Raw genomic sequence first — 72,089 nt, 5'->3', positions numbered from 1 at the left:
TGAAAAATGGGACAAAAAGCCAGTAAGATCAAATGGAGCTTGCTTGTTGAGAGACTTAAAAGCCAGACAGAAGAGATTGTCATTTGTCCTAAAAGCAATCTGGGAAATGCTGAAGGCTTTTGACTACGGGAGTGATGTAATCAAACCTCTGCCTTGGGAAAATTAGTTTGAAGCTATATGATGATGGATAGGAGGAGGGATCTACTTGAGGCACAAAAACTCATTAGTAGGCAACTATAATAGTCTTGGGAGAAGTGATAAAGGTTATTACTGGGATTGTTGGCTGTGTAAGTAGAGAGATTGATTTGAATGTGAGAAAGGTTGTACAAATAGGATCCATAGGCTATTACAGTCATCTGAGAATGGAGAAATAGTTCATAAAGTAGAAGGAAGAGGCAAGGATGATTTGCCGATTATAAATCTGAGTCAAAGGGAAAACATTAGTGTTCTTAATAAGGAATTGGGGGAATTGGTTAGGTCCAAAACAGATGATATGTTTCATTTTAGATATAACAAATTTGAAATGCTGATAGGGGATTCATTTGGAGATGTGTAATAGGCAGTAGTCAAGGAAGGACTGGAAATCAGGAAAGAGATTAGGCCTAAATATATATATATATATATATATATATATATATATATATATATATTTCTGTGAATCATCATTCAATCAATAAATATTTATTAAGTACCTTCTACATGTCAGTCACTAAGCTAGGTGCTATACAAACAAAAATATGATAGTCCCTTTCCTCTATGGGAGGGAAGATATGGGAGATAACATTAATGCAAATAAGTATACATGATTTTTTTTGAGAAAAGTTTAAAATTTTTTTTAATATTGTATGTTTATTTTTAGTTTGTAACATTGATTTCCACCAGATTTTGAGTTACAAATTTTCTCCCAATCTTTCCCTTACCCACCACCCCCAAACATTGATCTCACTGAATAACCCCTCCCCCAATCTGCTCTCTCCTATATCCTCCCCCATTCCCCCTCTGACTTTTGGTAGGGCAAGATGAATCTCCATACCCCAGTGCCTGTATATTTTATTTCCAAGTTGCACGTAAAATAGCAATAATAATAATAACATTTTTTAAACATTTGACTTTAAAACTTTGAATTCCAGATTTTTTCCCTTCTTCCCTTGTCACCCACCCTTATGGGGAAGATAAGCAATTCAATATAGGTTGTACACATGTAGTTATGCAAAATGTTTCCATAGTGGATATATCGTGAAAGATTGACTATATTTCCCTCCATCCTATCCCGCCCCTCACTTTTACTATTTTCTACTTTGACCATGTCCCTTTTCAAAAGTGTGTACATCTAATTACCCTCCCCCCCAACCTGCCCTCCCTTCTATCATCCCCCTTTTATACCCCTTCCCCCCCTACTTTCCTGTATGGTAAGATACCCAATTTAGTGTGTATGCTATTCACTCCTTAAGCCAAATTCAATGAGAGTAAGGTTGACCCATTCCATTTTGCCTTCCTGTTCTTCCCCTCCACTGTAGCAGTTTTTCCTTGCCTCTTTTATATGAAATAATTTACCCCATTCTGTCTCTCCCCATGTCCTCTTATTATATTCCTCTCTCACCTCTTAATTTCATTTTTTTTAAATAAGATCCCTTCCCATTAAATTGGTCCTGTGCCCTCTATCTATGTATATGTATACACATATATACACACACTCAAATATGTATTCATAAACTCATATATACTCCTATATAGACATATATATGTATGTGTGCATATATATGTATATGTATATATATATATTTATATTTCCTTCAACTATTCTCATACTGAGAAAAGTTTCATAAGTTACAATGATCGTTTTTCCATATAGGAATGTAAATAGTTCAAATTTGTTAAGTTCCTTTTGATTTCTTTTCCCTGTTTACCTTCTCATGTTTCTCTTGCTTCTTATATCTCAATGTCAAATTTTCTATTCAACTCTGGTTTTTTCATCAAGAATTGTTGAAAGTCCTTTATTCCACTGAATAATCATATTTTCCCTTGAAACATGATACTCAGTTTTGCTGTGTAGGTGATTCTTAGTTTCAATCCCAGTTCCTTTGACCTCCAGAATATGATATCCCAAGCCCTTCGATCCCTCATTGTAGAAGCTGCCAGATCCTGAGTTATCCTGATTGCATTTCCACAATATTGAAATTATTTCTTCCTGGCTGCTTGTAATATTTTCTCCTTGATCTGGGAACTCCAGAACCTGACTATATTATTTCTAGGAATTTTCTTTTTGGGATCTTTTTCAGGAAGTGATAGGTGGATTCTCTCAACCTCTATTTTGCCCTCTGGTTATAAAACATCAGGGCAAATTTCCTTGAGAATTTCTCAAAGGATGATTTCTAGGTTCTTTTTTTGATCGTGTCTTTCAGGTAGTCTAATAATTTTTAAATTATCTCTCCTGGATCTATTTTCCAGGTCAGTGGTTTTTCCAATGACAATTTTTTCACATTGACTTCTGATTTTTCATTTCTTTGGATCTGTTTAATAGTATCTTCATTTTTCATAGTCATTAGCCTTCATTTGCTCTAATATAATTCTGAAGGAATTATTCTCTTCAGTGAGCTTTTGAGATTCTTTTCCATCTGGCAAATTTGGCTTTTTTTTCTTCTCCTCGTTGGCTTTTTTGTCCACTTTTGCCATTTGAGTCAGTTTATTTTTAAGGTGTTGTTTTCTTCAGTCAGGCTGTTGACCTGCTTTTCCTGATTTTCTTGCATCATTCTCATTTCTCTTCCCAATTTTTTCTCCACTTCTCTTGATTTTCAAAATCCTTCTTGAGTTCCTCCATGGCCTGTAACCAATTCATATTTTTTCTTGGAAGCTTTTGGTCCAGGAGTTCTGACTTTTTTTTCATCCTCCCATTCTATGCTTTATCTTTTTGTCTGCCCAAAAAGAATCTAAGGGTTGACTGCTGTGCTTGCTTTGCTTCCTTTGCTTGTTCATGTTGCCACTCAATTACTAGACTTTTGAGCTTTTTGCCACAGTAGAACTCTGCTTCCAGAGAGAAGAGCTTTGTCCCAAATTACAGCGGTTTTCACAGCTGCCAGAGCTATTAGTTGGGTGCCCTCTCTGCAGCCACCACCAGCTCTGGCCTACTGACCACATACCCCAGAATATCCACCCAAGACAGTGATCCATATCAAAGCAGGTTAAAGAAAGAGCAATTACCTTCAAAATGTTTGCTTGTTCTCCCTGTGATCTGCAGGGCAGGAGCTCTGGAAACACCCATGCAATGGTGGCTGCTTGGGGACAGGGGACAGGGGCTGTACAGCATTCCTCCATCCCTCACACCCCAGTTCCACCAGAGTTCCACACTGACTTTGTCTTTGGCATTTATGGATTGATAATTCTGGAAACCGCCACTGCTACTGGTGAGCAACTCTCCTGAACTCTGCTCCAGCCACTGCTGTTTAGGACTGCCCTGGGGCCAAAACTGTAGCTCTCAAGGGGTTGAGCTTGGCTCCCAGCCTGCTGTAAAAAACCCTTCCTGTAGTCCTCTGGGCTGCCTTCAGCAGATTTGTTTCTCTCTGTCCCTTTGTGGGTTCTGTTGCTCTAAAGTTTATTCAGTCATATTTTATAGGTATTTGAGCACATGGATTTCTCCTGTTTCTACACCACCATCTTGGTTCTGTCCCCTATATATAAATTTAAAAGGAGGATTTATTTGGTTCCTTTCCTCTTTATTTCCACCACTTTACTCACACATGCTGAGGTGGTAAAGAGTTAAAACTCTGGTATAACCTTTTAAAAGTGTGAACACTATTTTCTGACTGAATTGATCACATACCTGAAAACCAAGTTGATCAACTCTGGAGTCAGTTGAAACTGGGATCAGACTTGTGGAGGATACCAAAGAAATTTTACCTAAGGGCAGCAAATGGGGGGGGGGCAATTGTTGAGGTTAAGGTAGAATTCTCCCAACACTACTACCACATCAGTCACTGGTGATATGCACTGGACTTATTCATCCACACAGTACCTTCCACATAGCATGCATTTAATGTTTCTTTACTGACTGACTGATTAGAATATAACTGGTATCAGAGACACATTCCTGAAAGGGACAGAGACAGAGTGATAGCATTAAAGGAGTTTCATGTAGTAGAACCTCAATCTGCAGCAGTAAAGAAAAAAAAATCTAAAGAGAGCTAGTCCTAGCAATGAAGAGCTCAGCCCTGGAGACAAGAAGGTCCTGGGAGTCCAACTGAGTGTCCAACAAAGCAGAACTATTATTCCTCATGCCCTTAATAATAGCTTATCTTTTGATGGAACATTATGCTGTGTGAGGACCTCATGAGCAAAGAAAGCATGTATAGATTTCACGTTCTCCTCCATGTGGGCCTCACTCCCATTGTACTCCGTAAATTCTTCTTTGAAAACTTTAGTACTATATGATAATTCATATGATGGAAGTGAAGAAAGGACAGTAAGAGCCTTCACTAGAGAATATGAAGCTACCTTTAATGGTTTTTGAATTAAATCATTTTGATATGATAGCTAAGAAAGGTAATTTAGTGTTTGCCTTCATTGAGAAATAAAGCTTTCAGGAATAAGAATAATACTTTTCCCTCTTTGGACCACATCTAGCTTATAGTTCTGCACAATATAGTTTAAGAAAGATATTGATAAGGCTGAGAGTTTCCAGAGAGGGGCAGCTGCTTTGGAGAAAGACCTCCAGTTCATGCTATATAAAGATTGGTTGACACAATGGGGTAGAGGGAGAGCTGTTTAGCCTGGCAAAAGTATGAAGAAGCAGCTGGGTGGCACAGTGGAGATGACAGGAATTGGAGTCAGGAAGATCTGAGATCAAATACTGCTTCAGATACACCATAGGTATATAACTTTGAGCAATTAAATAACCCTCACCATGCCTCAGTTTCCTCATCTGTGTTGCTATTGTTCAGTTATTTTGACCCTTAGTGATCACATTTGGAGTTTTCTTGGCATAGATACTGGAGTGGTTTGATGTTTCCTTTTCATTGGTTCCAGTGGATTCATTTTGTTAGGTAATCATAAGCTACATGACTTACCCAGGGTAACACAGCCAAAAAGTATCTGAAGTTGGATTTTAACTCAGGTCTTCCTGACTCCAGGCCCAGTGTTCTATTCACTAATGCCTCATTTCCTATCTGTAAAACGAGACTAATAAAAATACTTGCCTCATAGATTGGTCATTGGGTTTAGTAACAATTGTCATGAAAAGTAATAGCAAGTATAAAGTGCTTTACAAACCTTATGGCACTTAAAAAATAATATGTCTTTTGTGAGGAGATATCTCATATCTGTTTTCAAATATATGAAGAAATGTCATATTAAAGAGAGATTAAATTTGTTCTGTTTGACCAGAGAAGACAGAAATAGAAGCAGCAAATAGAAGTAGCAAAGAAGCATCTCTAGGATGGAAGGGTTGGGGGAGAAAAGAAAAAAAAGAAAAAGAAATGTACATGAAAATGTTATGTATTTGTTATATATTTACAATAGCTAGTTGTACATAGTAGACTTGCAGTTTCATGTACAAACATCTTTTTATTGTACCATGTTGTGGAATTGATTGTTTTATTCCAAAAAATTAAAATAATATTAAAAAAAAAGAAGTAGCAAAGAGGAAAAGTTAGGTGTGAGATTAGGGAAAATAAGAATAAAACTTCCCAATAATCAGAATTATCCTAATGTGCAATGGCCTTCCTCAGGAGATATTGGTTCCTCCTTCCTTGGAGGTCTTCAAGCAAAAGCTTAATGATCACTTATCAGGCATATTATACAGCATTCTCTTTTATTCAGATACAGATTGAATTAAATGGCCACTAAAGTCTCCTTTAACTCAGATCTATAATGTAGACTCATTTGTCTACAAAATTGACTCATAATGTAACTTTTGATGAAAACCTTTATTTTTGCTGTCTATCTGGGTGTGACCTTCACTAGAATAGATGACAAGGAGGCCTAAGCACAGTACACAGGCATCCTCTCATGTTCTACCATCTTATTAGTATGGGGAATGGGGGAGGTGAAGGAAGGGTGAGGAAGAAAACAGACAAGGCAGCTAACGTGCAGAGTTAGGAAATTAACTGAAGCTAATTTCTTCTCTGTAATTTACGCATTATCTAGAAGCTTCTTGGGATGTGTTAAAAAAAATCACATCTCTTTTTAGTAACTTCCAAATGGTGCATTTATTTCTGACACTAGAAATCAGGGGGTAGAAATGAAGATTGGCATTCAAATTCTGATTTGAAGCAAATGCATCATAAATTATCATCTTTAATATCTTAAATAGTATTTATTTCCAAGTTATGATAATATACTGGAGTCTTGCCATGAGGTTCTTCTTGAGGCCTATGGTGTAAGACTGTCTTCTGGATGATTACTATCTCACGAAAATGTTCATTACCTTTTCTCTTATGAAAATCCACTGAATGAGGGACAAGAGAGATCAAGTTTATGCCAAATTTTCTGTATCTAGCATCATGTTTCCAACATAGGTACTGAACAGTGTCATGGTATTTGAAGTGAACTTGATCAATCTGTCCACTTTCCAAAAAGCCTTCTGGATTTCAAAGATATTGAGAGAACAAACATAAAAGAAAAAAATCATTCATTTTTTGATTCATTCTTCCATATCTCCATAAGTATACCAAAGAGGAAAAAGTGGGGGAAGAACAGTTAATATTCATTTAATCCAGGATGATAAGAAAATGGGAAGTGAAAACAACTTTGGTCCCTATATGGCATCTATGAAATTGCAACATTAATCAATAATTTAAAGTTAGAGAATGAATATTTTATGGGTTATACCTGTGGTCAATCACTAATAATTCCCAGTGGAATGCAAGACAAATTAATATTTAATAGAGTTAGCCAAAGATGATCAGGATGGGCAGTAAGATGCCATTAGCATGTAGAAGAAGAGTTTATTTTAGGAAAAGAAAAAGATTCTTATGTATCAAACAGAATAAAGCATTAAATATGAAAGGGAGCTTGTTGACTCAAAGGTAATCAGCTTATAAATTATAGCAACTCCATCATCGTGGTTATAGATAAGTTTCTGTCAACAGTTTCATTACAAGGCAGGCATTGGTGATGAAGTCCCCCATACCAGTAGGAAGTCTCAGCTTATCACTACTAATATGTCATAATCAAAGCCATGATTCTTTTAATTCTTCTTTCTTGCTTCCTCCTCACATTGTCATGTATTTTTATCTATCCCTCCCCTTGCCCACCTCATTGTATTGCCAGTGTAAAGTGAAAGCATTTCCAAGACAGGTACCGGAAGAGTTTTGTATTTGTTGGTTTTGGTCATTTTTCATTTGTGTCTTGACTCTTTGTGTCCCCATTTGGGGTTTTCTTATTAGAGATACCAGAGTGGTTTACCATTTCCTTCTCCAGCTCACTTTACAAATGAAGAAACTGAGGCAAAAATGCTTAAGTGACTTGTCCAAGGTTTGAGGTCTGAGGCTGGATTTAAACTCACCAAGATAAGTTTAATCCTGACTCCAGACCTGGTGCTCTGTTCATTGTGTCACCTAGCTGCCTCTTTGTAAGTCCAATAGCTTCAGCATTATAGGTACCTGCATGTTTGTTAATTGGTTCGAACATATTAGCTCATTAAAATTTATTCCCTGATGTCAGTTATGGAAAATGAATTCTTATATGTGCACTTCACCTTTGTGTCATCACATGTTTAAACATTAGGTCCTCAGTTCTCTGATTTAGTCTCTTTCAACTTTAGTAACCAAGAATTATAATCAGAATTTCAATCTAGTAATGATTTTTTATGTCCGCTTTCCATCTGGCAGATCTTGTTTACAAAAATAATACCCTATCAAAGTTTTTGCGACTGGACCTGCGATTTAAGGCATGGATTGTTTCACTAAAATAAGTACACTTTTTCCTGCTACTGACCAGTACAGGGTTGCCTTTCTTTCCTGTTATATTGGTTAACAAATAATACACAGTAAGATATAAATTCCTCAGTTTTACCACAAACTTGAGAATTTGTTCATCTCATTCTATCAGCAATTTTTTAAAATCTTTACTATTACAGTGGGATTTGGGTTTCAACAGGACAGAATTGCACCCAGTAATTATCAGAACCAGAAGTCAACTACCTGCGGATCTTGGTGTGAGACCTAGAAGGGACAAAAAGTCTAAACAGGCAAGGCACTTAGCCTGTGAAAGTCAACTAATGCAAGGAGGAATAGGCAGTTATCATTAGACTTAGACTGTTAAGGGCCAGAGTCTGGGAGGAGAGTAAATTATCCAGATAATCATTAATGATCAGACTATATTGAATCTGAGCTCTGATCTTTGAGCAGACATTATTTTTCTTTGTTCTATTTTACACTCCCTTCTGGATGTGAGCAGCTTTGGGCTCATATGAGCTAATTATAAGACTGAAGGTGAACCCTGAGCCTGATTGGAAAGTACCACTGTCTCTGGCTCCAAAGAGAACTTTGGACATTTTCATCACTAAAATCACTACAAGGTGTATAAGGTTAATTTCCTCTATTAAATTCTACAAACAGAACACTGTGAGACAGAATGAGAACATAAAGTGCTTTGTAAACCTTAAAGCACTATGTAAATGTAGCAATGATTTGCTCTCCCCCCCCCTAGTCTTAAAGCCAGGTCTGTTACATTTTACCTCTCCCCCCAGAGCTCTCTAGGATACTTAGGGAATTTGAAATTTCTCTTCTTTGCCATTGGCTAAAGGTCCTACAAATTGTGTTCCATTAATTAGGAAAGTCCAAGAAATCCAAATCTATTCACAAGTCATATGAGGTTCCAAAAAGGAATATTTTCTTCAAAGATATGGCAAGAAAAAATGTGCAAACATTTCCCCTAATATCTTGGGGGCAAAATCCCTCCTATCCTACCTCAAGTCCCTGAGAAGAGGAGAGGAATTAGTTTGGAAGCTTAATTCAGTTCCTCCATAACATTAGTCCCAATGCATTCAAGTCCAACCCTTTGCTATGTCATCATAGGACCCTAACTTCTCAGGGCTTTCCTGCTGGTTGCTTACAATATTCAACCTGGACTCCTAGGCTTCAAGATCCCCAGGGCTTTGATTTTTTGATTCTAAGACTCCACTAAGTGAAACTAAAACTGCAAATTACAAGACCAAAACCTTAAGCTCATTTCCCATTCTGGCCTGGAGGGAAAGGGGTAGGCAGTTTTTTCAGGGTTGTCCCTGATTACTGTTCAGTGTTAGCTACAGTGAGTAAAGGAGCTCTTCACTCATAGATGCTTTCAAAAAGAAAAACAGACAGACAGACAGAAACAGGAAGAGAGAGAGACAGAGAGACAGAGACAGAGGGAGACAGAGAGACAGGGAGAGAGACAGGGAGAGAGAGAGAGAGAGAGAGAGAGAGAGAGAGAGAGAGAGAGAGATAAGGAGACTTGTCTGTTTGGTTAGTTTTAAAGTCAGGCAGTTTTAACTATCCAGCCAAATATGCTACTTCCAATTACATAGTAGGCCAATGCAGAACATCCTCCACATGTCAAGTCTCCTATGTTCCATAAACAAGGGCTTAATGTTTCCCACGCCTCAATTTTGGTGGTCTGGATATGCACCGAATGCTGATTATATAAATATCAGATGTTACTATTATATTTGTTAATAAATATAAATAAGGTTCCTTGCCCTTATAGAGGCTTACAATTTAGCATGGTGTGTGGGGAGGGATCAGTAGGAGGAGCTATAGAAGTCATAGAAATAATTATAATACAAAATGGAGCAGGATAATTGCATAAAAGAATTATAGATTATTATATAATGCCAGAGGAGAAACATATATTCAGTGAGAGATATGCCAAAGGTTCAGGGAGTAAGTGATGCTTGAACTTCATCTTGAATGACAGGTAGAATTTTTGTATAGAGTAACAATTAATGAAAGAGAACATTTGTGTTTGTCCTTCCTTCTCAAAGAGATGATGACATGACTTGCAGTTGACTTTGATTTGATTTGCATGAAAGAGGGCTGTGCAAAGTCATCAGCCACACTTTCTCCTCTAGAACCATCTGAGTCCAGTGGCCAGATATTCATCAGGATGACTGGGGATAGCCCTGGATGCCATGGGAGACCCTGGCCTTTTAGGCTAAGACCTTTTCAGGTACTCACTTTGAGTGTGGTATTGCCCATTCAGTGAACTCTTTAAGAAGTGAGTCAAGTTTTGGCCCCTTTAGTAAAAGAAAAAAATCAAACTAGGAAAGGAAGACCCTGAGGGTTGCTGGCCAAATGAGAAACAGTTACTATCAACATTCATCTAGAGCCAGGAGGACCCAAAACTTAGCCATTAAGTGGTGCTTGGGCAGGGACCCTATTATTATTGTTCAATCTATGAACTCCAGAGTGAAATGTATTTAAAGCTTTGTCTTTGCAAAAGAACTCTAGCCAATAAACCCCAAGCTAACTAGGCAGCTTCTGGCCATCAAAATTTACCTCCCTTTGGAAAGGGAGGAGAGTAAGAGGGAGAGTGAAAGGGAAAAGGAGAAGGGAGAAGGAAAGGGCATGCTGAGTTACCCAACTGGCTGTGTCCCCATTCAGGCAGCTCAGCCTATTGAAAGGCTGTGTTTGTCCTTCATTCTCTAAGAGGATTGTGAAATTAGGGAGATGATAGGAAGAGGGAATTATATGAGGAAAGGCAAAAGGTTAGAAAACGTATAAAGAAAAAGGCAAGAGAGTCCATTTATTTTTTTTTCTGAAAAACAATTTGAAGATGAAATAACATGTGACAAGGCTGAAAAGGCCAGGCTAGTATGAGATTACGGGATTACGGAGGGACATGACGAGGAAATTGACCATAATAAGCAGCATGGTATAGTAGATAGAAAGTGGACCTTAAAGTCAGGAAGACCTTGTCTCAAGTCTCAAGTTTGGCACATACTAGCTGTGTGACTCTGGGCAAGACTTCTAGACATATGTCTCAGTATAAATTGCAGAGAAGATCCTGACCTGCACAATTCTCATCTGGGAGATCCCTATAAGACTCACAGAATTGAAGGGTTTTAAGAAATGAAGCAACATGATCATATCTATGTATAATAAAGAATAGCATGATAGCAATTTAATTTTTATATATAGTTCTATTAGAACTAGGTTTCAGAATTTAGGAAAATGGTAAAATGGTTATTTAAAAGTTGCTCTAACTGCATTTCCATCTGGATTACATGATATATAAGCACAATTATTTAATTAAACATTTACTTTGCTTTCTGCCTATTTTAAGGATATCACTGTTTATAATAGCAAATGTGTTAGCATTCTGCCAAAATTTCCCATGTATTCTGTGGTCAGTGCAGCAATTTCTTAAAATTGATTCTAATATAGTACTGAACTTTAAAACCTGCGATGTTAGAAGGTTTATTTTAAGTTACATTTTTTAAAATTCCACAAAATTTTAAAATTTTAACTACCTGAGAATTTGTTAGTTTATTGATAATAGAATATATAAGAATGAAGTCAAAACTATCCCATTGGATTCTGGTGTCTTCACTATGTGAGAATATTAAAACTTAAGTATTGACAGAACCTGTATACCTCATTTAGTCAATCAAAACCCTTATGGCAGAGACTGAATCACAGCCTAAAAACTTTGTACAAGGGGCAACTATGTGGGGAGGTGAATAGAGCACTGGCCCTGGAGTCAGGAGGACCTGAGTTCAAATTCTACCTCAGACACTTAACACTTAACTAGATGTGTGGCCTTGAGCAAGTCACTTAACCCCAATTGCCCTGCCTTTCCCCCTCCAAAAAGAAAAAAAAAAGGAATCAAGACTTGTTAAAGACAGGAAACCTCAGAGGGAGTCATTAGCTTTACATACATCCTGAAGAAAAAAAGCCAGGTTGAGGGTAGTCCCAAGAAAAAGGGCAGTTTTCTCCAAATGCCTGTCTGTCCTTAAATACTACATTATGTGTAATTCCCCAAGTATTTCCAGTAAACTGATTTTTTCTTGAGCCGCAAAAAGGCAAAGAGCTAATAATAGAAAGATATTAATTAAAGTTAGGTAAAGGACCCAACTTCTAGATAGGTATTAAAAATGTTATTATAGGGAATAGGTTCAAAAACATTTATAGTCCCACTGTACATAATTAGATAGATGAGTACTGCTAAATACTTTTGTCATTGAAGAGCAATCTGAACAATAGGAACTTATTGGGAAAAATGAGGTTTTTCTAAGGTTCTAGTCATTTGGAAGTTGGAGATCTGATGACCAATAGAAGTTTCAATAGAACAAAATCTTTCTGGGAAAAGTAAAGGGATCTGTCCTAAGAATAAAGCCATGAACTTGCTAATTAACCATGGTTTCACTTAGTGAGTTTGCTTATAGTGTAAGTAAAGTAGAATTCAAATATTCAAGTGCCCAAGGGAAAGTATAAATAATTCTATTTTCTGAGAGTGATAGGAAACTAAGTTAATATTCATTAGGGGTTTAAATATCCTCTGATTAAGGATGTCATTAGTTTTATCATTATGTAAACTGAATAACCATTAATGTAAGAGTCTAATTTTATTTACGCTAATTTACTCTCCCTCAGATGCACTGCAGCAACTCCATTGGTCAATATTTTGCTATGTTTTTGCAAGAGTCATTTTCTTAATTCAGGGAACAAATGAGGATGAGGATTTGACTAGATTTGTCATTAGAACAATTCATTACAGAAGGCCCAGGTCCTAATCCTACTTCAGCTAATTACTGGGGAGATGACTGAGCAAATCAGTAAATCTCTCTGATACTCTATTTCCTCAACTTTAACATGAGGAAGTTGAAATAAATGGCCTCTGAAGAGCTATCTAACTCTAGAACCATGGCCCTGTGATCCATTTTCTTGGATCTTATCCCATATTTCTCATTTGTAAAATGATATGATGACTAAAGTCCTGGTGGCTCTAAATCCAAAAGGACTACTGTACAAGTGAAGAACTCAAAGGGACATTTTTGCTGGAAAATTTCTGTTGCTCTTGGAATGATAATTTTCAAAATATTTGACATGTGCATCTTGTTTTTGAAAAATATAACGTATTACATTTAATATATTAAATTATTACATTAATATATTGTTTAACTGAAGATAGAGATAAAGGAAGTTAAACTTAGTGACTCTCTGTCAAAGAGCATATGATTTTTTCAAATGTCTCTGATAGACCCAAAAGAAATATGAAAAGGTAAGCAGTAAAGAAAAAGAAAACCTGTTATTCAATAAGGGCACACCATTCATGTCCCTACATGGGAAAATGATAAGTATAACTCTTGAGAACTGTATCTTTATTAATACATTTAAAAGGGGTATACATAGAGGTTGTGGTATAAGTTGGCTTTGATATGATTATAAAATTTAAAGGGTGGAAAAAGGGATTGTACTGAGAGAAGAGGAAATGAGGAGGCAGAAAAGGATTAAACTGCATCATAGGAAGAGTCACAAAGACCTACTAACATAGAAGGAAAGAATGGAGGGAGATCAGCATTGTTTGAATCTGACTCTCATCAGAATTGACTCAAACAGGCAATAATATACCCACTCAATTAAGTATAGAAATCTATCTTACCTTATAGGAAGTAGGAGGTGAAAGGGGAGGGGACTGATAGAAGGGAGGGCAGATTGAGGGAGGTGGTGATCAGAAGCAAAACTCTAGTAAGGAGGGAACAGGAGAAAGGACAGAGAAAAACAGAAGTGTGTGTGTTGGGGGGGGGAATAGTATAGATAGAAAGACAGCAATCATAACTGTGAATGTGAATGAGATGAACTCTCTCATAAAATGGAAATGCATAGCAGAGTGGATTAAAAACCACAATCCTACAATATGCTGCTTACAAGAAACACATTTGAAGCAGAGAGATACATACATAGTAAAGGTATAAGGCTGAAGCAGAATATATTATACTTCAGCTGAAGTAAAAAGAAAAGCAGAGGTAGCAATATTGATCTGGGACAAAGCAAAAGCAAAAATAGAACTAATTAAAAGAAATAAGGAAGGAAACTACATTCTGCAAAAAGATACCATAGACAATGAAATAATATCATTACTAAACATATATGCACCAAGTGGTAGGGTATCCAAATTCTTAGAGAAGTTAAGTGAGCTATGGAAAGAAATAGACAGAAAAATTGTATTATTGGAGAACCTCAACCTTTCCTTCCCAGAACTAGATGAATGTAACCACAGAATAAACAAGAAAGAAGTTAAGGAGGTCAATAGAATTTTAGAATAGTTAGATACGGTAGACTTGAAAAATGAATGGGAATAGAAAGGAATATACTTTTTAATTGGTGATATATGTCACTTACACAAAAACTGATTTATATTAAGGCATAAAAATCTCACAGTCCAAAGTAGAAAGGCAAAAAGATTAAATGCATCCTTTTCAGACCATGATGTAAAACAAATTACATGTAATAAAGGGTCATGGAAAGACATACTGAAATTAATTGGGAACTAAATAATCTAATCTTAAAAATCCAGTGGGTCAAACAACAAATCATAGAAACAATCAATATCTTCCTCCAAGAGAATAACAAGAATGATACAACATATGAAAAATTATGGGATACACCCAAACAAGTTCTTAGGGAAATTGTATATCTCTAAATGCTTACATGAATAAAATAGGGAAAGAGGAGATCAATAAATTGCGCATGCAACTAAAAAAGCTAGAAAAAGAACAAATTTAAAATTCCCAATTAAATACCAAATTAGAAATACTGAAAACCAAAGAAGAGATTATTAAAATTGAAATTAAGAAAATTATTAAACTAATAAATAAAACTAAGAGCTAGTTTTATGGGGAAAAAACAATAAAAACCTTTGGCTAATTGGGTTAAAAGAAAGAAGAAAACCAAATTACCAATATCAAAAATTAAAAGGGCAAATTCATCACCAGTGAAGAGGAAATTAAAACAATAATTACAAGCTATTTTGCCAAACTATATGCCAATAAATCTTATAGTATAAGCAAAATTGATAAACAATATTTTTTATTTTTTAAATTTATTTATTTACTTTTAGTTTTCAACATTTATTTCCACCAGATTTTGAGTTACATGTTTTCCTCCCCATCTTTCCCCTACCCCCAACCCCAAAAGAGCAAGCCTACTGAATACCCCTTTCCCCAATCTGTTCTATCTTATATCCTCCCTTATCCCTGGCCCCAAATTTCTAGTAGAGCAAGATGGATTTCTATATCCCAGTGCCTGTATATCTTATTTCCCCGTTGCATGTGAAAAGCATATTTTTTATTAAATATTTGTTTTTAAAACTTTGAGTTCCATATTTTTTCCCTTATTCCCTCCTCACCCATCCACACTGGGAAGATAAGCAATTCAATATAGGTTGTACATGTGTAGTTACGCAAAACATTTCCATGTAGTTATATTGTGTAAGACAAACTATAATTCCTTCCATGCTATCCCACCCCCCTTTATTCTATTTTCTCCCTTGACCCTGTCCCATTTCAAAAGTATTTGTTTTTAACTACTGTATCCCCCAATCTGCCCTCCCTTCTATCATAACACCTCTTTTCCCCTTCCCCCCTATTTTACTATAGGGTACGATATGCAATTTAGTATGTATGTTATTCTCTCCTTAAGCCAAATTCAATGAGACTAAGGTTGCCCTATTCCCTTTTACCTTCCTGCTTTTTCCCTCCATTGTAACAGTTTTCTCTTGCCTCTTTTACATGAGATAATTTACACTAATCAATCTCTTCTTTTCTCCTCCCAATATATTCCTCTCTCACCTCTTAGTTTTACTGTTTAGATATCATCCCTTCATATTCAACTCATCCTGTGCCCTCTGTCTATGTATACATGAACATACATAAGCACACACTCACATATATATCTTTACACACATATACCCCCTATACATACATATATGTACGTATACATTATATATACATATGTATGTATGTATACATTATATATACATATATATGTATATGTATATATTCCCTTCAATTATCCTTATACTGAGAAAAGCCTTATGAGTTACAATTATCATTTTTCCATGTGGGAATATAAATAGTTTTCCAAGCCTTCTGATCCCTTACTCACATTGTTTATTCTTGATTGCTTGCAGTAGTTTCTCCTTAACCTGGGAACTCTGGGATTTGGTTATAATATTCCTAGGAGTTTTCTTTTGGGGATCTTAGGTAATCAGTGAATTTTTTCAATTTCTATTTTGCCCTCTGGTTCTAGAATATCAGGGCAATTTTCCTGGAGAATTTCTTGAAGCATGATTTCTAGGTTCTTTTTTTTTTTTTAACAAAGCAATTGGGGTTAAATAACTTGCTCAAGGTTACATGGCCAGTTATTTTTGTGTGGGTTCTGAGTATCCAGAACCAATCCCAGGTCTCCCAACACTGGGGCCAGCGCTCTTACTCACTGCTCCCCCTGGCCTCCCCTAAGCAATTGGGGATAAGTAATTTGGTCAAGGTTACACAGCCAGTTATGTGTGGGTGTTAAGTTATCTGAGGCCAGAACCAAACCCAGGTCTCCCGACTGTGGGGCCAGCGCTCTTACTCACTGCACCATCTGGCCACCCCATCTAGGTTCTTTTTTTGATCATGGTTTTCAGGTAATCCAATAAATTTTAAATTATCTCTCCTGAATCTATTTTCCAGGTCAGTTGGTTTTTCCAGTGAGATATTTAACATTGCCTTCTATGTTTTCATTTGTTTGGATCTGTTTTATTCTATGTTGATTTCACCTAAAGTCATTAGCTTCCATTTGCTCCAATCTAACTTTGAAGGAATTATTCTCTTCAGTGAGTTTTTGAAATTCCTTTTCCAAATGGCACATTTGGTTTTTTAAGGCATTCTCCTCCTCACTGGCTTTTTGGGCCTCTTTTGCTATTTTGGTTAGTCTATTTTTTAAGGTTTGATTTTCTTCAGTATTTTTGGGGGGTCTCCTTTAGTAGGCTGTTGAATTTGCTTTTCCTGATTTTCTTCCATTGTTCTCATTTCTCTTCCCAATTTTTCCTCCACTTCTCTTACTTGATTTTCAAAATCCTTCTTGAACTCCTCCATGGCCTGTAACCAATTAATATTTTTCTTGGAGGCTTTTGATGCAGGAGTCCTGACTTCATTGTCTTTCTCCCATTCCATGCTTTGATCCTTTTTGTCCCCAAAAAAGGATTCTATGGTCTGTTTGTGCTTCCTCTGCTTGCTCCTATTGCCAGCCAATTATTTGACTTTTGAGCTCTTTGCCACAGTAGAACTCTGCTTATAGATTGCAGAGCGCTATGTCCCACATAGCTGAGGTTTTTAAAGCTACATGAGCTGTTAGGAGGATGCCCTCCATGAAGCCCCCACAAGCCCTGGCTCACTTGCCACATACCCTAGGACCACCAACTAAGACCATGATATAGATTAAAGCAGGTTAAAGCAAGAGTGATTACGCTCTGAATGTTCACTTGGTCCCCCTATGATCTGTAGGCCAGGAAGTACAAAGGCAGCCATGTGGCAGCAACTGCAGCTCCTCTGCCACTTATCACTCCAGGGGCAGGGGCTGGACTGTGGTCTTCTCCACCTGGTTCTAACAGAGTTCCACACTGACCTTTTACATTCTTTTTGGTGTTTATGGGTTGAGAAGTCAGGAAATGGCCACAGCTGCTGGTAATTCACTCTCCTGAAGCACTGATGGTCAGGGCCACCCTGGGGCCAGAACCATGCAGCTCCCATCAGACTGTGCTCAGCTCCCAGCTTGGTAGTTGGCCTGCCAGGCTGCCTTCAGGGCAAGATTTGTTTCTCTCTGTCACTTTGTGGGTTTTGTAGCTCTAAAATTTGTTTAGTCCTTTTTTTTACATGTGTTAGAGGTGGTAGGAGTTGGAGTCTGGCAGAGGTCATGTTTTTACTCCACCATCTTAGCTCCACCCCCAATAAACATTTATAAAAACATAAATTGCCCAGATTAACAGAAGAGGAAATAAAATACTTAATCCCAGTTCAGAAAAAGAAATTGAAGATGCTATTAATTAATTCCCTCAGAAAAAATCTGCAGTACCAGATGAATTTACAAGTGAGTTCTACCAAAGATTTAAAGAACAACTAATTTAAATACTATATAAACTATTTGGAAAAATAAGTGAAGAAGAAATCCTACCAAATTCTTTTTATGATACAAATATTGTGCTGATAACTAAAATGGAGAAGAGCCAAAACAGAGAAAGAAAATTATAGACCAATTTCTTTAATGAATATAGATGCGAACATTTTAAATAAAATATTAGTAAATAGATTACAGCAATTTATCACAAGGATAATATACTATGACTAGGTGGGATTTACACCAGAAATGCAGGGTTGGTTCAATATTAGGAAAACTTATCAGCATAATAGAACATATCTATAACAAAATTAACAAAAATCATATAATTATGTCAATAGATGCAGAAAAAAGTTTTTGACAAAATACAAAATTCCTATTAAGAACACTAGAAAGCATAAGAATTAATGGAGTTTTCCTTACAATGATAAGTAAAATCTTATCTAAAACTATCAGCAAGTATTATATGTGATGGGGATAAGCTAGAAGCATTTCCAATAAAATCAAAGATGAAACAAGGATGTCTATTATCACCATTGTTGAAATGTTAGCTTTAGCTATAAGAGAAGCAAAAGAAATTGAAGGAATTAGAAAATGTGATGAAGAAACAAAACTATCACTCTTCACAGATGAAACTATGCTATACTTAAAGAATTCTAGAGATTCAGCCAAAAAACTACTTGACATAATTAATTACTTAAGCAAAATTTAAGGATAGAAAATAAACCCACATAAATCATCAGCATTTCTATATGTTACTAATAAAGGCCAGCAACAAGAGACAAAAAGCAAAATCCATTTAAAGTTAACTATAGACAATATAACATATTGGAAGTCTACCTGCCAAGTTAAATCCAGGAACTATATAAACACCCTTACAAAACACTTTTCACACAAGGTCATATCTAAACAATTGAAAAAAAAATCAGTTGCTCATGAATAAGCTTATCTAACATCATAAAAATGATAATTCTACCTAAATTAAATTAGTTCTTCAGTGCCATACCAATGAAACTACCAAAAATTGTTTCATAGGACTAGAAAAAATATTAATAGAATTTATCAGGAAGAACAAAAGGTCCAGAATATCAAGGGAATTGATACAAAGAAATGCTAGGAAAGGTGGCCTAGCTATACCACACCTGAAACTGTATTATAAAACACCAGTCACCAAAACTACTCGGCACTGGCTAAGAAATAGTGTGGTGAATCAGTGGAACAGGTTAGATATAAAAGACACAATAGTCAATGACTACAGTGATCTACTGTTTGATAAACACAAAGACTCCAGTTTCTGGGATAAAAATTCCCTTATTGACAAAAACTGCTGGGAAAACTAGAAAACAGTATGGCAGAAACTAGGCACATGTACAAAAATATTTATAGTAGCTCTTTTTGTGGTGGGCAAGAATTGGAAATTGAGGGAATGCCCACCAATTAGGGAATGGCTGAAGAAGTTGTGCTATAATGGAATACTATTGTTCCACAAGAAATGGTGGGCGGGGGCAGCTAGATGGCACAGTGAATAGAGCACCAGGCCTGGAGTCAGGAGGATCTGAGTTCAAATCTGGACTGAGACACTTAACACTAACTAGTTGTATGACCTTGGGCAAGTCGCTTAACCCCAATTTCCTAGCCTTCCCCTCTCCAAAAAAAAAAACCAAATCCGGCCTCAGATACCTAACATTTAGTAGCCTTGTAACCTTGGGCAAGTCACTTAACCCCCAATTGCCTTGCCTTCCCACCTGCAAAATAATAAAAAGAAAGAAAAGAAATGGTGAACAGGTAGATTTCAGAAAAAACTTGGAAACCTTACATGAACTGATGTTGAGTAAAGTGACAAGAAGGAGAACATTGTACACAGTAACAGAAAAATTGTGTAATAGCTGACTTTGTTAAACTTAACTCTTCTCAGCAATGCAATGATCTAAGACAAATCCAAAAGACTCATGATGGAAAATGCTATTGACATCCAGAGAAAGAACTATGGGGTATGAATGGAGATCAAAGCATACCATTTTCTCTTTTTTGTTTTTTTTTCTTTCTTGTGATTTTTCACTTTTGTTCCGATTCTTCTTTCACAACATAACTTATGTGGAAATATGTTTACTATGATTGTATATGTACAGCATATATCAGATTGCATGCCATCTTTGGAGGGATAAGAAGAGGAAGAGGGAACATTTTAGAAGGAAAAATCTTATGAAAGTGAATGTTGAAAACTAAAAAGAAATTATTTTTAAGAATAATGAGTTTTATAAAGTTACATAGACTTCATTGTGTATCAATAAATGGTCGTCAACTAATAAAGTTGTAAGAGACTGATGTTAGTGGCTTTAAAAAAAATTCTCTTATATATACCTTTAATTTTTCTCTTTTCTTATAGGATACAATTCTAGAACTCTGTCAAATAATACCAAAAGAGTTGACATCTAGATGGTATATATAAGGTATATATAAGATAGGCAAAGAGGGGATAAAACTATTCATAATGGTTGATTACATGAAAGTTTACCGAGAAAATCCTAAAGCATAAGCAAAGAAAATAAGACAATAGTTTAAGCAAAGTTGCAGGCCACAAAATAAACCAACAAAAATCCATAGCATTTCTGTATAGTAAAAAAAAAACAAGAATCAAAAATAAAAAGGAAAAATTCTTGCAAAATATTTCTACAAAATGTATAAATTATTTTGGGGTAAAAATAACCTGTGAATACTATATTAGAGAGCACTGGTCCTGAAGTCAGTAGGAACTGAGTTCAAATTTGGCCTCAGAAACTTGATACTTAACTAGCTGTGTGACCTTGGGCAAGTCACTCACCTCCAAGTCTTCCCCCTAAAAAATGAAAAAAAATACTGTATTATATCCTGGCATTAACCCCTAGACCCACCTACCTCCAAGGTAGTCTGACTATGTCATTCTTCTCCCGAGTCCCATCATCTGTCATACCACTGTGTTCTCCTCTTACTGTCTCTGCTACCAATCATATTCTCCTTATAGGTCACCCTTCTTCCAATGTTCCTCCCTGACTTGGGCAAACTATTTTTGGTGTACAACTTGACTGAGAAAGAATTTAACTCAGAATGAAGTTTTAAAAAAAGAAAGATGGCTTGTTTTCCTTGAGTAGAAAACTGGAATGAATGGAAATTATAGATAATTGATGATGCATAGTTAATGCCTAATTTGATTCATTGTGATTTGCAATATAATTTGCTGCTAAGTAAATGGAAGGTTATACTCAAAAATATTTTAGTATAGTACAGTAAAATTTGCATAAATATTATTCCCAGGCTCAATCATAAAACAGAGAGGGTACTTGAGATATGACAAAGCCCATTCTCTTTTTTTGAAGCAAAGCAGTAATTAGTATAATAATGCATTGTGACTTGTAAATAAAGATGATGCCACTTACTCAAAGTCAGACCTATACTGGAAGTTTTTTGTTTGTTCAATAGAATTTTGAACTTTTAAGTGATCTGAGAGCTTATAGTTCTATAAATGTCTTATGTCCATTTTGAAATTCATGTTATAATTCTAAAATCTTGGATCGCAGTTTTACTAGTATCTATGTATTCATTTTATAAGTGAATATCTCAAGATACATTTGTTATAACTTGCCCCAATATCCTCTTAGATGACCTTCCAAAATAGTCATTATATTAATGATCTGTGATTTCTAAGTGGAAACTCCTCTCACTAACAAAGATGATAATTGTCTACAATCTAGTAGAGAAGTCTTGGAAAGTTGCTTGAAGTTCAGAGTTTAAGTGACTTTGGCTGCACTCATACAGTTATTGTCTTTGTATTTAAACTTATGGCTAACACTCTATCCATTATGTCATGTTGCCTCTCAGAAAGAGAATTAACTATATTTCAGAGGATTTAAGCTAACATAGATTTAAAAAGAAACATAAATTCATAAAAATAGAGATATGTAATTAAATAAAGCTTAAGTGATTTTGCTCAGAGTCTCTTAGTAAATAAGTATCTGAATCAAGACTCAAACCCAAGTTGTCTTAGCTTCTAGTGCAACACTGTTCACTGCATCACACTATCAGTCTTCTTAGGCTATCAATGCAAAAGTCAGAGAGGATATCCAGTAGGGGTCACATTATCGTATTGACTTGAATAGGCACATATCAAGCATTTGTTCCATTTTGCAAGCTTCATCCTGTTAGAGCTAAAGCAAATACCCAGGTTCAAGAATTTATAAGAAATTGATACCCTAGCAACTAGTATAAGCCTGAGAATTATTACTTTGTGGCACAAGCAAGCAAAAATAAAAGTGCACACACACACACACACACTGTATGACAACATAGACAGAGATTGAGCCACACACAAGGCAGGGGTCACTCATTGTGGGAAGACGTTTCCTCTGGCAAAGGTCTTGGTGGGAGTACATGCTTGGAGTAGGGTCTGAGCAAGGAAGTTTGATGCCTTAAAGATGGGCTTCTTTGAAAACAGCAATTCATCACAAATATGGGAAGGGACATTCCTGATCAGACCAGATCTGGTAAGGAAATTCCCTGGGTTACTTATCAATAACAGACTCAGGTTGGGGAGTTTCCTAACACGAATCAAAAATTAGTTGAGAGATCAAAGTAGTAATTAGAAACCCCAGAAATGGGTGTTGATACTTGGTGACTAGAATTGGTCTGAAGCCATGATTATTTGCATATTTGACTCAGAGTCAGAATGAGTCAGGACAGTGGAAAAGTACAGGCTGTATGTCATTGATTATATGTTTATGGTCATTAGAACTACTTAGCCTAAGTGACTCCATATTGGAGTCCTATCTATGATAACTACATCAAAAGACATTTTGCAAAAAAACACAGTTTTCACAGTGTTCAGTGAACACTTGTTGATTATTTCAAATATGCTCTTATTGTCTTCATGACCTTCATGTATTTCTGAGATTAGGGAGGATTTTTGCTTTGTTCTTTTGGAAGCAAAAAAAAATAAATGACTTATGACTTCTGGACATGATTTTTCAAAGTATTTTTGGAGTAAAGGTTTTGACAGACACTAACATAGCTACATGTATAGAGGATTTCTGACAGTCTTGGGTGGTCTGATGGGGAATTGCTAAAAGCTATTGGATAGCATAAAGAATAAGAGAAAATATAGGCTTAAAATTAACTAGAGACAAGAAAAGGGACAACTAAGGTCACACTGTCTATCCCTCTCCACATATATACAATCCAGGGAAAATAGTGAAATCAACTTTACTCATTTAGATTAGATAGAATGATATATTGCTTCAGAAATACATTTTAGGGAAAATCTTAAATTTGCCTTGGGAGAATAGATATGGTTAGATAATTCTATTTTCTATGATAATATGCTTCTGTGAATATAATATGCCTCAGAAGTAGTAAATGTCACTAGGAAATTTAATATTTAAATATATAAAGAAAAACTCATTTTAGACTCAAAATTTTAAAATCTCAACTAATGTTATTGTTATGACATGTCATATTTCATTTATATAGATCATATGTCACAAATCTAGAGATAGATATGACTTTGGAGACTGCCTAATCTAAGTCTCTAATTTTATGGGCAAGGAAACTGAGATCTAAGGAGGTTGAAGGACTTACTCAAAGGTCATAAGTAGTCATTGTTGAAGTGACATTTGAACACAGATCCTTCAGCAGGAGAAATAGTGTTCTTCCATTGCAGTAGATATGGTAAACAAAAGAAAAGGAGATTATCATGAAATTTAAGAAGTGGAGATAAGAGATGACTGTGACGTTTTAAATTTTAGGAAAATAGTAGCTCCATCAACAAGAATAAAGAAGTTGGGGGAAGGAGGAGAACATATTTAGAAGATAATATGTATCTGCAGTTTTTTAGTGGGATGTCTAGATGGACTTATCTCATAAACAAATGTAAGTAAGGAAATGTATTTTAGGGTAGAGGACAGGAGTATTTACTCCTAAATCTAGATTTGGGATATCTAGATTAGGGAAGAGTCATCAGTATGGTAGGAATAATTGAAACCAATGAAGTAGATGATGTTTCCAAAAAAAAAAAAAAGAAAGAAAATGCAACTAAGGGCAAAACTTAGAGAATATCCACATTTAAAAAGTAGAAACTAGGGGCCCAGCAAACCACTATTATCCACGAAGAATATACAGTCTAGGCATGGATAATAGAAACAGCCCCATGATTATCTAATTTTGCACCCAAGATATAAATACAAAATGCACTGCCACAACAGAAGAGAAAGTCTTTTTTAATGCTTTTTCTCTGTCCCTCAATTTTTTGCACCTAAGGCAAGAATCTCCCTTGCCTTGTACTTGTGATGTTTTGTTTGTTTGGTTAGTTTTTTTGTTTATGTTTTATTTTTTTTTGCCTTGCATTTGTTAAGGTTCTATCTACACATGGACAATGAAATAATTAAACACACAGCAATTATGTTCTAATAATGTGACAGAAGATGGTTTGCTCTCACATTTTTCATTTGTTTTAAGTTTCTAACACTATCATTCATATGCCTCTTCCTATTCTAAATCTCTGGTCCTATTTGCATATCTATCTAAATCTTTCTTTCACTTTAGAAAAAATAAGAATGACAGCACAAAAATATTAATATAAGTCATCTGAACAAAGGGAAGGAAGGAAGGAAGGAAGGAAGGAAGGAAGGTAGGAAGGAAGGAAGGAAGGAAGAAAACCTGCATTTATTAAGCTCCTATCATGTGTCACATACTTTGCCAAGTGCTTTACAAATAGTATTTCATTTGATTCTCACAACATTCATGCCAGGTAGGTGCTGTTACTATCTTTATTTTGCAGTTGATAAAACTGAGGGAAACAGACTAAGTGCTAGCCCCAAGGCTAAGTGCAAGGTCACTTACCTAGAATGTGTTTGAAGCCAAATTTGAACTCTAGCCTTCTTGACTCCATATTTAGCACTCTATAAGACAAACACACATAGAAATTATAAAAGAGAAAGGTTAATGTGGGCATCACAAACAAATCTATAGTATGAGGGATTCAATGGTAGGAATAAGATGAATCCCCTAGAGAGGGCAAAACTCACATTCAATAGATCTTTTAACTACATGGTCATTGGACAAGAAAAGGAAGAATTGTCTTGGTATGTATACTCATAAAATGACTACTCATCAAAAATTATGTGCACATGCCATATTTGTTCATATATTCCCAGAAAATTATTTTATGGTCCAATGTCAATTGATTCATTCCTATTTTCAAGAACTCAAGGCCACTTTTTTCAAACATGATTGAGCTCTCTAGTGCTATTGAAAATGAAATCTCCTTTTTAATAATCTTTTCTTTCTGAACACATTCTACTGATAGGATATACTTGTTTCCAAGAACTCAAATCTATTATATAATATTAAAACCCCAAGATTAAGACAGATCCTTGAGGTCATCTATTTCACTTTCCTGTCTATTCCATGTAGAAATTTTCCTTACAAACATTTTTGTCAGAAAACTCATTACTTACCAATATATGTAATTACATTTTTGTAGAGTTCTAATTGTTTCTCCTATATGAATACCATATCTACATCTCTTAAAATCTCAGGAATGATGAAGAAAAATAGCTTTTTTCCCATGTGATAGTCATTTAAAAATATAATATTCACTATAAGACTTCTTCAACTTAAACATTCCTGATTCTTCTAACAGTTCTTTTTATGATAAGGTTTGATGGGTCCTTACCATCCAAACTGCCCTTCTTCAGACCCTCTTTAATTTACCAATACTTTTTCTAAAGTATAGGATCTAGTGCTCACTCTCATACTCCAGGTATGATCTGAATGTATTAGAATAAAATTGGTCTATTGCCTGCCTTGTTCTGCATTTTTATTAATAAAACATTATTAAATTAGCTTTATGAAGAGTTTATATTTCACTATTAATTCATATTAGACTTTTGCTCAGCTAAATATCCCAATTATTTTACTATAAACTAACCTTAGGCTGAATATTCCCTATTATGTATTTTTATTTATTGTGTTATAGAATGCAACACAGACATAATGAACAATGAGATATCCCTGCTATGCTTGGTCCCTAGATCCTTTGGCTTTGTTTTTTGCCCACAAAATAGTACCTGCTTATCCATTTTTTTGACAAGTCATTACCAAGAAATCACTGAGGCTATCTCAGTAGTAAAGAACAAAGATAAATCATTTAGAATAGTAAGTATCACAACATAAAGAAACTACATCAACAATAAGCACTCCCAACTCCTGTGTGGCAATAAGACAACTCCTCTTCCAACTCTCCTAAAAGAGTAGTTTGTGAGTGAGAAGAAAGTGAGACTTTCCTGTCTGATTTATGTGGGAATGGAAAGATTACTTAGACCTTTCCTTTACTTTCTGAGAAAGCAACTGTTTCTTGGGATGCAAGGAGCCTGACTTGGGACCCAGAACCTGGAATTCCTGGCTCAATGATTTTCCAAGGAGTGGCAGGCAGGCAATCTCAGAAATATTCATCCTCTTTTCTCTTCATTTGTAGGAAAGAAAAAATGAGAGAATGATCGGTGTCTATAAGCTAAGACCAGAAGCATTTAACTGGCAGTGTCTTGGCCATTAGCACTTTCACCATGACTCTGTCCTTAATTTTTTTTTCTTACTCTCTTCAACTTAACTTTATTGCTGGACATTTCAGTGTGTCACCACTGTGAATGTGCTGTGCAACTAGTGTTCATGTTTCCATTGCCTCAAGTAATTAATACCCATACATTTATGCCTATTTTCATTTAATGCCATGAAACCCATTGTTCTATCCTATTAAGATATTTAATGTTGCAATTCAGTCGTTCAACTTATTAGCAATTCTTCCCAGTTTTTTTGCCACCCAAAATATGGTAAGCATGTTATCTTCATTCACATCATTGATAAAAATATCAGACACGCAGGGTTAAAAATATCTCTTTGGAGCACCATTAGAGAGCTACTTTCAGACTGACAGTAATCAATTTCTCAACACTTCTTGCATAAGTTTAATCAACTGGTATCAAATTCACAAGCCATACCCATCACACTCCAAGAAACAGTTGCTAACTTTCCTCAATTAAGGAATATAATTCATAAATTTATAATCTACAGCTAATATCTCTCCTGAACTCCTTTCATACATTGTCACCTGCCTGCTGTGTATTTTTGTGTGGTACATATCCCATAAATATCTTAAATTCAGTGTATGCAAAATAGCCTCATCATGCTCTCTACTAAACTTCTATATTTCATTGTATCTTTTGAAGGCAGCCTTACCATAACATTCATTCAATTCTGGAATCTCTATTCATTACTTTTGCTTCTCCATCACTCCATATTTCCAATTACTTACAAAGTCATATTGATTCTCCGTATCACTTCAGGCATGACTCCTTTACATGCACACAGATAACCATGCTAATTCAGAAACTTCTTATCCCTTACTTAGACTATGATATTATATATATTTATTACATTTTCTCCTGTTACAATCCACTCTTCACAAAGCTGTCACAATAATCTCCCCATGACAAAGGCCTAGAAATGACACACCCAAAATGCTTTAATGCCTTGCCATTGCCTGCAGGAGGAAATAAAACTTCATTGGCTATGTGCTTGAGATGTTCTTCAATCTGGCTCCATATACCATATAATCTCACAAACCCTATGTTTTAGTTAAACTGTAATACTTGCTGCTCCTTGGACTCAGTACTTCACTCTTTCACAAGCCATTGTCCATATATGAAATATACTCCCTCTCTATATCTACCTTTCAACATCCCCATCTTTCTCTAATTCTCATCTAAGTGCCAGCTCTTCCTTGAAACTTTTTTTGAAGCCTTCATTTATTAATGTTTTCTTCTCATTCCTCATTTTCCCATGTATTATATACATATTTGTGTGCATATATATTGACTCTCTGTGATTTCTGAGACATTCTATAAAGGTAGAAATGATTTCACTTTTGCCTTGTATCCATAATGCCTTATACATGTTGTCTTTCAGTTCGGTTTTGTCTAACTCTTCATGAACTATGACCTTTAGTATCCATGGGGTTTTCTTGGCAAAGATACTGGAGAACTTTGCCATTTCCTTCTCCTGTGGATTAAGGCAAACAGAGGATAAGTGACTTACTCATGGTTGAACAGCCAGTAAGTGTCTGAGGACAGATTTAAACTTAGGTCTTCCTGATTCCAGGTCCAGCACTCTATCCACTAAGATGCTTAGTTACCTGCCTTGTACATAGTATGAGCTAAAGTGAATTGTCCAGAGTCATGAAGGCAGTCAAAGGAAGGGTAAGAATTTGAACTTCGTCTTCTGTCTCCAAAGCTAGTATTATCTCCTCTGTACCACACAATTCCATGATCGAGCAAGGTAGTAAGCCTAGCAACATAGAAAATAAGGTTATTTTGTTGTTCATATTCTTACTGAACCCATGCTAATTTATGATTGTTACTTCTCTAAATCTGAAAAACCATCAATGTAACATTATCTAGAATTTCATTGTAAATTAGTGTCATCTTTTCTATCTTTACCTGTATAGGAATATCATAAGTCAAAATTTGTGAAACAGAGATGGAGATAGATATTACCAATTACAAATATACTTTCTCCAAATTGTTTTTATATTCTCTTCCTCCAATATGTCTTTCTATGCTATTAAGACAGTGCTGTCAAGCAGAAGTCAATATATGTTGCAAAAGATAAAATGTACTTTTTTTGAATATTCCAAGTTCCTTAATTTATCTCCCTGTTTGCCACTTTCTGTGGTCACTGGAGGTATGAACAGTGTTCTTAGCGGGGAAAAGATCAGAATTATAAAGCTGGAAGGCTTCATGTAGACCAAACCTCAAATTTTACAGATGAGGAAAATGACCACCCCCCAAAAATATTAATTGACTTTGCAAAGACCACATCTCCCATTTCTGACAAAGTTGGGATTTAAAATATAGGATGTGTGTGTGTGTGTGTGTGTGTGTGTGTGTGTGTGTGTGTGTGAGTTACCTAGAAGAAATCTCTGGGTTCTTTCTATTGGTGTTTTGTTACCTGTATCAGAAGTTCTGAGGAGTTTTATTCTGTTATCTCCTGCTTTATAGTATTCAGGATTTTTTGATGTGTCATGTTCTTCTGATGAAACTATGATCCTTAATATGTCTCTTCTCATTCTGCTTTCAAGATCCAATTACTTGTCTTCTATAGAGACCATGCTTTATTTAAACATTACGTACCTTAAGGAAGATTTCCTTGCACTTCAGTATTTTTGTTTTCTAAATCACTTTTTTACTTCTCTACAGAAGCTCTCCAACTTGGACTATTTCTTTTTTCCAATTTGCTGATTCATTGTAGCTTTTGTTTTTGTTTTTTAATTACTGCACTGAAAACTCTAAATGCCGGCATATTCATTCCTAATTACTTCCATTATGGACTTTATTTTTTTATTGCTTGTTGTTTATCAACAACAACCTTGAAATTCCATAGCATTCTGTGTTTCAATAGTCAGTAGTTTCCTTTATCTTGTAATTTTCATTTTAAAAAAGAACTTTGTAATCTCTTTGAGAGTTTAGTATTTATCCTATTTTTTTCTACTTGTTGATTTATTTGTGCTCTAGGTTTTTATTAAATAATCTTCCCCTTGAAATCTTTAGTGTTTTAGTTGTTTTGTTCTCCTTATATTCCTCCATCACTCACTTTCTTACTCTTCCCCCTTTGTTGATGAAGACACCCCTTGGACTGGACCAAAAAACTGTCTCAACTTCTTTCTCCATTGGCAGATTTAGTGTTCACCAACCTGGGTCTCTAACTGTCAGTAGCATCTGTGAGACAGGACTGGCTCCAAGCTGGATGTCAGTCCCATTGTAGGTATAATGTTGGCGCCTTGCCACATTTTTTCCTTGAATCTCCCCCTTACTTTCTGCCTAGGCTGAAGTTAAATCTGCTACTATTTTCATGGGTGAGAGATAACAAAGAAGGATTTTCAAACAGAATATTTTATGCCTTGTGGGTCCCTAACCAGGGAACCACTTAGAAAACATTTTTTCTACCCTATCCCTTCCCAGGTGGATAGATAAAAATCAACATCTGAAGGGTTGAAGGAAAGGGTAAGAGGTACTTTCAGAGTCTGTGTAGTAGAAGGTCCCAATATGGGACCCAGACACAATCTGAGCTCTTTAGTTTGTACATTCCTGCCAAAGCAAGTAGACTGGTGGATGAGAGGTACTAAATTGATCATGTTGAAGATTAGTATTCTTTAGTGTTAACTCATAAGAATTTTACCTTATTGGTGTTCTTTTGAAAAAAAAGTGTTTTTTTGCCTATTTTTTTTTCCTATAAACTCAGCTATATCTGTTCTACATTTAATGCATAGCTCCACTTTGTAAGGATCTGTGAAAGGTATTGGGGACAAAGGAAATTCTCTGGTCTGTTATCTTGTTTTTTCTTTCACAAAACTAAGATGTGAACCCAAATTTTTCCTTTATTCACTCCAACTCCAGTAGGCTTCTACTAAACCACACTGACCTACATTTAAATAGTTATAATCATCTTCTATAAAAGTGAAAAGCTGCTATTTTAGTGTAAAAAAATTAGCATTGTTTTTCTTTGCTAATGAATTAGGGATATACAAAAGCTCAATAAAAATGATATAAAGGGTTCATTAGCATCACTCAAGTATTCCTTAATGGTTCTTTTATTTGGTAAAATGAGCCTTTCTATTAAAATGTTATCAGCAAAATAGAATTGCTAATATGCACTTTTGCATACACACATAGCTAGCATTTATAAATGTATGCATGTACATATAGTTAGCATTTGTATAGCTTTTTAAGGATTGCAAAATGCTTTATATATGTTATCTCATCTGAATCTCACAAAAACCTTGTGACATTGGTGTTATTATTATTGCCATTTTACAGATGAAGAAACTGAGGCTGAAAGAAGCTAAGTCACTTGCCCAGAGTCACAAGTACAGGAAGTATCTGAGGCAGGTCTTCCTAAGTTCCAATCCCTGTCCATACTCACTAAAATTTTATATTTCCTTACCATAAATCAATCAAATTAATAAATCAATGAAAAGTATCAATTAAGCACCTACCTACAATGTACCAGGTACTATGCTAGGTAAAAGGTGTACAAAGTCTCTTCCTTCTCAGACTTTTCAACTACAGCTAAAACTTCCTATATGAATATTTTCCTCCCTATTAGAAGGTAAACTCTTTGAAAGAAGAGATTCTCTATTCAAATGCTCAGCTCTTAGCCCAGTGCTTTGCTTTTGGTGAATATTTAATAAAGTTTGCTTGTTTGTTTCAATTCATTCATTCTGATAAAAGGAGACACCATGCACACAAATAAATAAAGTTAAATGCAAAGTATTTTTTAGGGAGAGTGCTAACAAGTGATAGACTATGAAAGTAGGAAATGACATTTGAGTTGAGTCTTGAGGATACTGAAGGGTTCCAACAAGCAAGACCACAAATCTTAAAAAAATAACCCAAAATTTCCTGCCTTTTTTTTCTTAGCTTAAATTAGGATACTTGAAAAGGATCTTTTTCTGTCTCATTTTTTTTCCACAGAAAAATAAGCAGATTGTTTTTCCTCCTTAGGCTAGGAATAATAGAAGATAAGTGATGAACTGATGATGTTCCTCTCTATAGTGGTGAAGTACTACAAGTAAATGTTATTAATTGAAGGCCTTCTAATAAAAGAGTTATTGTTAACACTTAATATTAGAATCAGGGTGTGAAAGATTCATGAATGCTGAAATGACTCAACATAGAGAAATGAGGTTTTGATTAGTTCTATACCTATGAAACTAGATTATATCATCTACCTAAATGATCCCATATACATTTAATTTTTACTTAAAAAATCTATATCCTAGGCCTATCTAAACCTGAACACATTAATACAGCATTTTCAGGTAACAGCATATATGCTAGTAAATGTTCACCAACCAGTAATTTGGGGTGGGGGGGGAATGAATGCAGGATGTACTTTTAAGTTTAATCTGCATTATTAACATTTTTTCCTATCATTTAAGATTAGACAATCAAAACAACAAATCAACCTTGATTTGCACTATGACCATTTCTCAGTTGTAAATTCTCACACTGGAAATTTAACAACTGGCTCCTACAAACTACAGGGGCACTAGGTGGTATAGTGGATAAAGTGCCAGATTTAAGTGAGGGAGATGGACTCATTTTTGTAAGTTCAAATCTAGCCTCAGATATTTGCTAGTTCTGTCATTTAGTCCTGTTTGCCTCAGTTCCCCATCTGTAAAATGAAATGGAGAAGGAAATGGCAAACCACTGCAGGGATAAGAGAAAGTCTGACACCATGTTCCACCCACGAGCCTCACCAATTCACAAACACCATCCCTTTCTGCATTCAAGTTCACCAAGCATTCACATTTCTATTTTCATGATGTTGGTGAGTGAGGCCTGGCAGCAAATGGTAGGAGATAACTTGTCCCTGGTCAAATAACATCCCTGGTAAAACATGATATTGCTCACAGGTTGCATGTGTTAGGTGGTATTGGGATGGGAAAGGCAGAAGGGGATTCCTAATCAGGTACTTGTTAGGATCTCCTCTATGTCCATACCAGAGCAAGTACATGTTTATTCTTCCCTCTGCCACCCAGCCCCCCATGCTCTTCCATGCCCTGGAAGCCACAGGGGGAAAGGCTCTTGCTACTATCAGTGCTACTGATCCAGATGTCCTCTGGTCCTGCTACAAACCCTGTACTCCCCACCCCAGCCTCCCCTCCATCACAGGAGGAGGTCTGTGTTGAAGGAAGAGTACTTTGAAAAAGCAAGTTCACTGATGGGAGACAATAATTAAATAATTATTTGATTTCCTTTCTCTCCTTGACATCATCACTTTCCTGATGTCATAATCGTCTTTGAGAACAAAAGACAAACTACAACAAAAACACCTGTGCCCAGGTACATAATTCAGATTCAGACGGAGAGTTTAAAGATTAGGGACACCCCTTCCATTCCCATTCCTATCTCTATCTCAGCCCTCCAAGATTCAACTTGGAGGTACCCAGAGTAGTTAAGGAAAAGGGAAGAAAAGATGGATAGATCCAACCTCTCCAGACCCCAAGAAAGGGCTTAAACCTGAATATTAATAGCCTTATCTCTCTCTCTCTCTCTCTCTCTCTCTCTCTCTCACACACACACACACACACACACACACACATACATACACACATACCTGTCCATATGTTTTTTCTTAAAGGCTTTTAAACAATATCAGGAGCCTTTAAATTTCCTGTTTGACGACAAATTTCCCATTCTTAAGAAAAGTAGCAGTCTCATCCTAGTTATTGATCTGAGTATTCTACATTGCTTTTCCTAATGTTAATTTTTTTAAAGATAATCCCTGAAGTTCTTGCTACCTCTAACCTAGCCAAAAACCCATGCTGCTATCCTTTGACGACCTTTACTCCATATTCTGCTGCCATATTCCATGCCCAACAGGTCATTTAACCTCCTCCACTCTGGGTCCTACGGTTTCTGATTATTAACTTCCTTCATTTCTAGCCTCTCCCCAAGATTTCCTTAATGCTCTTCCCCATTTTCTTCAAGTCATACTGTCCATTATTCTGTTTGTCTTTATCCCTTTTATTTCTGGAAACAATAGTCAACATTACCATTCCTGGAAATAATGTGTCAACAATAAATAACTTTATGACTCCACACAACATATTTTCAATCTCTCTTACCAAATGACCCCTTTCTGGCCATCTCTCTCTGTGTATATGTTGTCTTCCCCCCCTTAGAATATAACACTCATAAGACATTTTGGATTATTTTCTTCTATTCATATCTTCAACACTAATCATAGTGCCTAGCAGAGTAATGGGCTTAAAAATTGCTTTTTTAAAAAAATCATTTCATTCATTCAAGAGAGAAGAGGAGCTAGTAGAAGTCAGATGAAAAATAGGAATGTTCCAGGGTAGTCTGTTCTTAGAAATAGCAAAGAAAAAACTTAGATCACTTTTCTCTTTCTTTCCTGTTTCATTCATTGCCTTTACTCCCCAACAACAATCTCAATTACTAAGGAGTCCTTAAAAATCTATATTTCCTCATGACTTATTAGTTGGTTATAGAGAAGACTGCCTCATTTCTCCTTCAGTTTTAGATTAATTTTGGAGAATACAAAGATATCTGTTTTCTAAATCATCCTGTATGACCCATTCTAGTTACCACTCTGCTAATACATAGGGAACACAGAAACAGAAATGTCACCAGGTCTCTCCCCTAATTCCATCCCATCATGACCATTTGAATGCCACTGAAATCCTGTCTCATTTACTGCCTTCACAGATAAAATCTTCTCTATTTATCTAGTTCTAATATTGAAAAGATGCCTTTATTAGCAAGTTCATATTGTAAACAAAAGATCTCAAACATGAAGAAAACATGCATGTATAAAAAAGTCCCATTTCTGTAGGATTGTACTTCTGCATCAGTGCAATTTACAATGTTATCATAGGATTACATATGATACTTTTAAAAATCTGAAGGGAATTTAGAAGCCATCATATCAATCATATCAACATCATATCAATAAGTTTTTTGAAAGAAAACCCTACAAATAAGTTATTTCAATAAATTATTCATACAAAATTCATATAAAAGTTAAAGAATGTGAAATGTGTGAAACACCAAGGAGAATTTTTAAGTGTCAATATATATTCAATGTTTCTCCTACTCCCCTACTCCAATGCAACGTCTAACATGACCAAAACAGCCAGAGAGTGAATACTCCTAGTGGCTTTCCAGTAATCAGTTTCTCCAAAGCTACATCCCAAGTCACCTACAATTATTACAGGAGATACTGAATTTACCATGCCTCAATTGATTAGGTTTGCACATTGTGATATGTAATAAACATTTTAAGTGCTTGAGAGTGACAGTGAGATCTCCTGCAATTAATCAACAAGCATTTATTAAGTGCCTTTTACCAAGAACTTTTTAGGGACTGAGAAGGCAAAAGCAAAATAGTTCCCTCACTCAATGAGCTTAAATTCTAATAAAAAACAACCCTTCCCTGATCAAACTTCGAATATTGAAAATCACTGAAGTTTTTTTTTAATGGCATCTTGTCTTGAAATAGAGAACTAATAAATGGCTATGTCTTGATTCTTTGGCTTTCCTGATTGATTTTACTGCCAAGAAAATAAAGCTCTACCAATTTTTCCCTAGCAGCATTTAAAACATAGGTCCAGCCGGGAGCCAGGACAAACAAGTTCAAGTCCAGATTTTTACACTTTTTAGCTATTTGACCATACCACACCATCATTCACTTAATGCTTCAGTGCATCCAGGAAAATCCCTAAGACTATAAATTACCAACAAACTGCTAATCTGCATCAGTGGGGGATTTGTTCATATATATACACACATTCTCAAGTTCTTAGATCCCAAGGATTTCTTTAGGTTTTTTTCTTTTATGTTGTAGCAGCAAGCACCCCAGCATCAGCAGGGTGGCTGCTCACACAGGTTCTTGGATCTGCTTTGATAAAGGAAAGCAACTCAAAAGGGGTTAACAAGCTTACTTTACTCAGTCAGACATATATCATTTACCTTGGTCAGGGGAAAAAGGTCAGCACCCTGAACTTCAAAGTATACAGGCAGAATTATCAAGACATTAACAGATCAAGTAGACAGCTTTCCAAACTGTCCAACTATTAAATCCATACCCAGTCAACATCTGGGTTTCCACATCTGGGTTTTTCAAAGCCGGGGGGGCCCTGGACAATGTTTTCCCAGAATACAGATGAAATCACAGAACACTTCTCAAAGTGAGCCCCCAAAACAAAGCCTCACATCAGGGCTTATATAGCCTTCTCCTGGCTCAGAGAATGTAACAACCTTATTGACCCACTGGCCAATCAAAAAGTATCTACTGAAAAACAAGCCTCCCACCCCAGGCTTCAGGTGCACTTTAGCCTAGGGGCAGGGAAGATCTTCCAAATTTGCATTCCCATTACATATGTTAAGGAAGAAATTGGCTTAGTTTCCAAAATTATTCCAAGTACTAAGAGAGTAACATACCCTCTAGGGCTTCTTAAATTTTTTTTTCCACTCACCAATCCCTTTTCACCCAAGAAATTTTTACACAACCCCAGGTATTTAGATATACAAAATAGGTATACAAATAAAACATTTACTGATAATAAATTGTGAGGTGTGCTTAATCTAGAAAGAAAATACTCATTGTGAAGCCAGGAAAGTTCTCATTACATTTATTTTACATTCATTCTGAAGGGGTAACTCCCTAGTGGAATATACATCCTCAGACAAATGCAAGGCTATTTATGCCCTGTTCCCAATGTGAATTGCTCCCTTGCTCTCCATTGGCTAGGTGCAGCCTCCTGAACTGCCCACTTTATATTCTCCTCCTTGATATGTTCTCCCTCCCTCTTCATGTATCATATGTGCATTCAAATTATCTTACTCTACCCTGGGGATGTGTTGGATAATATTAAATGGCTTGTTAGGCATGCATACAAGCTCCTGACCTTTTAGTTAATCAGAAGCCTGCTTCTGCTAGGTCACAGCTCTGATTAGAACCAGTTACCTACAAGTTAAGTCCTGTTAAGTGGTTTTAATCCTAAGAAAACAGAATTCCTTCTGTTTCATAAATCGTAAAGAAATGTTTAAAACAATTCTTTGGTATACATATAATTTTACCATTTATTAAAGATGAAAGCAAATTTGCATACTAATGAGATGCGCTTGTTTATTTTTTTACATGAAGAATTAAATCTTGGTGGAATATTTGATATGGCAGGATGTAGAGCATCTTCAGTGTTTTTCAGAGTTGATAAATATGTTAATTTTATAATCATCAATGCTGAGAATGCTGTCTCACATAAATATGTAGTACAAAATGGCAGAAGAATGTTTAGGGTCATTTCTGAAATTGTGGGAAATTCTGTCCTAATCCCTAGCCAAAATTCATTTAATAATTTTGTATGTATAGTAAAAACATTACAACTTATAACACACAGTAGTTTCAAATATAAACCAAGGTTTTTCTGGCAGTGTTTGTTGGCATTACGTGGAATGGTGGTGCACACAGTGCAATGTGTGGTTATTGTATGTTCAGAAACAAAGATTCAGTGAAGTCGTACAATAGAACTTGGGCAAGTACTGCCAGAAACACCATGTATTAATTACACATTTGATTTCGAATTAATTTTTCATCTTTGCATATGCAGAAATCTTTAACTATGGCCAAATTTCTCAAGACCCACCACATCCAGTTACATGATTCCATATGGGGTGGTGACCAACAGTTTAAAAAGTGCTGCAGAACACCTGCAAGAAAATAAAATCAAGAGGATTCTGAGAAGATGGCAGAGTAGGTCAACAATTTTTTTAATTTTATGTTTACTTTTAGTTTACAACATTCATTTCCACAAGTTTTTGAGTTACAAATTTTCTCCCCATCTTTCCCCTACCCACCACCCCAAAATAGCGATCCCACTGTATGCCCCCTCCCCCAATCTGCTCTTTCCTATATCTCCTCCCATTCCCCCTCCAACTTTCCAGTAGGGAAAGATGGATGTCCATACCCCATTGCCTGTATATATTATTTCCCAGTGCATGTAAAATAATAATAATAATATTTGTTTAAAAAAACATTTGATTTTAAAACTTTGAATTTCAGATTCTTTCCCTTCTTCCCTCATCACCCACCCTTACTGGGAAGATAAGCAATTATTGTACATGTATAGTTACACAAAATATTTCCATACTGGATATACTGTGAAAGACTATTTCCCTCCATCCTGTCCCACCCCTCACTTGTTCTATTTTCTACTTTGACACTGTCCCGTTCCAAAAGTGGGTGCTTCTAACTACCCTCCCCCCCTCAATCTGCTCTCTCTTCCGTCATCCCCTTTCTTGTCCTCTTCTCCCCTACTTTCCTATAGGGTGAGATACCCAATTTAGTGTGTATGTTATTCTCTCCTTAAGCCAAATTCAATGAGAGTGAGGTTGACCCATTCCCTTTTGCCTTCCTGTTCTTCCCCTCCATTGTAACAGTTTTCCCTTGTGTCTTTTATATGAGATTATTTACCCTATTCTGTCTCTCCCTATCTCCTCTCATTTTATTCCTCTCTCACCTCTTAATTTATTTTATAAGTATCATCCTTTCCTATTCAATTGATCCTGTGCCCTTTGTCTATGTATACCTGTACACATATATACACACACTCACATATGCATTCATATGCACATATACCTTCCTATACAGACACATATATCTATGTATCTATACATATATACATTTATATTGCCTTCAACTATCCTCATATTGAGAAAAGTTTAATAAGTTACTATTATCATTTTTCCATGCAGGAATGTAAATAGTTCAACTATGATAAGTTCCTCATGATTTCTTTTCCCTGTTTACCTTCTCATGCTTCTCTTGCTTCTTGTATTTGAATGTCAAATTTTCTATTCAACTCTGGTTTTTTCATCAAGAATGCTTGAAAGTCCTCTATTTCATCGAATGACCATATTTTCCCCTGAAACATTTTATACTCAGTTTTTCTGGGTAGGTGATTCTTGGTTTTAATCCTAGCTCTTTTGACCTCTGCAATAGCATATTCTAAGCCCTTCGATCCCTTAATGTAGAAACTGCTAGATTTTGTGTTATCCTGACTATTTTTCCACAATATTCAAATTGTTTCTTTTTGGCTGCTTGTGATATTTTCTCCTTGATGTGGGAATTCCAGAACATGACTGTAATATTCCTAGGAGTTTTCTTTTTGGGATCTTTTTCAAGAGGTGATAGGTGAATTATTTCAATTTCTATTTTGTCCTCTGGTTCTAAAATATCAGGGCAATTTTCCTTTAGAATTTCTTGAAGGAATACTTCTAGGTTCTTTTTTTGATCATGGCTTTCAGGTAGTCCAATAATTTTAAAATTATCTCTCCTGGATCTATTTTTCAGGTCACTGTTTTTTTTCCAGTGAGATATTTCACATTGCCTTCTACTTTTTCATTTGTTTGGATCTGTTTAATAGTATCTTGATTTCTGATAAAATTGTCAGCTTCCATTTACTCCAATCTAATTCTGAAGGAATTATTTTCTTCAGTGAGCTATTCAGATTCTTTTTCTATCTGGCAAATTCAGCTTTTTAAGGCATACTTCTCCTCACTGGCTTATTGGGACTCTTTTGCCATTTGAGTTAATCTCTTTTTTAAGATGTTATTTTCTTCAGTCAGGTTGTTGGCTCTCTTTTCATGATTTTCTTGCATCGTTATCATTTCTCTTCCCAATTTTTCTTCCACTTTTCTTACTTGATTTTCAAAATCCTTCTTGAGCTCCTCCATGGCCTGTAACCAATTCATATTTTTCTTGGAAGCTTTTGGTGCAGGAGTTTTGATTTCATTGTCTTCCTCCCATTCCATGCTTTGATCATTTTTGTCCCCCAAAAAAGGAATCCAAGGTTGACCACTGTGCTTTCTTTGCTTCCTTTGCTTGCTCATGATGACACTCAATTACTTGACTTTTGAGCTTTTTGCCACAATAGAACTCTGTTTCCAGAGAGAAGAGTTTTGTCCCAAATCACTGGGGGTTTTTTTTTGCAGCTGCCAGAGTTATTAGTTGGGTGGCTTCTCTGAAACCTCCACAGGCTCTGGCATCTGGTCACACACCCCAGGACCTCCATCTAATATAGCAATCCAGATCCAAGGAGGTTAAAGCAAGAGCGCTTACCCCTCAGAATGGTAGCTTCTTCCCCCTATGATCTGCAGGCCAGGATCTCTGAATCAGCCACGTGGTGGGGGCTGCATGACTGCATCACCTCCACTGCTTCTCACCTTCTCACCCCAGGGGAACAGGCCAGACCACACTCTCAGTCTCCCTATTCCCGCAAAGTCTACACTGACCTTTTATTTTGCCTTTGGCATTTATGGGTTGAAAATTCTGGAAACTGCCACTGCTGTTGATGATCCATTATCCTAGGTCTGCTCTAGCCACTGCTGTTCAGGCTCACCCTGGGACCAAAACCACAGGCTTATGTGGGGCTGGGTTCAGCTCCCAGCACACAATGTGATGCACCTTTCCTGCTGGCCTGCCAGGCAGTCTTCAGCATATTTGTTTCTCTCTGTCACTTTGTGGGTTTTGTAGCCCTAAAGTTTGTTTAGAGTCATATTTTATAGGTATTTGAGTTATGTGATGAGATGAGCTCAGAGTTTTCCTGCTTCTATGCTGCCATCTTGGCTCTACCCCCCAATCAACAAACTTTTGACTCTCCAAATTTACTCTACAGAAAAACAAAGAAGATTGCTTCAAAGGTAATATAGGGCAATGGAAATAAAAATAAAACAGCCCAGCTCAGGCTGATCTATGTTTGGTGTCCCTTGACAGTATAAGGTCCTTCAATCTTCTCTTACTCAACCCTCAGACCTCCTACACTGATGGTGAAATGAAAGTTTCTAAGGCTGAAACTGCCTCAACCCCACTTGTCCCCAGGGTTTGTTGTTTGTTGATCCCTCAAAGTTGACCTGGAGGTGTTTGTACTTCAACCAGGCCTGACCTCTGCCCCATGAAGTCAGGTCTTTCCTGGGGGTTTCCTTAGGTTGTCTTAATAGAACAAGTGCTTTACCCTGACTTTTGTTTATTTCCACTGCCTTAAAGTCCCTTAAAAGGGACTTTAAACATCAAATAAGAGGGATCAAAGAAAAAATAGAAAAAAATATAAGAGCAACCCAAGAAAATTAAGAAAGTATGAAAAGAAAATCAACCAACTTGAAATAGAGAATCAAAATCTTAAGGAAGAAAATAATTCCTTGAAAACTAGAAGTGAGCAAAGGTAACTTAATGACATTCTAAGAAACCAAGAAAAAATAAAAGAAAAGAATTTTTTATTATTTTATTTTATTTTATTTTTATTTTTTTAAAAAAAGAAGCATTAAAAATAGAAGACAATGTGAAACATATCATCAAAAAAAAACAATTTTTCTGCCTTTCTACCCTCCTGTCTTCTGAAAACAGTAGGTAGTTTGATATAGTTTATACATTTGCTATCAAATAAAACATATTTCCATATTTGTCACTGTTGTGAAAGAAGAAATTTCTCAAAATGAAAAAAAATACAAGAAAGAATAAAATAAGTGAAAAAATATGCTTCAATCTGCATTTAGAATGCTTCAGTTCTTTATCTGAATGTGGATAGCATTTTCCTTCATGAGTCCTTTGCACTTTTCTTAGCTATTTTTTTTTAACTGGGAAGAAGGGAGTCATTCATAGTTGATCAGCCTGCTATGTTGATGTTACTGTGTACAATGTTTTCCTGGTTCTGTTCAATTCAATCTGCATCACTTTATACAAGTCTTCCCAGGTTTTTCTGAAATCTGCCTGTTTCTCCTTTCTTATTGCAAAATAGCATTCCATTTCATTTATATACCATAGCTTGTTTAGACATTTTCCCAATTGAAGGGTATCCCCTCAGTTTCCAATATTATGCCAACACAAAGAGGGCTACTAAAAATATTTTTGCACATGTAGATCATTTTTCACTTTTTAATGATCTGTTTTGGATAAAGGATAGTTGTATTGCTAGATCAAAGGGTATGCAGAGTTCAGTGGCCCTTTGGGCATAGTTCCAAATTGTTCTCCAGAGTGGTTGTACCAGTTTACAACACTAATATTGTATTAGTGTCCCAGTTTTTCTACAACCTCGCCACATTTATGATTTCCCTTTTTTGTCATATTAGTTAATCTGATTGGTATGAGGTAGTATTTCAGAGTTGTTTTAATTTGCATTTCTCTAATCAAAAATGTTTAGAGCATTTTTTCATATGCCTATAGATAAATTTGATTTTTTCATCTGAAAACTACCTTTTCATACCTTTTGACCATTTGTCATTTGGGAGATGACTTATATTCTCATAAATTTGACTCAGTTTCCTATATATTTGAGAAATTAGGCTTTTATCAGAGGTACTTGCTGTAAATATTGTTTCCCAGATTTCTGCTTTCCTTCTAATTTTGGTTGCATTGGTTTTGTTTCTATGAAAGCTTTTTAATTTAATATGATCAATATTATCTATTCTACATTTTTGTAATAATGCTCTCTTACTCTTGTTTGGTCATGAATTCTTCCCATTCCCACAGATCTGACAGGTAGACTATTCCTTGCTCTCCTAATTTGATTTATTCATTGTCACCTTTTAGCAAGATGTAATTTTCTTACTTATCTTTTAATTATCTATTTTTGCTTTTACTTTATCAAAGATCAGGATTGCTACCCCTGCTTTTTTTTTTAAACTTCAGTTGAACCATAATAGATCCCTCTCCAGCCCCTTACCTTTACTCTGTGTGTGTGTCTTTGCTTCAAGTGTATTTCTTGTAAGCAACCTATTGTAAGACTATGGGTTTTGATCCACCCTGCTATCCACTTCCATTTTATGGGAGGGTTCATCCCATTCACATTAACAGTTATGATTACTACCTGTGTATTTCCTACCACCCTATTCTTCCTCCTCTTTGTCCTCGCTCTCTCCTTTCACCCTTTCCTACCTTACAAGTGTTTTACATCTGTCTACCCATCCTCTAATCTGCCTTTCCTTCTGCCAGTCCTCACCCCTTTTAATTAATCCCTTCTCTTGGTCCTTCCCTATCAGGTAAGATAAATTTCTAGATTCAACTGATTGTGTATATTGTTCCCTCATTGAGCCAATACTGATGACAGTAAGGTTTAATCGATGCCTATTGCTCAACCTCCCTTCTTCCTCTCCATTGTTATAGATCTTTCTCCCTTCTTCATGACTAATAATTTACCCCATTCTACCTCTCCCTTCCTTCTGCACTCTTTGTACTCCTCTTTCTCATACCTTAACTTTTTATGTCATTCCTTCAAATTCACCTTATACCTGTACTCTCTCTATATATTCCTTCTTTCTATGCTGTTAGTGATACAGTTTTTAAGAGTTACAAATATCATCTTCCTGGGAAGGGCTATAAATAGTTTAGTTCTATGGAATCTTATGTTTTTCTTTCCCTTTTTACCTGTTTGTGCTTCTCTTTGTTCTTGATATGGGAGGTCAAATTTTTGGTTTAGTTCTGGTCTTCTTATGAAAGCTTGAAATTTTTTTTTTATTTCATTGAATGACCATTTGCCAGGTAAGTGATTCTTGGTTGTAGTCCTAACTTTTTTGCCTCGCAGTATATCATGTTCTATGACCTCAATTCTTTAAGATGGTAGCTACCAAGTCTGGTGTCATCCTGATTGTGTCTCCCCAATATTTGAACTGTTTCTTTCTGGCCAATTGTATTTTTTACTTGAACTGATGGTTCTAAAATTTGAATCTAATGTTCCTTGGGGTTTTTATTTTGGGATCTCTTTGCTGAGGTGATCAGTGAATTCTTTTAATGCCTATTTTGCCATCTAGTTCCAGGTCATCAGGGTAATTTTCCTTGATAATTTCTTGAAAGATGATATGTAGGCCCTATCTCCTGGATCTATTTTCCAGGTCAGTTGTTTTTCCCTATAGGTGTTTTACATTTTCTTCCATTTTTTTTATTCTTTCATATTGGCATTATTGATTATTTATATCTCATAAAGTCATGATCTTCCACTTGCTCAATTCTAACATTTAAGGTATTGTTTTCCTTCATTAGCCTTTGTACTTTCTTTTCCATTTGGTCAATTGTGCTCTTTAAGGAGCTGTTTTCCTCAGTGGATTTTTGTATCTCCTTGTGCATCTGACTGATGCTACTTTTTAAGCAATTTACCAAGCTGTTGACTCTTTTTTCACAATTCTCTTGCACCACCATATATCATTTCTTTCCCCAATTTATCTTCTACCTCTCTTATATGATCTTAAGCTCCTTATTGAACTCTTCCATGACTTCTGCCTGGGCTTGAGACCTCTTCTTGTTTTTCTTTGGGGTTTTGCCCATAGGTTTTGTGACATTGTTGTCCTCTTCTGAGTTTCTGTCTTGTTCTTCCCTGTCACCATAATAATTTACTATGGTGAGATTCTTTGTTGTTGTTGTTTGCTATCTTTTTTTGGGGGGGGTGGGGAGTGGGAGCTTTTTCCTTTTTTTTTTTTTTTAATTTGAGTTCTGTTCTCAGGGTGGAAGGAGCACTGTCTCAGGCTTCTTGTGCTAGTGGTTGAAGGTAGGCCCTGTCTATTTACCTGGTGCTAAACTGATGGTGCCCTTGGCCCATGGGGGGGACTCTCATGTCTGATCCTGCACTGAGAGGCTGTGGTGGGGGTTGACTGGCATTGCTGGAGGCTGTAGGGATCTGGTAGCTTACCTGGTGCTGAGTTAGAGTTGTACTGGTGGTAAGGCCTGGTGGGGTGTTTCTGTGTTCCCCTGAGGCTACACTAAAACACATAAAATGGAAGTCTCTGTAGGCTGCCTGTTTGCCCTGGGGCTGCACTGAAGCTTAGTGGGCAGGACCAGCTGGAGGCTGCCTGTTTGCTTAGGCACCCATAATGTTGCCTACCTATTTGCCTGGGGCTATGCTGAAGCATGTGGTGGTTGTTGGAGTTGGAGTCTGCCAGTTCCCCTGGCTATATTGTTAGGTGGGGATTCCTGATGTTGGTGTTTGCCTATTCTACCACACTGGGGCTCAGTTTGCTAAATTAGGGTTTGCTATTAGCTTGCTAGGATGCTTCCCATCCTGGACTGTGTTCCTCTTTTATCTGAGGGACACAAACCTTTCTTGCTGCTCTTTCAAATTTCTTGGGCTAACTTGTTTCATCCCATCTTTTTTTCTGATTCTGCTGTTCCAGGATTTGTTCTAGGTCTCAATTTTATGTTTATTTGGAGGTGAGTATGGGGGAGCTACAGAGTTTTACTGCTTACTCCACCATCTTGGCTCCCAGAAGTCAACAGCAGTTTCGATTATTTTAAATTAAAATGTTCTTGTATAAATAAAAACTTTGAAGCCAAGAACACAAGGAATGCAGAAAATTGAGAAACTTCTTTCACAGACAATTTCTCAGATAGGATGTGATTGGGTTGGAATATTGCTGGTATAGGAAATAATGAGTTGGTTTATTTAGAAAAACATGGAAAGACTTGGACTTATGAAAGAAGATGCATCCTATCCACCTTCAAAGAAACAGATGACAAGTAGAAAAAAATCTTATTACTGTCATATATATATATGTGTGTGTGTGTGTGTGTGTGTATGAGTGTGTATATATATACATATATATAAAGTTTACAGATACGTAATACTATGGGTTTGTGTATATATATATATATATATATATATATGTGTGTATATTGTGTGTATATATATGTATGTGTGTATGTGTGTGTGTGTGTGTATAATCTGTTCTTTATTATAGCCTTCTTTGGGAGGGGGCAGGGGAAAAACAAAGTAAAAAGTACATAGCAAAGAACAAAAGAAAACCTATGAGGAAGCAAAGAAATGCTGGACAGTTTTGAAAATAATGTGTAGTATTTATTTCATAGGTTTTCTTGAAATGGACATTTATTGTGTATATGGCAATGTTTTTTTTCTTTATATTTAAGTTTAAAATAAATTTTAAAAATTACAAAAAAAAAAAAAAGAAAATAAGGTCAAATGACCAAAAACAAAATTCTGCTTCTTTGAACATATAAAGAAGATATGTATATATTTGTATGTGTGTACATGCATGTATATATAAGTGTGTACACATATTACATATGTATAATCTCCAATAAATAATATATGCTATCAATTATAATCAAATCTAAATGTCAAGAGATTTTTTCAGGAATTTGCTCTCCCTGCACCTGGTACGATAAAGAGCAAGTGCAAGTTATACATTTTCAACCCTAGGTGATTAATTAAAAACAGGAGCTCACTTTTAAGATTACTACTATTATCTAATGTTGATTCTGTTCAATTCTAATGATTTCCTGAGGGTAGAACTGCCATCCTTTCAAATATAAATTACTTAGAGATACACAAGTTTTCATTAAGTAGGATATCATAGGACTTAAATCTTAGTACATTATTTGGGTGAGATCAGGAAAAAAAATGGAAAAATTATCTCTTTGCTGTCTTGGTGGCCTAAAGAATATAGTCAGTCAACATTTGACAAGCATTTAAAGGCCTACTATATGGGCACTTACAATTATATTCCCTCATTATCAAATGAGGTAATAATTTAAAAGGGCTTAGCATAATGCCAGATACATAGTAAGCAATACACAAATGTTAGTAGTAGTCACCAACATCATTGTCGCCATCATCATCATAGTAATGGTATGTGCCAGGCACTATACTAAGCAATGGAGATACAAAGAAAGGTAAAAGATAGTGCCTGCTTTCAAGGAGCCTGCTTTCTGATGTCTCTGTTCCCCTATAACATCCAAGATAGACAAAAAGTTTATGTGAAAACAGAAAAGGAAATGTGTAGCATTCCACATTACTCCCAGGTGTATTTTAGCTGTTTGGAGATAATAATTTATCCAATGCAGTATCCAAATTCCCAGCTAATGCATTGTTTTATTGCTAATTCATATCAGAGACAAACACAATAGCAAAACATTTAATTAAGAAATGAAACAGCATAAATAATAACTAAGAAAATCAACTAGTAAGATATGCCCTGCACTTATAATCAAAAAAGGGTTCTTTTTCTTACATCTACAGGGAAATTACTAGCTGGCACATTGAATAGAGCACTGGCCCTGTAGTCAGGAAGACCTGAGTTCAAATCCAGCCTCTGACACTTAACACACACACACACAAACTATCCATGTGACCTTGGGCGAGTCACTTAACCCCAATTGCCCTACCCTACCCACTCCAAAAAAGCAAAAAAAAAATTAGTATAATATAATTTTCATTTAATTAATCTAACTCTCCAGTTTAGTTGGAAAGCACAGTCATTTTACAACTCATAATTCCAGATTGGGAGGCTTTGAGCATAGTATGTGGTCTTCCCTTGGAGTCTTTCAGGGCTGGCTATAGGCTGGCTGAAAGCTCTTGCTTTGACTCTTTCAAACACAATTCCAGAGAATGAGGATACCACAGACATATAATTTTTGTGGTCATTTTGCCTTGTATCCTCTGCTACCACCTTTATATCAATGTTTCTGTACCAATTTCTTCTTCCTTCCCTTCCTGTTTGACATTTCCAACTAGATCTCCCATAGATATCTCAAATTCCTGTAATGGTAAGAAAATTTGAAGATCTCCCCTGCCCCTTGGCCCCTTGATAGGCTTAGGTGAATCTGAGAACCTTCCCTGATTTGAAAATATTCTCTGCCCCCTAATAGGCTGAATATGGTCACATGGAGCCTGTGGTGGGAGGAGTTTGCTGAAGCGTGGAGCAAAACCAGTAAAGAGAAGCTTGCTTTGGAGAGGCTTGTTATCAGGAAAGCCCACACCTTGTTACTTTGTAATCAGGCAGTGGGTCACCAGGGTTGTGATGTTCTCTAACCCTAGAAAAGGATCTCTCCAAATATATACCTCTGAGACAAAGTTTTGCTTTGGGGCTCACTTTGGGAAGAGTTGTGTGATTTGGCCAGATTAGACTCTGCACAGCAGTTGAGACCTCTGGCTTTGAAAACCCAGATGTTGGTGCTTCTGTCTCTGGTAACTGTATGTATGTGATGGTCAGACAGCTAGAAGCCCTGTCTGTTGATCTGCTGAATTGTGTTATTTTCTCTGTCTGTATTTTTTGTATGCTTGTAACTTCTGTTTGTATTCTCTGAAGTTCAGGGTCCTGAATTTTTCCCCTGAACTAGGAAATGATATATATTTGATTAAACTAAGATTGGTAACCCCTTTTGAGTTGCTTTCCTTTAGAAAAGTCGAACAAAGAACCTGTGCTAACAGTCATCCTGGGTATGCTAGGGTGCTTGCTTCTACAATTCCTCACATACAAAACAGTATTCATTATATTTTCTAAAAATCCACTTCTTTATCAAACCTCCCTATTTCTGCCATGGACACCACCATTCTTCCAATATTCCAAGTTCAAAACCTTGATGCTATCTTATATGCTACACTCCATCTCTATACTGCTAATGCAATACACACACTGGCTGCTATGAATATGCAAGCTTATTTCCAAGTTTGAATCACAAGATAATGGTCTCTCTTCTTTGAAGATAAAGCCAAGATATTTATTCTTACACTAGAAAGCCATATCCACCATGGTAATAAAGAAGTTGGTACACATTGCTAATGTAGGAATCATCACCATCCCCAAGGCTTCTCTCTATCAGGCCACCCCACAAACAAGCTCCCTTAGGCAAAATGCCCCTCTCTCACCCACACTAACTGCTCTGCCTCTCTCTGCCTCCTCTCTCTCTCAGGGCCACATCACTCTCCAACTTCCTGCTCCACCTGTTCCTGTTCCACCTGTTTGGCAAGCTCCTCCCACCACAGGCTTCATGTGACTCAGGCTCAAAATAGGTCACATAGGCCTATTAATGAACAAGAAAGACCTTCCCATTCCATTAACAATACATTAACAATATAATCTCCTATCTTTATGTCCTTGAATTGGCAGTCCTTCATGCTTGTGATGAACGCTCTCTTCACAGAATTTCTCTCTTCCTTTAAGATATAGCATAAGAACTATCTTCCACATGTAGCATTTCCTGATCCTTCCTCCAATTTCTAATACCATCCCTCCTTAGCCATTTTATATCTAATTACTTTGTATTATATGCTTTATGTGTGTGTGTGTGTATGTCACACACACACACATAGATATAGCCATAGCTTAGGTAATGATAAAAATAGAGATAGTAATAGGGGTAAATTGATATAGAGACAGAAATGATAGAGAACATGGTAGAGTTAGAGGTACATAGACATGTACATGGTTTCTTCAATGATAGAATATAAGCTACCAGAGAGTAAATTTTTTTTTATATTTTTATCTCAAGTACCAGAAAGTGTCTAGTGATATGTAGTTGGCACCTAATAAATGATTGTCCATTGGTAATTTGCTTGATAGATGAAATTCCTTATTTCCTTAAAGTCTTTTCTATGACCTACTGTTAATGCCCTCTGTCTTTATCTGCTTTGTATTTAACTACCATAGTTATTTTTTTTATTTCTATATATGTTTATTCTGTACATATGTACACACCATCCTTACCCCCCTCCATGAATGAAATATACCTGAGAATTGGAATTGTTCATTTTTTCATCTTTCTATCCAGTGCCTAGCATCACAGCTGAGCTCATAGTAGGTCCTTATCCAATGCTGCATTAATTACATTTTCCACCAGAAATCTATCCTAATGGTATTACCACCCATCTAAGTGGCAAAGATGACAGGAAAAATGGCAACTGTAGGAGAGGCTGTCAAAAGTAGGTGCATAAATGAACTGTGGGTAGACCTGGGAATGAGTACAATCTGTCTGGAAAATAATTCAGAATTATACACACAAAAACTACTAAACAGTAGATATACTTTAACCTAGCTATACGACTGCTGGGCCTATGCCCCCTTCCCCCCCAAAAAGGAACAAAGAGAGAGGAAAAGGTCCTTTATGGACAAAAATATTTGTAGCAGGTTTTCTTGTAGTAGCAAAAAACTGGAAGTTAAGAGTACATCCAGTAATGGAGGAATAGCTGAATAAATTGTGATATATGAATGTGATGGAGTACTATTTTGCAGTGAGAAATGAGGAAATGTGTGATTTCAAAAGCCATGGGAAGACTTATATGAACTGAGGAAGAGTGAAGTAAACAGAAACAGGAACACAATTTACACAAAGACAATAGTAATGTAAAAACAAATAACTTTGAAGATTGCAATGACTGTCATCAATACAATGACCTTCACAGTTGCAGAGCAACATTGATGAAATTCTCCAACCATTACATAGAAGTGATGGATTTAGGCTGCAGACTGAGGTGTATATATGCTTGTATACATCCTTTTGGGGAATTATTTTTGCTTCATTATATTTATTTTATAAGAGGTTTTCTTTTTTTTTTTTCCAGTGGGGTGGGAGGGAAAGAAGATAGATTTTTTTTCAATTTTTTTAAATAGAGAAATGGGGATGATTCGAATGGGAACTATTATACCCATTTTCATATGAGATCATTTGTTTTACATGTTTTATCTTGCTACAGGAGACTCTCAGAAAGAGGGAATAATCTGTAAGTGTATGTAATGTGAAAACAAAGTACAGCAATAAAATTGAAAGGTACCAAAAAAAAAAAAAAGGAGAAGGGGTAAGAAATCCTGTGGATATCCATACATAATCTAGGGAGAAATAGGTGGCTACAGGAAGAAGAAAACATCATTGTTGCCATTTTCAATCCTCTTTAGGGAATTCTAGGAAATATAAAATTAATGAATTTTCCAATTAATCAATCATTTATTTAAAATTAGTTTTCAAAACCCTATAAGCTAATTTTCTAACTCTGAAATGATTCTAAAATAATTGAAATCAACATTGTAACCACTTTCCTTTTCTTAAAAATTGTAAATCTAGGGTCTCTGGTTCAGTGTGCTGGCTACTGCTTTGGGCTACTCAATCTGCTTATAATAGATGAATAACAGATATCATTATTCCTTCTCCAGAATTTAGCAGCAGGTCACATAGATCCACCTTCTGCCTTCAGCTTACCTTCATCACTCTGCCACTCTCCTCTAAACAAGCAGACCTATCTAGCTATAACACATCTCCCTAAAATGATTATTCCTTCTCGCATCACAGTCAGATATACAATAGGAAGCATTTCCAGATCAATATGTTCCTGTTGAGAACAGGGCCCTTGTTACAAATGATCATTTCTTCACTAGAAACCAAAGGGCCCCTTATGCTGGGTAAAACAAGAAATAACTACAGTATTAAAGCAGAAGCCAGATCTGATATATGGCCTAGGCAGGAAAGCCCAAATCCACATCATGAAAGAAGAATGGTAGGGCAGGGGAGCTTTAATAGATATCTAAATGGAATCAGTATTGCCATTCAATGTAATGCATTTAGGGATTTTTATCTATTGTCTTCTTTATTTTGTTCTGTTTTGTTTCTTAAAGCCAGGAAGATGTAGCCTACATACCTTAAATCAGACTTATGAAAAAGGTTTGTGTGTTTTCCACTTCACAGGGACACATAAACATATCCTACTCTTTCCAATTTGTTGTCAGAGTACACAACTAAATCCCTGAATAAAAGACTTGTAGTCTATTGGGGATCAGATACTAAGTGATTATAGATAACACGGAGGCTAAAAACACTATTTTGTCCAACAACCAGAGAAGTAAATAAAATTCTTATCCATCTAGTTCCTGATCTTCAGTTTAAAAGTTAGGGTAGCAAAGGTTATTAGGGTGAGTAATGTCCAAAAAGTAACAAGTGTAAATATTGCGATTTTTTTAAATGAAGTTTAGCAGCACAGGGAGAACATTTCTTGGAAAACTACAACCTTATGCTTTAAAAATAACTTCCAATGAAAATGAGACCAAAAAGGAATACAAAATAGAGGCAGTTCATAGAAATATTTTATGCCTCTTACCTAAAGGAGGGGAGTAACAATAATATTGATGATGAGGACATTGATAAGGATGACAGCATTTTCATTAGCACTTCCCAGTTTGCACTGTGCTTTCCAGTTATCACATTTATCCTCAGAAAAACCCTGAGAGGTGGTTGCCATTACTATCCCCATTTTTGTTGTTGTTCAGTCATTTCAGTTGTGTCCAACTCTTCTGTGGCCCTATTTGGGGTTTTCTTGGCAAAGATATTGGAATAGTTTGCTGTTTCCTTCTCTAGCTCATTTTACAGATGAGGAATTAAAGCAAATGGGGTTAAGTGACTTGCCAAGGTCACACAGCTGGTAAGTGGCTGAGACCAGATTTGAACTCAGGAAGAGTCTCTTCTACTTCAGGCAGGGCACTCTATCCACTGCACCACCTCACTGGCCCAACCCCTTTTACCAATGAGTAAACTAAAGCTAAGAGAGAGTAAATAACTTGCCAAGGACTACATAGCTAGGAAGAGTCTGAGGCCAAGTTTGAACTCAGGATTCCTGATTGCAGGTCCAGTACTTCATTCACTGAACCACATGGCGGCCTCTAGATGACTAGATTTTGTCTGAGGTCCCTTCCAATTCCAGGATTATGATCCCATAACCATGTGACCCAGCCTGATGACTTATTTCCTTTATATCCTTATTTTATTTAAACTTGGAGCACATGATGGCCTACTTCTTTTGTCAGCTACATCGATTCTCCCCATGCTTATTACAGAAGGGGCTGTCCGTGAAACAGCAGCCATGACTGGGAAAGGTTAAATAATGACATCATTAAAGTCCTCTTTGAATATGGAAGACTATATAAAAATCTTCACTAATCATTTAACATGTGTTTACTACTTGTAAAGCACTTTCTTGAGTTATAAGGCTATGTATTGTCCTATACAACTTCTGCCACAGTTACTAGAGTACTGGAAATGGAGTTAAGAAGACTTGAGTTTGAATCCTGCCTCAGACATTCACTTGCTGTGAAACTAAGAGCAGGTTACATCTTAGAGACTTTAACCTCTATTTTTTCATATATAAAAGAGGGGGAATAGTACCCCAACGTAGATTACTGTGGCATGAGATTGTGTATGTAAAATGTTTTTCAAACCTTAAAGTCTTTTAAAAATATTGTCCAGTAGGATCAGAAAATAAGTTTGGCAAAGTAAAAAGATAATTACACTTAAGAATTGGAAGACTGAGGTTTAAATATTGCCTCAGACACCTACTACCTATGTGACACCGGTCAGATCACTTAGCTTCTCTGAGCCTCAGTTTCCCCATCTGGAAAATGGGGATGATAATATCAATCTCACAAGGATTTATGAGAAGATATTTAAAATGCTTTGCAAACCTAAGGCTCAGTATAAATAAATGTCAGGAACTGCTGCAGCAGCTGTATGGGTAGTAAGAGAGTTATTTATTCAGTCTCCTCGCTTAAAGAGCTCAAATTCTAGTGGGAATGAGAAGACATTGACAATTAAATATAATACTAAAATTGGAAGACAAAATGTTATGAAGTCAGATGAAGGGAGAAATTACATCAAATGAGAGAGAATGGGGAAAGCTTACGTAGGACTTCGTATTTGTGACATGTCTTGAAGAATGACTAAAATGTCACCAGACAGAGGGGAGAAAACGGCAGATGTAAGGAAATGGCATGAACAAGGTGCAAAGGTGGGGGAGCAGGGCACATATAGCGAAAACAACAGCCCAATTTTGCTGAAGAGTTGGCAAGATTATAGACCTTATAAATGTTACTCTTTACTATGCATTCAATAATAAACAATCACAAATATTTCTTTCCTTTTTTTTTAGGTAGTTGGGTTAGTGACTTACCCAGGGTGACACAGTAAGTGTCTGAGGGTAGATTTAAACTAAGGTCCTCCTGACTCCAGGGTTGGTGCTGTATCTGCTGCACGATAACTGCCCCAATCACAAATATTTCAAGGTTGTTGTTGTGTGTTTGTTCTTCATTTTCAAAGAGGACCATGGCATCAGGGAAATGATGACATGACTTGCAGTTGACTTTAATTTGAATGAGGGATGGCTGTGCAAGATCACCAGCCTCACTTTGCCCCCCAGAGCCATCTAGCCATCTGGATTCAATGACCTGATATTCATCAGGATGACTAGAGATGACCCAAGATGTAATTTGCATTTCAGGACAGGAAGAATAAGAGAGAAGATTGTACAATACACACACATACACACAATATCTCCCTTTAAACTTAATTCAGGTATGAAGGGTGAGCCCATGAGAAGGTGAGGCCTTTTTTACTGGGCTCTAGTATTCCATTAAGGAGAAATGAGAGTCCATCCTCCAGATTAACTCCTTGTTCCCATCTAACTCCTTGCTGGCAAGTTTAACAAATACTTCCTTTGTCCTGGCCTTGAGATATCTCTTTCATAAGGTAAGAATTCCTCTCTTCCTGGTTGTCAGGAGCCTTGCAAAAGAAGTTCATGATACTTGTCACCCTATTAATATCTTTTTTGCTGATGAAAATATCACAACTGTGATATATTCTCTTGGATTTGGTCTTTTAAAAGGGAGAACAGGGGGCGGCTAGGTGGCACAGTAAATAGAGCACTGGCCCTGGAGTCACGAGGGTTTGAGTTCAAATCCAGCCTCAGACACTTAACACTTACTAGCCATGTGACGTTGGGCAAGTCATTTAACCCCAACTGCCAAGCCTTCCCCCCTCCAAAAAGCAAAAATAAATAAATAAATGGGAGAACAGAAATTAAGAGAATTGAAGTGGAAGAAGTCATCTGAACAGAAATAATACAGTGGAAAATATAAAGACTCTGGTATCCTGGAGGAAAGCTTCTATAGAGGCCTAGCCCCACATTGATATACTCTCTCCTGGAAACCATGTGCTTGGTAGAATCATGTTACTTGTCTTTCCTTTTAGAAGAGGACCAATGCATCGTGGGGTGATGCCTGGACTCAAGCATGAGTTAGATTTAATTGAGGAAAATTTGCACAAAGTTGTCAGCTTCACTATCTTTCCCAAGGTCATCAAAGTCCAATGATAGGACAAAAATCAAGGCAATTGATTCAAGATGCAGTAGGTAACATTGGCATCTTCCATGTCTGACCAAGCTCTAAGGACTCCACAGTGCCTGCTTCAACTGGCTTCATGGCTATTGGAACAAATTATTCTCATCTGCCCTTTCCACTGGAAGAAGCTTTTACACGCTTGGGGAAGATACCCCCTAAATTCACCATTGGGAATGAGACTTATCAGTTTTGGTTGCTCTAAACCCGGTTAGCCCATCTACCAAGATGGTTTATGGGATTGTGGCTGCTTTGCATTCTATATCTTCTTGGAACCTCAGATGAGAGTTGAGAGCCAGGTAGATGCCAAAGGTAAATGAGCAGCCCTGAAAAGGGTTCAAAAAATTTCACACCAGAGATGTTAGTCCTGTTGAACATACCATCAGAGAATCATATCACCTAAGGAGAGGAAGAATCATGGCACCCCAGTGATAGTAGCAAATGCAGCGCTACTCAGTGTGACAAGAAGTACTGAGTCAAGCCAAAACCTACATACATTGGATTAACAAAGGAAAAGTGACAGAAGAGTTCCAGACTCATAGAATAATTCTGTCGCTAAGGTTCCTTGAACCCCGATGAGAAGTTCTTGGGTGATTTGGAAGAACTCCAGGGCTGAGTAGTATAGTTCCTACACCAAGCAAATTCCAGAAACAGGGAGCATGGAAGGACTGAGCAATGACAAGGAGGAGAAAAACCAGAACTTGTCCTTCACTAATACTGAAAGCATGTGCACTGTGCAGGGTGATAGGTCAATTCTCTAGCAACTATGATTTTTTTCCCCTTAAGTCTAGACTTCAATTCCAGGATACTGCTTTAATTATATAGGGCCATGGAGTCCCCTAAATGAGATTGGGCCCATCAGAGAGGGAAAGAGAGTGTTTTCTTTTTATTTTGTGTAGTTCCTCTACCAATCCTTTGCATTTTCTATTAGATTAAATAAAATCCAACCTACAATAGGTGTTCAAGAATATTCAGTTGTCATTAGTGCTATTCTTTAAAAAGTTTGTTCTCTCAAATATTCTCTATTTTTTATGTACTGATCCTTTCTCAAAGTATATGCTTTAATTTCTAATTCTGTTTCATTTATAAATACAGTATAATCCCTTTAGGGCAAAAAAAGTATTGATCTTCCAAGGGGAAAAAAGCTGTATCTTGCTATTTTTGAACCTAAAAATATCATTTCTGGCTACCTAGCTTTAATTTTGTGATTACTCAGCTTTGACTTAGTATATTAGCAGGATGCAGAATGTTTTAGCATTAAAAATCTAGGCAAAGGAATTGAGGCCTAGGATTTAACTTCTCAATTACCTCACTTCAAAATCATGCAATAATCCTAGTCCTCAGCTATCTCACGGGACAGAAGATTCATAATAATGCCTACCTTGGTTTGTACACTGCTGTCACTCCAGAGTCTCAATAAGTAATCTTGTTTCTTCACTGCTCTATCTTGTTCTAACATAATTGATCCCTCCATAGGTAGAAGTTCTGGATGGTGTTTTTCATGACTTTTCAAAGGAAATAGTGCTTATGGTTTTAAAACTCTATCAGACAAGTTTAGGCATTGGCTTTGTGAGGTGGAAGGGGAGCTATCCAAGTCTCTGTAAAATTGAAATAAGCTTCTTCCTACAAGATACAAGACTATATCACATTAATGTTACATGAATACAACTGAATATTATGATTACAATAAGAAATTCTTAATGTGAGGAATTCATAGAAATGTAGGAAGATTTACATAAAGTAATTTTTAAAATGAACAATATAGGGCCAATAGAATATATACAACTACAATAATATAAACCATAACACTAAAAAGTATTCGAAGTCCAGTTATTGCAAGAAGCAATCTCTGCCCTAAAGAACTGATAAGGAAAACATTCATTTTTTTCTCCTGTCTTTAAAGAAGATATTCTGGGGTGAGAAGCACCAGAAATTAACTTTCAAACCACAATATGTGGGCAGCCCAACCAAACCCATTTATTTATTGAATAAGGCTAGCCCTGATAATACTAAGAAATAACATCAATTAAAACCTCAGAAAAAAAATTATCTACATTATTAACCAAGGAGTGATTGACACTTATTAATCCAAGGTATATACACTGTATCAAGAACTTAAGTATTTTTTTTTAATGCAATCGGGGTTAAGTAACTTGCTCAAGGTTACACGGCCAGTTATTATTTCTGGGTGTGGTGCTGAGTATCTGAGCCCAGATTTGATCCAGGTCATCCCGACACTGGAGCTGGTGCTCTTACTCACTGAGCCACCTGGCCGCCCCTAAGCAATTGGGGTTAAGTAACTTGCTCAGGGTTACACGGCCAGGTGTTTATGGGTGGATGCTAAGTGTCTGAGCCTGGGATTCAATCTCCAGGTCTTCTCAACACTGGAGCCGGTTCTTACTCGCTGTGCTACCTGGCCACCCCTGGAATTTAAGTATTAACCCAAAAGAACCCTAGCATTACCTTAGCAAACTTATCTTCTTTTTCATTCCTTTCCCCTACCTTTAAAAATTAGCTTACTTTCTTAATCAAGCATTCACTTTAAAAGTGCTACTCTTTGATCACTAAATTACTTTTAAGTATCATGCAAATAAAAAAGGGGGAAAATGTTCCACTAGGACAGCTTCCCTGCTTACTTTAATAACTCTGCTTGAGCTTTACAATGATTCTATGTCCTATATGCCATCAAGAGGTGACATGAGGTCTCAATGGGGATTGCAAAAATAAGCAATTAACATGTTACCTGCCTTCAGGACTGGTAACAATGGCAAAAGATGCATTTAGCAGTTAGGGTTGCTAGTCCCAATCAAAACTGTGCAATCAGGCAAGATTTTGCTCCAATATCCTCTTTCCTTCCTCCTGATTTTGTATCCATATTCCTACAGAGCTCTGTGCTTTGAAAGATTATTGAAAAAAGTTAACATACACATATAGGAGTGTCTGAATCTTAATAAAAGATTCTCAAATAAGGTTATAGTATCCCAAAGAATGAAACTTTAATGTCAAAATCACATATCCTTGAAACAAGTGAATGTTGAAAAGAGAGAAGGTATACAGGTGGAATGATCCATGATATAGAACTGTAGTACTTACAAAATACAATTTACTTATCATCAAATCACAGACTTCTCCAAGGGAGACTTGAATTTCCTCACTGAGGGAAACAGGAGAACAGTCATAATAAATCACTTAGTTCTGCACTTATCCATAAGAAGGATTTTGAGCTACAATTATGTCTCTCTGTCCTCTCAAATATTTATAGTACAGGAGTATAAGTACAATTCATAGGGAAAACCACATCCCTGGTCACTCTGAAGGGAGAGGCTAGCCCTTAGCTTACATGAAACAGTTTACCTTCTTTCTTAAAAAAAAAACAAAACAAGGACAAATAGGTCATACAATACAATAGCAAGCAGAAATTGGAGAAGCTGTATAATATTGGGATCAGTTTCCAGAGAAAATCTGTCTATGCTACCTGAAAATTTTATTTAAACATTGAAAATCTATGTAGGGACACAGAGCCAAGATGGAGGAGTAGAACAAACTTGGCATGAGCTCCTGCTCAAATCACTTCCAATATATGTAAACTAACAATTCTAAACAAACTTTAGAGCTATAGAACCCACAAAGAGAGAGAGAAAAAAAATCTCCCACTGACGGCAGCCTGGCAGGCTGACAGGAAAGATTCATCACACTGAGAGGGGAGGAGAGCACAGTCCCACATGAGCTACGTGGTTCCGGCTCTAGGATGGCCCCAAACAGAAGTGGCCAGAGCAGAATTCAGGAGAGTGAATCACCAACATCTGTGGTGGTTTCTAGACTTCTAAACTCATAAACACCAAAGAAAAAGTAAAAGGTCAGTGTGGAACTCTGTTGGAAGAGAGGAGTACAGAAGAACGCAGTCCAGCCCCTGGTCCCAGGGGGAGAAGAGGCAAAGGTGCTGGGACTATGACTCATGGCTGCCTCAGGAGCTCCTGGCCTGCAGTTTGTAGGGGGACCAAACAACCATTAAGAAGGTAATGTCTATTGCTTTAACTTGCTTGGATCTGGATCACAGTCTTGGGTGGTGGTCCTGGGGTGTATGGCCAGTATACCAGAGCTTGCAGGGGCTGCAGAGAGGGTGCCCTCCTAATAGCTCTGGCAGCCATGAAAACCCCAGCGATTTGGTACAAAGCTCTCTCCATTCTGGAAGCAGAGTTCTAACATAGCAAAGAGCACAAAAGTCAAGTAATTGACTGGCAATATGAGCAAGCAGAGGAAGCACAAAAAGACCATAGTATCCTTTTTGGGGGACAAAAAAGATCAAAGCATGGAGTGGCAAGAAGACAGCAAAGTCAGAAATACTGCATCAAAAGCCTCCAAGAAAAGTATGAACTGCTTACAGGCCATGGAGGTGCTCAAGAAGGATTTTGAAAATCAAGTAAGAGAAGTGGAGGAAAAATTGGGAAGAGAAATGAGAATGATGCAAGAAAATCATGAAAAGCAAGTCACCAGCCTGCTAAAGGAGACCCAAAAATACACTGAAGAAAATAACACCTTAAACAATAGACTAACTCAAATGGCAAAAAGAGGCCCAAAAAGCCAGTGAGGAGAAGAATTCCTTAAAAAGCCAAATTTGCCAGATGGAAAAGGAATTTCAAAATCTCACTGAAGAGACTAACTCCTTCAAAATTAGTTGGAGCAATTGGAAGCTAATGACTTCGTGAGAAATCAAGATACTATAAAACAGATCTGAACAAATGAAAAAAAAATAGAAGGCAATGTGAAATAACTCATTGGAAAAAACCACTGACCTGGAAAGTAGATCCAGGAGAGATAATTTAAAAATCATTGGACTTTCTGAAAGCCATGATCAAAAAAAGAGCCTAAATACCATCTTTCAAGAAATTATCAAGCAAAATTGCCCTGATATTCTAGAACCAGGGGGCAAAATAGAAATGGAAAGAATTTACCAATTGCCTCTTGAAATAGATCCCCAAAAGACAACTCCTAGTAATATTATAGCCAAATTCCAGAGCTCCCAGGTAAAGGAGAAAATACAGAAAGCAGTCAGGAAGAAACAATTTGAGTACTGTGGAAACACAATCAGGATAACACAAGACCTAGCAGTTTCTACATTAAGGAATCAAAGGACTTGGAATATGATATTTCAGAGTTCAAAGGAGCTAGGACTAAAACCAAGAATCACCTACCCAGCAAAACTGAGTATAATGCTGTAGGGGAGAATATGGTCATTCAATGAAATAGAGGATTTTCAAGCATTCTTGATGAAAAAACCAGAGCTGAACAGAAAATTTGACTTTCAAATACAAGAAGCAAGAGAAGAATGAGAAGGTAAAGAGGAAAAAGAAACCATAAGGAAATTATTAAAGTTGAACTATTTACATTCCTACATGGAAAAATGACAATTTAATTCATAAGACTTTTCTCAGTATGAGGACAGTTGAAGGGAATATATATGTATGTGTGTGTATACATGTATATGTATGTATGGGAGGGTATATGTGTATATGAATATATATGTGTGTGGGCATATGTATATTCATGTATACATAGACAGAGGGCACAGGTTGAGTTGAATATGAAAGGATGATATCTAAAAAATAAAATTAAGAGATGAGAGAGGAATTTATTGGGAGAAGGAGAAAGGGAGAGATAGATGAGTGTAAATTATCTCCTATAAAAGAGACAAGAGAAAACTGTTACAATGGAGGGAAACAGCAGGAAGGTGAAAGGAAATAGGACAGCCTTATTCTCACTGAATTTGTCTTAAGGAGGGAATAACATACACACTCAACTTGATTTCTTACCCTACAGGAAAATAGGGGGTTGTAGGGGATAAGGGGAGGATGATAGAAGGGAAGACAGATTGGGGGAGAGGATAGTTAGAAGCAAACCTTTTTGAAAAGGGATAAGATCAAAGGAGAAAATAGAATAAGCGGGGGATGGGATAGGATGGAGGGAAATATAGTTAGTTTTTCACAATGTAGCCACTATGGAAATGATTTGGGTACCTGCACATTTACAACCTATATTGAATTGCTTATCTTCCCAGTGGGGGTGGGTAAGGAGGAAAGAAGAGAAAAAATCTGGAACTAAAAGTTTTCAAAAGAAAAGTTTTTTAAAAATTGGTTTGTTTTTTTTTTACATGCAACTGGGAAATAAGATATACAAGCACTGGAGTATAGAAATCTATCTTGCCCTACTTGAAAGTTAGGGGGGTGATGGGGGAGGATATAAGAACGAACAGATTGGAGAAGGGGTATTCAATAGGCTTGCTATTTTGGGATGGGGGTAGGGGAAAGATGGTGAGAAAAAAATTGTAACTCAAAATCTTGTGGAAATGAATGTTGAAAACAAAAAATTGATAAATTTATTTTTTATATATTTTTAAACTCATGATTTTAAAACTTGGAATTCCAGAACCTTTCCCTTCCTCCCTCATCACCCACTCTTTAAGGGAAGATAGGCAATTCAATATAGGTTGCAAATGTGTAGCTACACAAAAGATTTTCATAGTGGATATATTATGAAAGGCTGACTATATTTCACTCCATCCTATCCTGTCCCTGACTTAGTCTATTCTCTACTTTGACCCTGTCCCTTTTCAAAAGTGTGTGCGTCTAGCTTCCCTTCCCCCCAACCTGCCCTCCCCTCCATCATCCCCACTCTCATACCCTTCCCCATACTCTCCTGTATGATGAGATCCTATTTAGTGTGTATGCCATTCCCTCCCTAAGCCAAATTCAATGAGAGTAAGGTTGACTCATTCCCTTTTGCCTTCCTGTTCTTCCCCTCCATTATAAGTTTTCCCTTACCTCTTCTTTATGAGATAATTTATCCCATTCTCTGCCTTTCTATTTCCTCTCATTATATTCCTCTCTCACCTCTCAATTTCACCTTTTATGTATCACCCCTTCCTATGCAATTGATCCTGTGCCTTCTTTCTATGTATACCTATACACATATATATATACACACTCACATATATATTCATATGCCCTTATACCATCCTATATAGACATATATGTGTGTTTATATATATATCATACATAAATATGTATACATTTCTATTCCCTCTAACTATCCTCATACTGAGAAATTCTCATTAGTTACAATTATCTTTTTTTACATGTAGGAATGTAAATAGTTCAACTTTTATAAGTTCCTTATGACCTCTTTTTCCTGTTTATCTTCTCATGCTTCTCTTGTTTCTTATATCTTAATGTCAAATTTTCTATTCAACTCTGGTTTTTTCAACAAGAATGCTTGAAACTCCTCTGTTTCACTGAATGACCATATTTTCCTCTGAAACATGATACTCAGTTTTCTGGGTAGGTGATTCTTGGTTTTAATCCCAGATCCTATGACCTCTGGAATATGACATTCAAAACCTTTCTATCCCTTAAAGTAGATGCTGCCAGGTCCTGTGTTATCCTGATTGTATTCCATAACACTTAAATTGTTTCTTCTTGGCTCCTTGCAATATTTTCTCCTTGATCGGTGAACTCCAGAACCTGGCTATAATATTCCTAGGAGTTTTCCTTTAGGGATCTTTTTATTAAATCAAATGCTTTCTTAATTTCTAGTTTGCATCATTCATTTCCACAAGATTTTGAGTTACAAATTTTCTCCCCGTTTTTCCCCTACCCACCACCCAAAAATAGTGATATCAATGGATATTCCCTCCTCTAATTGGCTCTCTCCCATATCTTCTCCCACACTCCCTCTGACTTTCCAGTAGGGCATGGTAGATCTCCATCCTCTGGTGCCTCCATATCTTATTTCCCAGTTACATGTAAAATAATATTGATAATAGCATATATATATATATATATATACACACACACACATATATATATGTATATATATTTAAACATTTGATTTTAAAACTTTGAATTCCAGATTCATTCCCTTCCTCCTTTGTCACCCACCTTTACTGGGAAGATAAGCAATTCAATATAGGTTGTACATGGGTAGCTATGCAAAACATTTCCATAGTAGACATACTGTAAAAGACTGACTATATTTCCCTCCCTTCTATCCCACCTCCCACTTGGTCTATTCTCTACTTTGACCCTGTCCCTTTTCAAAAGTGTGTGCTTCTAGCTTCCCTCCCCCCCAGCGTTCTCCCCCTTCCATCATCCCCTCTCTCATCCCCTTCCCCCCTACTCTCCGGTGGGGTGAGATAACCTATTTGTGTGTATGTCATTCCATCACTAAGCCAAATTCAATGAGAATAAGATTGACCCATTCCCTTTTGCCTTCCCGTTCTTCCCCTCCATTGCAGCCATTTTCCCTTACCTCTTCTATATGTGATAGTTTACCCCATTCTGTCTCTCCCCATCATCTCTCATTATATTCCTCTCTCACTTCTTAATTTCATCTTTTACGTATCATCCCTTCCCATTAAATTGGTCCTCTATCTATGTATACATGTACACATATACACACATACATTCACATATGTATTCATATGCACATATACCCTCCTATATAGACATATGTGTGTGTATACATTTCTATTCCCTTCAATTATTCTCATACTGAGAAAAGTTCCATAAGCTACAATCATCATTTTTCCATGTAGGAATGTAAATAGTTCAACTGTGATAGGTTCCTTATGATTTCTTTTCCCTATTTACCTCCTCATGCTTCTCTTGCTTCTTGAATCTGAATGTCAAATTTTCTATTCAACTCTGGTTTTTTCATCAAGAATGTTTGAAAGCCTTTATTCCACTGAATGACCATATTTTCCCCTGAAACATGATACTCAGTTTTTCTAGGTAGGTGATTCTTGGTTTTAATCCCAGCTCCTTTGACATCCAAAATCATATTCCAAGCCCTTCAACCCCTTAGTGTAGAAGCTGACAGATCTTGTGTTATCCTGATTGTGTTTCCCCAATATTGAAATTGTTTCTTCCTGGCTGCTTGTAATATTTTCTCCTTGATCTGGGGATTCTGGAACCTGGCTATAATATTCCTAGGAGTTTTCTTTTTGGGATGTTTTTCAGGAGGTGATTGGTGTATTCTTTCAACCTCTATTTTGCCCTCTGGTTCTAAAATATCAGGGCAATTTTCCTTGAGAATTTCTTGAAGGATGATTTCTAGGTTCTTTTTTTGATCATGGCTTTCAGGTAGCCCAATAATTTTTAATTTATCTCTCCTGGATCTATTGTCCATGTCAGTGGTTTTTCCAATGAGGTATTTCACATTTCCTTCTATTTTTTTTTTCATTCATTTGGATCTGTCTAATAGTATCTTGATTTCTCATAAAGTCACTATTTCCATTTTCTCCAATCTAATTCTGAAGGTATGATTCTCTTCAGTGAGATTTTGAGATTCTTTTTCCATCTAGCAAATTCAGCTTTTTTAAGGCATTCTTCTCATTGCCTTTTTGAACCTCTTTTGCGATTTGAATAAGTCTATTTTTAAGGTGTTATTTTCTTCAGTCAGGTTGTTGACTCTAATTTCATAGTTTTCTTGAATCATTCTAATTTCTCTTCCCAGTTTTTCCTCCACTTCTCTTATTTGATTTTCAAAATCCTTCTTAAGGTCCTCTATGGCCTTTTACCAGCTTTTGGTGCAGGATTTCTGACTTCATTGTCTTCTTGCCATTCCATGCTTTGATACTTTTTGTCCCCAAAAAAGGAATCCAAAGTTGGATTTCTGTGTTTGTTTTGCTTCCTTTACTTGCTCATATTGCCACTCAATTACTTGACTTTTGAGCTTTTTTTCCACAGTAGAGCTCTACTTCCAGAGAGAAGAGCTTTGTCCTAAATTTCTGGGGGGTTTTGCAGCTGCCAGAGCTATTAGTTCAGTGCCCTCTCTGAAGCCTCCATAGGCTCTGGCTCACTTTGTCACATACCCTAGGGCCTCCACCCTAGACAGCAATACAGATCCAAGCAGGTTAAAGCAAGAGCGATTATACCTCAGAATAGTTTCTTGATCTGCAGGCCTGGAGCTCTGAAGCAGCCATGTGGCTACGACTACTGTGCCTCAGCCACTTCTCCCTCTGGGGGTAGAGGCCAGACTGCACACCTGGACCCCCTGTTCCCACAAATTCCACACTGACTTCTCACTTTGTCTTTGGCATTTATGGGTTGATAATTCTGGAAACAGCCACAGCTGCTGGTGATCTACATTCCTGATATCCCTCTAGCTGTGGCTGGTCAGGCTGCCCTTAGCCTAAAACTCTGGGCTCATGTGGGGGCTGGGCTCTGATCCCACTGTGCTGTTATGAACCCTTCTTGTCCACCTGCTGGGCTGTCTTCAGTGAGAGATTTGTTTCTGTGTGCAACTTTGTGGGTTCTGTAGCCCTAAAGTTTGTTTAGAATCATTTTTCATAGGTATTTGTGGTGGTTGTGGGGGGAGCACAGAGAGTTTTCCTGCTTCTGCACAGCCATCTTGGTTCTGCAATAAATTTATTAAAAAAAAAAGATCTATGTACCTATCTTATATGAATGTACATGTTCCTACACTGGGATAAACCCAACTTGACAATAGTTAATAATCCTCTTTGCATATGTAGCCTTTTTGAAAATATTTTCAATATCTCTACATTACTATTATATATATGTATGTATATATATATACACTTATGTATGTGTGCTCTTCAATTTTTTTTATTGAAAAACTTTTCAAATCAATTTTTGTTTCAATTGCAATTCTTTTTAGATGTTCAAAATTCCTATTTTTGTGTTTATACTAATTTTTTCTATTAAATCATATCATATGAGTGGCCATCTAGTCACACCCTGTTCACTTTTGATTTAAGGATCAACTCAACACTGACCTTTCCATTTTAGAGTCTCACAAAGTTCTGTCAGTAAAAACCTGATAACTTATTACACACATAAAATCCTGATGCCTACTCCCTTATGCTTAGATTGATAAATTACCATCAAGTTCGGTCAGTATGACACTGAAACACTGTTTCTTTGGTTCTACTATTACTATCCCACTCAGGGAAGACACTTTGTGGAAGTATTCCAAATGGGAATTTGGCAACTCTACATAATTTGAAGCTAGAAGATTGGGTTTGCTTTCTCACTCTGCCACATGAATGACCTCCAGAAAGTTCCTTAACCTTTTAAAACCTCAGCCCCCTCATTTGTAAAATGGAAATAATAACATTTACTCTAAATCAGTTTTCCTGCTTCACAAAGTTATAGTGAGGAAGAACTTTTGCCAACTTTAAAATAAATGTGCATTATTATCATTAGCTTTTAGCACAGATCACAGGATTATGGATTTAGAGCTGCAAGGCATCTTAGAGGTTTCTGAATATAACTTCCTCATTTTCCAGATGATCTAACTGAAGCCAAGGGAGGCTAAATGACTTCTCTAATCTCACACAAGTAGCAAGTGACAGAATTGGAATCTGAGCCTGCACCACTGCCTCCAAATCCAGAATTCTTTCAAATTGATCAGTATCCTTGGCATGAAAGTTTTAAAACTACTATTCACATAGACAACAACAACAATAATAGCTTACATTTATATAGTACCTACTGAGCTAAAGTCCTTTAAAATTATTATTTCACTTGATACTCACAATGACCCTGGGAGTTAGGGGCTATTATTATCTTAATTTTACAGATGAGGAAACTGAGGCAAACAGAGGTTAACTGACTTAGCCAGGGTAAGAAATCTAAGTATATTAGATAGGATTTAAACTCAGGCCTCTGATCTTAGCTGAGGGCTCTATCCTCTGTACCACCTAGTTATGGTCAATAGGATGAGACTGATGACTTTGCACAAGACATCACCTGTGATTCCTTTGATCTTCTTCAAAAATGGAGGACGAACCACATTGAGGAAACAATGAATGATCAGGACTTTGAAGTCCAGTAAATATGTCTTAAGGGGATTTAGAAGGACGTCAGTCGTGAGATGTAACCAGTCTGTACAAATCACGAATAATAAGTGGCTAGCACAGCAGCCTTAAAATCTGGAAAATAAATGTTTAAATCCTGCCTCTGATATATAATGGCTATGTGACCCAGGACAAAACTCATTTCCCAGAGCAACTCTATAAGATTATATATTGCAGAGCAGATGCCTATCTACAATGGAGCTTCATCAGAACCTCCCTACAGCAATGAAATCACAGGTCAGTTTCCATTTCATAAGTATTACATCAAACTAAGACTAGTCGATGGACATCTATGCATGGGGTAACCTGATGAATGGAAACAAAAGTATGATTGACTAAAAAATGAACATGTTCCTCTCTTTCCTACCTATTACTACTAAAAACTATTGTGTTTTCTCTAAAATTTCATAATTTATTAAGCACTTGCTATGTGCAAAGCACTGTGCTAATCACTGGGAATACAGTATTATAAAGAAAAAGAAAACAAATCCCTTCTCTTAAGGAATTCACATCCTAATGGGGGAAACAGTTTATATGAAATGTTTCAGGCTACAGATCAGGTGGAAAGGTAACGCTGTCCTTAAGATGCAATGGAAAAGCAGATGTCCTTAGTATATCACTAGAGGCTTCCAGTAGGAAAGAAAACATGTCCTATTTTTTGTTTAGTTGTTTTCAGTTATGTATGATTCTTCTCGACCCCTGTTAGGGTTTTCTTGGCAAATATATTGGAGTGGTTTGCTTTTCCTCCTCCACCTTGTTTTACAGATGAGGAAACTGAAGCAAGCAGGGTTAAGCGACTTACCCAGGATCACACAGTTAGCAAGTGTCTGAAGCTTGATTTGAACTCAGGTCTTCCTGCCTCCAGGCCCAGGACTCTTGTACCACCTAACTGCCCCATCAGTTTAGGGTAACGGCAAGAGACCAGAGGACTCAGAGCAAATATGAGGTCTAGTCCCTTTTCTCCCACTGCCTTATTGTGCAGCATTGAGCAAGGAATTTCACTTATCTAGGTTTCCATTTCCTTAGCTATAAAATGAAGTTGTTAGGCTACAGAGTTTCTAATTAAGTCTCCCAGCTCTGAAATTTTGTGGCAGTTGTGACTTTGCACAGAACTATCCTAGCAACACAATTTGGTTGATGGGACAGGTCATAGCTGATGGGCTTAATGAAAATTTGCCTCTGGCATAGCTATGTTGGTACAATGAAGTAGTGCTTTTAATGACCTCAAACTTCTCCCTGAAATGAAGGTCCATCTTTTATAACATCAATATTCTTCCAGAGAACCTACTTCCAATATTTGGATATTCTTACAATGATGTAAGATGTCTGAAAGTTATGGAATAAAGCAGCTTTTTTTAAAGCTGCAAATAACCCAAAGTATGCCAGAGAGAGAGGCACATGGTAGATGTGCACACCCCAAACAGTTATCCTATTTGCCACATAGTCAGAACAGAACTTTAAGCTGGATGGACTTCAGCTGGTTACTTAACTGCTTCTGGGCCTCAGGTTTCACATTTACCAAAATAAGGGAATTGGAGTCAATCTCCAAGAGCCCTCCCAGTTTTAACATCCTCTGATTAATTGATTCTAAATCATTCACCAGGTTAACTGAAAATAAACCCAGGTGAATGACCTAAGAATAGGAGAATAAATGAGTCCAACCTCTGCCACATAGTAGCTGTGGTATCCTGAGCGAATCACTCTACCTCTTGTAACTTCAGTTTCCACACCTGGAAAATGGGGACAAAAATAGCATCTTTCATATTAGATTGTGGGAGGATTGAATGAGATACTACATGTCCAATTGTTTTGCAGACTTTAATATTATCTATTATAGTGACTAGAAGGCAAGGCTCTGAATCTGGAAAACCTGGGATCAAAGCCAACCTCTGGCACATACTGACTAGAACCTTGGGCAAGTGCTTGATCTGTCAGTGTTCTAGGCAACTCCCCAAGATTATAAATTACAGAGAAAATGTTAGCCTGTATTAGCAGAAGGAGTTTCATCACCCTAGAATTCTCTACACTAATAAATCACAGATTAGTCCATATTCCTATGTAAAACATTTTGAAAATCTTCAAGTGTTAGCAATCATTATTAAAAGATGGCCCTGACTTTACTATCTACATCTGTCTAGATTTTCAAATATTGGGTTTGTTTAAAGTGAGGCAAACTATGCAACCCCTAAAAGCTAGGTAATAAGATCACCAAATAGAATTTGTTGAACTGTCTGCTCCATAGACTAATTTCATCAAAGAAGTTATGTTAATTATGGTCCCCTAGGTAATAGCAACAGCCTCTCTTTTTCTGTATTAAAGGAATTAAATACCTCAGTGCTTATCAATCAAAGTAACCATTTGTTATTTTTTTAAATAGTAAAGCAACAAAGATTATTATTCAAATACCAATTACAATGTGGGGGTGGAAGGAGAAGGTCAGTTCTTAGCCAACAGATTTGTTTCTCCCCTTAATATATGTCAAGAAGGCATAAATGTTCCTTTGGAAAGTATGTAGCTGCTTTGTATTTCAGACCAGTCACTGGATATATAGGGGCTAATGTTATCAATTTTCTCTAAAATAGCACTCAGTACCCTGGGGGTACTCAATAAATACTCTCTGACTGGCCAATTGGATTTTTTTTTGTTTGTTTGGTTGGGTTTTTTGCAGCTACCGAATGAAGGCAGAGGCACAAACTTGAAACTCTGAGGATTGATAAGTAAGGTAGGCAGTATAAAGAAAGAAATAACACGGGAGAAGGAAAGAGCAGCACCCTAAACTCCAGAGAGATTTTTGTGGCTTCAGGCTCAGATAGTTGAGTTGGATCCAGACAAGTGGAAATATACAAAATGGGGTAAGGGCCTTTGCGAAGAAAGAAAAACCAGGCCAGTATCAGCCTTTAGCAAACAGTATCAGCACTTGGCAAACTGTGAAGTAGGTGGAATTGTCTTCAGTTCCTTCACACCTCCTCTTCTACCATTTTTCATGGTACCTTGGCTCTTTCTCTCTCAGGCGGTTTGTCCCCTCCTGCTTACTCTGCCCCACACTCTTCATTCCTTCACGCACCATCAAAAACAGCAACAGCAATTTGAGCTCAGAATCCTTGGCTTAAATGTTATACTCACTTGAAAAAAAACTATCAAGATCTTAGTGTTATATACATCTTAATAGAGATTAGACCCTTAAACTAAAGGAATTAAGATTTAAGGGTATAATTTTAAGTGTTAGCGAACAGATAAGATTTTTTTGTGTTTTTGTAGAAGGGTGTACCCAAAACCCCCAAATCTTACCTGTAGCATCTGCACCTGCTTTCATCTAGAATCCTTCATTAATTGGGGAGGTTGTATATTTTTAATCCTTTATTTAAAGATTGTTTCTTTTCATTCTGAAATACTCATTGGACTCTGGCAGGCCACAAGGTACCATCTTTGCTAATAAGTAACTTAACAATGTTCATTTAGGTAGATGAGTTCTCTCCAGGAAGCTTAAAATCTAATTTTGAACAAGCTAAATGTGTTAATTACTTCAGGTATGGCCTACAAAACAAGTTTAGAAAACAAGACTTTTAGTTTCTTCACCTAAAAAATGAAGAGATTGAGATAAATAATTTCTAAGGCCCTTTTTAAGTCTAAATGTATAATTCTCCAATTTCATTATACAAAGCCCTGTGATATAGATAAAGATGTGGTAGTTGTATCATAAGTACAGTTATGTGAGAGCCATTACTACAAATATGTTGCCTGGGAGCAAAAATAATTGTAGAGGGTAGGATGCATAGGATAGGCTAATTGTGTTTAAATGCCATAGCAGAGGAGGTATTTTCACGATCCCTCAGTGTTCACAAAGCAAGGTAGGTACCCCAAGGGAGGGGCCACAGTTATGAGATCCTGAAAGGGAAAGTTTCTTTTTTTAAATTAATTAACTTCTTTTTTAGTTTTCAACATTCATTTCCCAAAGACTTTGAATTACAAATTTTTCTCTCTATCTCTCCCCTACCCCTAACCCCAAGATGGGAAGCATATTGAATACCCCTTCCCCAAATCTGTTCTCTCTTCTATTCCCCCATTGTCCCTCATTACTTTCTTATAGAGCAAGATGGATTTCTATATCCCATTGTCTGTATATCTTATTTCCTGGTTGTATGTAAAAACAATTTACATTTGTTTTTAAAACTTTGAGTTCCAGATTATTTCCCTTTCTTCCCTCCTCACATACCCCTACCGGGAAAAAAAAAAGCAGTTCAGTGTAGGTTATACATGTGTAGTTATGCAAAACATTCCCAGAGCAGTCATGTTGTGAAAGACTAGCTATATTTCCCTCCATCCTATCCCCCCCATTTATTCTATTTTCTCTTTTGACCCTGTCCCTTTTCAGAAGTGCTTGCTTCTAACTACCCTCTCCCCCAATCTGCCCTCCCTTCTATCATCTCCTCTCTTATCCACTTCTCCCCCTACTTTCCTGTAGGGTAAGATATCTAATTGAGTGTGTATGTTATTCCCCTCCTTAAGCCAAATACAATGAGAGTAAGGTTCACTCATTTGTAAGGAGAAGTTTCAAAGGCCATGCAGTAGCATAGCCTAGCAGTACTCTATGGAGCCAATGGATAATGGTCCCTGATATGGGGTGAAAATTCACCTGACCAGGGACAATGAGATCTTTGGGCAAAGCCCCATTCATTTCCTGCTAATTATGGCTCAGACTGAAGTCAAACAAAAATGTGAGGCAGTTCACCTTTATTTTGTATCAACTGAAAAATAAAAAAATCACCAACCCATCTGAATGCAATGGTAACTAGAGGCATTTTCCTTCTATGGAAACAACCAAAACCAGCCATCTGTAAGAGGTGTTCCTTCCTAGTGATATTTATTCATTCTCTATTGCCTCTTGATTTCTACACTGTGAATCAGAATCACCTAGGTAAAAAAAAAGCTCATATTTTGCTTTATAAAGTTATAAAGCTTTTCATATTATATTTGTCTTCCTGAAAGCATTGTTATAACTTCCATTTTACAAATGAGAACACTGATATTCAAAGAGGTTAACTGACTTTCCCAAAGCCATACATTTAGGAGGTGATGGGATAAGGTTCAACCTAGATATCCTTATTCTATTCAATTGAGAAAGTATATATTGAAGACCTGCTATATGCCAGGCACTGTGCTAGGAATCAGGAAACTGAAGGAAAATAAAATGGGTCATGCCCTCAAAGAGCTTCCATTATTTTATATCCAGTGCTCTTTCCAATATGCTATGGTGCCATTTTATGAATACCATTCAGATTTCAATAGTGTAAATTTAGAGACTTTACACAAAGAATGTGTAGTGTGTCCCATCTTCAGTCACTGTGGGTTTTGGTCAACCTGCATACTTTCAGTCAAAATCTCAAGGTATTGGTTTTCAAATCCCCTCTGAGCTACCTTACTGGGATAAAGTCTTTCATCTTAATCTGGAGCACCCATTGATGTTTTCATGAATCCAGTTGCTGGGCTTTTGTCCCCTAATACAGTATCTCCCAAGTGTCTCACTGATTCAACTTCATAAGATTATTAATTTGTAAAAGTCTTTAATAAAGCTCAAGCTTTACTTGCATATAACAAAAGTATATACTT

This window comes from Petaurus breviceps, unplaced genomic scaffold, assembly GCF_028583685.1.
Source record: "Petaurus breviceps papuanus isolate PSGF00001 unplaced genomic scaffold, PetGlider_PUasm1.0 80, whole genome shotgun sequence".
In the NCBI taxonomy this organism is placed as follows: Eukaryota; Metazoa; Chordata; class Mammalia; order Diprotodontia; family Petauridae; genus Petaurus; species Petaurus breviceps.
This window is presented reverse-complemented; position numbering follows the sequence as displayed.